We start from the raw sequence: 72089 nt of genomic DNA on the forward strand, positions 1-72089 counted from the left end.
TCCCATACAAGGGGAGGCCACACTTGCTGCCGAGTTAATAAAAAATTTGCTGGTATAATCACCTTACTTACAATGACAATAACCACTATTACACTAGTAGCACATCAAATCATATCTAAACACCAGTACACAAAAAGTTTATTATATCAGAGTAAATGTAACCTGCATGTCTAATTCAACTCCATTACCAGTAGTTCATTCTATCAATTTGTGATGCTTATATGACATATATTGTCTAAAATGACGCAAGCATAAAAGTTCAATGCAGTACTGCAAGCCTCCTGGTCTGGTTGAACTCATTCTGTCAATTTGTGATTCTTATATAACATATAGTCTTTAAGGAAGCAACAAAGAAAACTTTAGTACAGTCTCGTAAGCCTCCCGCTTTAGTTGACATTCCATTCATTTACATTCCAAGGAAAATTGTAAAGTTATAACTAAAATTGTAAGTTGGTTTGGATGGCCTAAGACCCGACATATCAAATCAGCAAAGGAAATTACTAAAATTCAGGTTAAAGTCCCAAATCCGTTGGCATTGCTCCACTATGAAAATTATTGATCTTAGTGAAACCGCATATTTATGATACAAAGAAGTGTAGATACAATATGATCTTTGGATGATAAGCCTTCACCTAAAGGCTAAAGTGTCGACACATCCTTAGCCTGAGATATCTCTAAATAGAATGGACACAATAAGCTTTAGAACATGACATTCACTAAAATCGTACTTTGAAACCAATTTCAAAGTATTCTCAGTTATTAATTTGCATATCTACAAGCATACAGTGCAACAGGGTAAGTATAAACAGGGCAGGCCACAACAGAAAAGCTGTGAAGCCGATGCAGCTTCTCCTTGTTACAGAGCCTCTCTTCACTTTGTCCGCTGTATGATAAATACATCTAGAAAAGCTAGCAAATTGATCAACTGTAAATCCAGCATATCATTACATTTCCTCGAAGAGCTATTTAATCCTAATCCACATCCGAAACCATTAACAACTCACAACCAGTGCAACATAAATGTCTGCCAAATCATGGGAATACATGTAAACAAAGAAAACTACTATGCTAACCGTAGTCAGCCTATGTGATGAAACAATATCACCAAAAGTTCAAACTAAGCATGTTACCAATAAAACTGTTGGCTAAACCTATAAACAATCTTAATCATCCACTTCTACCTGCCTTCTTAGTATTAGGCCTTTACTAACAGGTGTGTGATCAAGTCATTTCTCATATTTTATCAACTACTAGGTTTGATAGAAAAGAAGTGCAAATTTCCTGCCTCCACTATCTAACAGATTTGCTAATTTCTGAATCATTCAAAACTTCAACAGGGCCAATATATTGAAATAACACCATGAGAGCCTCAAAACTTGTGCCTCCATTTATAAGATATCTTAACTAAGCCATTTCTTTTGGTAATCCAAATAACAAAAAAACCATTCCATTTCTTTCCTTTAAAACAGAGATTTTCATCCAACAACTTCTAGTTACAGCAGAGGCAGATTAATTGACTTTACCATTCACGCGAGTCTTGGTATGCAGAGGCAGATTCATTGAAATAAGATATTTCTTTCAGCAAAATATAGCAGTGTGATGAATATGTTGGCAACGATTAAATGACCCCTAGTCCACTACAACGAGGAGAACATGATTCAATAACTATTCGAAGGCTCTGCATGTACAAATCTAGTACACTATTTTCTTCTGCCCAAGCTGCGTTTATGGTTGTGATTATCACAGTCTTGTTAGGCATTGAAGTCTTTTCTAGATCACTCCCTAAATCAAAGGCAGTTACAGATGAATTCAACTCTGAACTCTGTAAGAGATTGGCTCTTAATTGAACTGTAATAGCCATGGAAATTTATTTATAAAAAGTATGCCATCAACTACACAATTGATATCTACAGAAATAGAAGGCTAGAAAACAAGAATTTTAATTTATAAGATCCAATTTACATGGTTGGTCAACATGTAGAAACCCCTTGTGTCATCACTCTGTCCAAGTGGGGAATAGTAATATGACAGTGGAATCACTATTGTGAAATCACTATTGTGAATATGCAGAGACATAATACTATGGCATGCTTATAGATCATTGTTGGCTGAATGACTTGCAATTGGCTTTCAAGCTGTTGGTTCACCATAAGTTGGATGTACAAAATATTAGTTGGATCTGAAGAACAAATAAAGCTAGGATAAAAGGTCCAAATTTATGAAATTATTAGTTTATTCCTTCCCCACCTTTCCATTGTTATTATTATTATTATAATACTAATAATAATATTATTATTATTACCAGATAGCTCCCTGGATGCCGTCAAACAATTAATATTTATTTTATTAGAACAAATCAAGGTACGGATAGAAAGCTAAATTTTTTGAAATTATTAGTTTCTTCCTTCCCCTCTTTTTCGCTCTTAGCATTATGACACTTCCTTTCACATCCTACAGTGGATTGAACTTGCAAGAAAATTTGAGGTGAACCTTACAGAGAGGTGCTAGACTCTGCTTTCCCTGGCAATGGCAATTTTGACTACAAAGATGCCCTCTCAAAGAGCATTATGTTCTTCGAGGGGCAGCGGTCGGGTGTTCTTCCACCAAATCAGAGATTGACATGGAGGAAAGATTCAGCCCTCACAGACGGATTCGACCAGAATGTATGGATATTTTTTAAAAACATACGAATAACTGTTTTAGCCTTTCATCTCAACCCTTCAACTATTTTAGTTTTTCTTCAATGGGTACTAAATAAATCGAAAACAAGAATTATAATTTATAAGATCCAATTTACACGGTTGGTCAACATGTAGAAACCCCTTGTGTCATCGCTCTGTCCAAGTGGGGAATAATAATATGACAGTGGAATCACTATTGTGAATATGCAGAGACATACTACTATGGCATGCTTATAGATCGTTGTTGGCTGAATGACTTGCAATTGGCTTTCAAGCTGTTGGTTCACCATAAGTTGGATGTACAAAATATTAGTTGGATTTGAAGAACAAATAAAGCTAGGATAAAAGGTCCAAATTTCTAAAATTATTAGTTTCTTCCTTCCCCACCTTTCCATTGTTATTATTATTATTATAATACTAATAATAATAATATTATTATTACTAGATAGCTCCCTGGATGCCGTCAAACAATTAATATTTATTTTATTAGAACAAATCAAGGTACATATAGAAAGCTAAATTTTTTGAAATTATTAGTTTCTTCCTTCTCCTCCTTTTTGCTCTTAGCATTATGACACTTCCTTTCAAATCCTACAGTGGATTGAACTTGCAAGAAAATTTGAGGTGAACCTTATACCTCTGCCTCTTCTGTTCATTTTTGTACAGAAGGAGGTACATACATCTTCAGTTCATATTTATAGCCATTATCAACACCTAATACATGCTTTTGTATACAGGGAATTAAATTTTCATCATGTTTGAACTCAACTATTTGCCTTCCAAGGCTGGCTAAAATGGTTGTTGGGCTGAGGGCTTCCACTTCAAATAGTTTTATTGACAATGGCCCTTACAGAGAGTTTATTTTCAAGCATTTTCAAGTGGCTTCTTTGGATGAAGAAAGTGCAACAGTAGTTCTAGTAAGTTGATGAGACTATAAAAGAAATTCCCATCTGAAGCCCTGAGTAGGCTATGAGCGAGACTTTTTGCCTCTACATAAGAGTTAATTAGATAATGTGTTCTACAAACGCCCCTCATATACTCAACTGCATGACTGCCCTATTCAAGAAGCCAGCTATTCCAATAATCATGTGAATGAAAATCACCTATACAATTTACAAATTACAACAACAACCAACCAACAAAAAAAAAACATGTACTCAACAGACTAAGGCAACAAACTGTTCAAGTAATAATCCTAAAAAGGGCCAATATACTGGGACTGTCCATTCAACTAGGTATTACCACCTATATTTTATCTTGATTTAAGTATATTTCCAGTAACGATTCACCAAACCGTACTCAGCCTATGTGATGAAACAATATCACCAAAAGTTCAAACTAAGCATGTTACCAATAAAACTATTGGCTAAACCTATAAACAATCGTAATCATACACTTCTACCTGCCTTCTTAGTACTAGGCTTTTACCAACAGGTGTGTGATTAAGTTGTTTCTCATCTTTTATCAGCTACAGGTTTGACAGAAAAGAAGTGCAAATTTCATGCCTCCACTATCGAACAGATCTGCTAATTTTTGAATCATTCAAAACTTGAACAGGGCCAATGTATTGAAATAACACCATGAGAGTCTCAGAACTTGTGCCTCCATTTATAAGCTATCTTAACTAAACCATTTCTTATTCTTGGGACCCTTTTCCTGGAATGAACCTTCTGCTTATGGTGGGCCGATTAGGCATGTATTCGGTGTAAGGGTATTGCCCAAAATTAACTGCAGCATGAAGAGCCGAGGCCACCCATATGATTGTTGTTATTGCCTTTTCAACTTCTTCCACGCTCTCCATGTTGTACCACCATGTCTCGTCCTTCTTGTCTCCGTGACCAACATTTCTGATTTCATTCCACCATGCTTGCAGCTCTGTATCAGATTTCACTGCATCATCATTCTGGTAGTACAAGGACAGGTACTCCTTAACCCATGAAACTATTGCGAACCATATCTCCAATCCATCCACAGCGTAAGGGTAGTCTTCAATCATCAGCTTCAGCCCGTAGGGCATTGATGAGTCCACCACTGCCATACCCCTGTCAAGTTGTAGCCACATTCAGGTAAAAATGTTTATCAAAATTCAAATGGTTGACACAAAGATGAGGCTCAGATTTTAATCAGTATTGATTACTGTTTAGAAAACAAAGAGCACTAATCAACACAACATCATACCAGAGTTTGAATTCCATACATAAAACATTACAGTAAAAAACAGAACTGACTGAAAGAAAAAATCTGTATACAGAGAGATACAGTATAATTGTAAGGAGATCGTCCATATTTATAATAAATTGGGAGAAGCCAAACATTGAAAACTGGTCGTTGTACAGTTCACCAACCAAGTAATGATAGGTCAAATGTGCATAGTAATTAGATCACTGACCTAAATAAATTTTAGTCTTTAACTCCATGGTGTATGTACAACAACAATTATGATTACCTTTTCATGAGATCTGCAGGTAACCCTTGTTCGTCAAGCCTCCATTGCCTGTACACTACCGAAGAAATCTCCAAGGCATACTTTCCAGTAAACACTGTTCTTTCAAGAATGCCTCCGCCATTTATAAGAATCTGGCGAGCCAGAGCATTGATGTTGATTGTGTCCAGGAAATGAGGGCTCAATAGCTTGTGAACGGGATGCATCACACTCAGCTGTCTATTAGTAGCAATAATAAATGGTTCCGTAACTGCATGAGTCTTGAGCCTAAAAGAATCCGACCATTACAATCTCAGTTTGGACTATATATAGAATGATATTGTAAATATCAAACAAATTCTGCAGGTATTCTATTAGTTGTGGCTATTTGGGTTTTACCAGTGACTGATAAGCTGATGGTAACCAGAATCATTAGCGGTCACGTACGCTTTAGCCAGCTGCCATAGAGCTCCTTCTGCGCCTTCCTCTGCTGGAGTAAACACCTTCCCAACACTTGCCCGATCTTCTGAAGAGGGTAGGCTCAACTCGATTGCAACTGGCCTTAATGTGCCATCCTTCTTCAGGAAGAGAATTGAACGAGAAGCATATGTCTTGGTGATAGACAGAGCATTTATTCGATCCAGATGGGGCATCAAGGCATCATGGTGGTCCAGAATGAAGAGTCTGTTATCCCAGAGAGCCTGAAAATATCATATCCATCTACGAATACATGAATCTATAAAAGAAATTCCCATCTGAAGCCCTGAGTAGGCTATGAGTGAGACTTTTTGCCTCTACATAAGAGTTCATTAGATAATGTGTTCTACAAACTCCTCTCACATACTCAACTACATGACTGCCCTATTCAAGAAGCCAGCTATTCCAATAAGCATGTGAATGAAAATCTCCTATACAATTTACAAATTACAACAACAACCAACCATCAAAAAAAAAAAAATGTACTCAGCAGACTAAGGCAACAAACTGGTCAAGTAATAATCCTCAAAAGGGCCAATATACTGGGACTGTCCATTCAACTAGGTATTACCACCTATATTTTATCCTGATTTAAGTATATTTCCAGTAACAATTCACCAAACCGTACTCAGCCTATGTGATGAAACAATATCACCAAAAGTTCAAAGTAAGCATGTTACCAATAGAACTGTTGGCTAAACCTATAAACAATCTTAATCATCCACTTCTACCTTATTAGGCTTTTACCAACAGGGGTGTGATTAAGTTGTTTCTCATCTTTTATTAGCGACCAGGTTTGACAGAAAAGAAGTGCAAATTTCCTGCATCCACTATCTAACAGATCTGCTAATTTCTGAAACATTCAAAACTTGAACAGGGCCAATGTATTGAAATAACACCATGAGGGTCTCAGAACTTGTGCCTCCATTTATAAGCTATCTTAACTAAGCCATTTCTTATTCTTGGGACCCTTTTTCTGGAATGAACCTTCTGCTTATGGTGGGTCGATTAGGCATGTATCCGGCGTAAGGGTATTGCCCAAAATTAACTGCAGCATGAAGAGTTGAGGCCACCCATATGATTGTTGTTATTGCCTTTTCAACTTCTTCCTCTCTCTCCATGCTGTACCACCATGTCTCGTCCTTCTTGTCTCTGTGACCAACATTTCTGATTTCGTTCCACCATGCTTGCAGCTCTGTATCAGATTTCACTGCATCATCATTCTGTAGTACAAGGACAGGCACTCCTTAACCCATGAAACTATTGTGAACCATATCTCCAATCCATCCACAACGTAAGGGTAGCCTTCGATCATCAGCTTCAGCCCGTAGGGCATTGATGAGTCCACCACTGCCATACCCCTGTCAGGTTGTAGCCACATTCAGGTAAAAATGTTAATCAAAATTCAAATGGTTGACACGAAGATGAGGCTCATATTTTAATCAATATTGATTACTGTTTAGAAAACAAAGAGCACTAATCGGCATAGCATCATACCAGAGTTTGAATTCCATACATAAAACATTACAGTAAAAAACAGAACTGACTGAAAGAAAAAATCTGTATACAGAGAGATACAGTATAATTGTAAGGAGATCGTCCATATTTATAATAAATTGGGAGAAGCCAAACATTGAAAACTGGTTGTTGGACAGTTCACCAACCAAGTAATGATAGGTCAAATGTGCACAGTAATTAGATCACTGACCTAAATAAATTTTAGTCTTTAACTCCATGGTGTATGTACAACAACAATTATGATTACCTTTTCATGAGATCTGCAGGTAACCCTTGTTCGTCAAGCCTCCATTGCCTGTACACTACTGAAGAAATCTCCAAGGCATACTTTCCAGTAAACACTGTTCTTTCAAGAATGCCTCCGCCATTTATAAGAATCTGGCGAGCCAGAGCATTGATGTTGATTGTGTCCTGGAAATGAGGGCTCAATAGCTTGTGAACGGGATGCATCACACTCAGATGTCTGTTAGTAGCAATAATAAATGGTTCCGTAACTGCATGAGTCTTGAGCCTGAAAGAATCTGACCATTACAGTCTCAGTGTGGACTATATATAGAATGATATTGTAAATATCAAACAAATTTTGCAGGTATTCTATTAGTTGTGGCTATTGGGGTTTTACCCGTGACTTATAAGCTGATGGTAACCAGAATCATTAACGGTCACGTACGCTTTAGCCAGCTGCCATAGCGCTCCTTCTGCGCCTTCCTCTGCTGGAGTAAACACCTTCCCAACACTTGCCCGATCTTCTGAAGGGGGTAGGCTCAACTCGATTGCAACTGGCCTTAATGTGCCATCCTTCAGGAAGAGAATTGAACGAGAAGCATATGTCTTGGTGATAGACAAAGCATTTATTTGATCCAGATGCGGCATCAAGGCGTCATGGTGGTCCAGAATGAAGAGTCTGTTATCCTAGAGAGCCTGAAAATATCATATCCATCTATGAATACATGAATCTATAAAAGAAATTCCCATCTGAAGCCCTGAGTAGGCTATGAGTGAGACTTTTTGCCTCTACATAAGAGTTCATTAGATAATGTGTTCTACAAACTCCTCTCACATACTCAACTACATGACTGCCCTATTCAAGAAGCCAGCTATTCCAATAAGCATGTGAATGAAAATCTCCTATACAATTTACAAATTACAACAACAACCAACCATCAAAAAAAAAAAAATTGTACTCAGCAGACTAAGGCAACAAACTGGTCAAGTAATAATCCTCAAAAGGGCCAATATACTGGGACTGTCCATTCAACTAGGTATTACCACCTATATTTTATCTTGATTTAAGTATATTTCTAGTAACAATTCACCAAACCGTACTCAGCCTATGTGATGAAACAATATCACCAAAAGTTCAAAGTAAGCATGTTACCAATAGAACTGTTGGCTAAACCTATAAACAATCTTAATCATCCACTTCTACATGCCTTCTTAGTATTAGGCTTTTACCAACAGGTGTGTGATTAAGTTGTTTCTCATCTTTTATCAGCTACTAGGTTTGACAGAAAAGAAGTGCAAATTTCTTGCTTCCACTATCTAACAGATCTGCTAATTTTTGAATCATTCAAAACTTGAACAGGGCCAATGTATTGAAATAACACCATGAGAGTCTTAGAACTTGTGCCTCCATTTATAAGCTATCTTAACTAAGCCATTTCTTATTCTTGGGACCCTTTTTCTGGAATGAACCTTCTGCTTATGGTGGGCCGATTAGGCATGTATCTGGCGTAAGGGTATTGCCCAAAATTAACTGCAGCATGAAGAGCTGAGGCCACCCATATGATTGTTGTTATTGCCTTTTCAACTTCTCCCACGCTCTCCATGCTGTACCACCATGTCTCGTCCTTCTTGTCTCCGTGACCAACATTTCTGATTTCGTTCCACCATGCTTGCAGCTCTGTATCAGATTTCACTGCATCATCATTTTGGTAGTACAAGGACATGTACTCCTTAACCCATGAAACTATTGCGAACCATATCTCCAATCCATCCACAGTGTAAGGGTAGTCTTTGATCATCAACTTCAACCCGTAGGGCATTGATGAGTCCACCACTGCCATACCCCTGTCAAGTTGTAGCCACATTCAGGTAAAAATGTTAATCAAAATTCAAATGGTTGACACAAAGATGAGGCTCAAATTTTAATCAGTATTGATTACTGTTTAGAAAACAAAGAGCACTAATTAGCACAACATCATACCAGAGTTTGAATTCCATACATAAAACATTACAGTAAAAAACAGAACTGACTGAAAGAAAAAATCTGTATACAGAGAGATACAGTATAATTGTAAGGAGATCATCCATATTTATAATAAATTGGGAGAAGCCCAACATTGAAAACTGGTCGTTGGACAGTTCACCAACCAAGTAATGATAGGTCAAATGTGCACAGTAATTAGATCACTGACCTAAATAAATTTTAGTCTTTAACTCCATGGTGTATGTACAACAACAATTATGATTACCTTTTCATGAGATCTGCAGGTAACCCTTGTTCATCAAGCCTCCATTGTCTGTACACTACCGAAGAAATCTCCAAGGCATACTTTCCAGTAAACACTGTTCTTTCAAGAATGCCTCCGCCATTTATAAGAATCTGGCGAGCTAGATCATTGATGTTGATTGTGTCCCGGAAATGAGGGCTCAATAGCTTGTGAACGGGATGCATCACACTCAGCTGTCTGTTAGTAGCAATAATAAATGGTTTCGTAACTGCATGAGTCTTGAGCCTGAAAGAATCCGACCATTACAGTCTCAGTGTGGACTATATATAGAATGATATTGTAAATATCAAACAAATTCTGCAGGTATTCTATTAGTTGTGGCTATTTGGGTTTTACCAGTGACTGATAAGCTGATGGTAACCAGAATCATTAACGGTCACGTATGCTTTAGCCAGCTGCCATAGAGCTCCTTCTGTGCCTTCCTCTGCTGGAGTAAACACCTTCCCAACACTTGCCCAATCTTTTGAAGGGGGTAGGCTCAACTCGATTGCAACTGGCCTTAATGTGCCATCCTTCTTCAGGAAGAGAATTGAACAAGAAGCATATGTCTTGGTGATAGACAGAGCATTTATTCGATCTAGATGCGGTATCAAGGCGTCATGGTGGTCCAGAATGAAGAGTCTGTTATCCCAGAGAGCCTAAAAATATCATATCCATCTATGAATACATGAATCTCACTACTGCTGCAGATCAAAAGACAAGCCAAATTACAAGGAACAAGCATTGAGTTGGATCAATATACCTGCTCCACTGTTAGACCGTCGAGATTATTTTCGATGTGTGAAGCAGTAATAGAACTGATCTAAGGACCAGACATCAAAGGGTCCAGTTTACTTCTCAGAGGAAAACTCTGTGAATTCAACGATTCACAACATTAAATTATGTAGCCTAAGCTTAATTAAAAATAGAGAGGAGACAGATGGGGACTAGAGGTCTGCTGATTACTTGGAGTCTCTGTATAACAAGAGGATTGACTACAGCTAGCATCTGGCGCGCAAATTCTTCATCTTTCCTCCATGCAAATTCGTCATCTGCACCCATTAATCCCATTTCCAGTAAGTTCAATTATTCAGAATCTGGTAGAAATCAAGCACAGAATAAGAAGATGCATGGACGTGTTTGGAAGAGAAATACTCACAGGCTATAACTTGAGGAAGGGGATACTTGAACAATTTTTCGCCGTCTGTTGTAAGAAACTCTTTGACAAGCTCAAAGGGAATGAAATTTTTGGCAACTTTCAGAATTGAGTTGTTGGGCAACTTTTTCCCATCGGAAAAGAGCTTCTTAATGTCTTTAAAGGAGTCGAACTCATTCATAGTTGAATCAAACAACGATTTGAGCTCTGGTACCAGGAATTGAACAATTGCCTTGAGGGAATGCGCTAAGAAATCAGACATTTTCAGATGCCCAAAACGCTCATCTCGTGGGACACATCTCGTACTGTTTACAGCATCGACACCCAAAATCTAGGTTCCGATGTCGCTGGAGAAACTGCAGCAGCAATGGCTGTCGCGTCCATCGTTTTTTGAACATCCGACTTCTCTTATTCTCAAAGTCTTTTCAAACTGCAACTCAGGGAAATTAAACCGCCATTGCCATGAGCGAGAACCGCTAGACGAAAATTCATGAACCGTTTCAGTTTCATGAACCGTTTTTTGGATCAACGATCAAACTTTGTTCAATCGTCTAACACCACAAATCTACGGTGAACAATAGGACACGGCGACGGCTGGGGCAATTCATTTCAAAGGGAAACACCTTACGGCGTAAAAATAAAAATAAATTGCAATTATTAAAAAATATGAATTAAAATAAGTATATATGTGTGTTGAGAATAAAAGTTAAAATTAGTTTTATATATAATAGTTAAGGATGTTGAGTTTCTCAATATTATAAATTAGATGAAGGGATTTTTTTTTTGTAAGTCAATATTTTATTCATGGTTTCAAAAAGAGGTACATTAGAAGAAAAACGTAGGTAGCCTCACCCTAACCAGGTTTGTTGATTACCCCTGAAAGTAGATGACAGTGAAACAGAAAATCATAAAGAGACACAATCTACAACTTAAGAGGCCATAGGCACTAGTAAACAGATAAAACATATAAAACACCTGTATCCATGCTTGTCGTCAGAAGTGATGGAGGCTAGGTTGTCTGGGGTTGTTCCAGGAGGCGGCGAAGGATGAAAAGAGCATTAGACATGCTCCTCGAAATGGGCCATCCAGGCGTCCAACTTCTCAACCTTCCCCAATAACAAATTCTAGCCTCGCCAAACCACCACTACATGCTCCCGGACATGGCACTGGAAGTAATATTTTTTTCAAAGTTGTTGTATGCTCCTCATGTCGAACCTGCTCTGAAGTCTCCAGACGCTCCAGAATTGACTGTATCAAGTCTCAACATTGCTCAACACAACAAAATTGTCGTTGACCACGACCACCATGACACGATACCCAGAAACACCATGACGAGTTGAGCCTTCTCGCTACTAGACAGGCGAAGTGTGGCCATCCCGACCCAACGCCGAGCCCCCGCGCCTATCACCTCAAGAAGTAGGCACTGACTACCCCGAATGCCCACCTCCTTTGCCCCTCGATGCCGCGTGACTCAACCCACCACCGCTCTAACCACCCTGAACAAGGTCACTGCTACCACTCACCATCACGATCCTAAACCTAGATTTTTTTGCACTAGAACTACCCGAATTGGGCTGCACCTAGGTGGAGGAACTCCCCGAGTGAGGAACAGGGCACATGGTTGGCTTCCTTACACCATTGGAATGAACAAAGGACCAACTGCCCGATATTGCTTGAATTTCCTACACAGATGGAGACACCACCATCCCCTCCTGAACCTCCACCCCCCACAGTGCCGAGAACATGCAGTACATAAAACAACCACCCACCATGAGGAAGAAATATGCACCTCCCCTAAAGAGGTCACTCGCGAGCCCCACTAACCAGAGCCCGTTATTGTCTCTCCAATGGCTCCACCTAGCAACACAGAAGCCTGCAAATGGACTGAAGAGGGCCACTACTACCTTTCCATTCCCGGGAAAAATTAATTTCCACCCGAATCTGATTGAAACCATGCAAGATGAAACATAAACAAAAAAATACCACCCCAAACAAACAACCATACCTTGCTTTCCTTTCACGCTAATAATGATGAAGCCCAATTCGGAAATTAACAATGATGCACACCCGAAATCACGGGAGGAAACACTGATGGTGATCTCGTCCCCTCGCCCATACATGGGAACCTCTACAACTCCCGCCTCTTTCCACAATGCCCACACCACAGACACCAATACTCACTCATACATAAAATGCCCAACGAACACCCCCTGCCACCCTCCATAACTTTCATACGCTCGTCACCACCCTCAAGACCTAAGGAGACATGAAACCTCCCATGCCGGAATTTACTCTCTCTCGTACTCAAGGTGTTATGGGAAGGAAGGGAGGCCATCCCACCTACATGAGGCCATGTGCCTAACATGAACGCCCATGTGTTCCCTCGGGAATGCCATCCTCTCCGCTTCTCACCCCCATCGGGGATAGAAGAAGGGAACTATTGCTATTGAAACTTTATACTATTTTTTTTTTGTTTCAAAAAACTTTTCAAAAAACAACTCTTTTTACTTATATTTCTTTTGATCATATTTACAAAATCAACAATGAGGAAGCACATAAGTTGTCAAAAGCTAGATTGGATTGGGACCAAGGCATATGAATCACCTCTTTTATATGTTTATATATGCTTAATGATATATTTGTCTATAGAACTAAACTTTGTATTGCTCACTTAAAGCGAATTTTTGGGACTATTAGTACTACTATTTTTTGTTAGGAAATTTGTGAGAAAACATTTTTTGAGATGTTGGGTTTGACAGTTTTGTAGAGGGAGTATTTTTGGGACTTATAGCTAGATTGTCTTTAAGGAGGCTTCAAGCCATTGAAATGCTTACAACCTGTAATTTGTAACCCTATTTATTTTTATAAATAGAAGTTAGATTTTTTTTTTTTTAATTGAGATATATATATATATATATATATATATATATATATATATATATATATATTGAGAAAAAATAAATAAGAACATGTACTTTCTCCTAAAAAGTTCCAGATTCAAATCTACAGGAAGTAGAGTATATACATCTCCACAAATATTAGGAGTCAAATCGTTGTGTGGAGGAAAGTCACTTGTCCCACAAACAAGGCGGTCTCATATACCAATTAGATTTAAGTGTAACTTGACTAGGCATAATGGTTAAGAACATATAATTCCTTATGATGTCACTGTTTCGAATCCATAGGAGGATGGAGTACATATACCTCTTTTAGTGCTCATAGATAAGTCTATATAACACCATATATATGTTAAAATTTTATTTTAAAATTATATAGGTATAATATTAAAAATGAACTATAATGACAAAAGTTAAACTTCATAGGTAAGATGATTTTAGTTCTTTAATAGAGTTTTGTGTTTTATTGTTCTTGTCGTTTGAATTGAGAGACACTTTATTCATGCACTATCGAGGTTGTTTGATGTGATTGTTCATTTTAAAATGGTTCTAATATAGGGATCGAAATTGAACACATCACAACCCTTCAAGTGGGGTTTAGCACGTCTTAGAAGTGTGAAGGGAAAATTAATCATCAAAAAATTTAAATTTTTATTTATACTTGTTAAAAAAAATATATGACACAATGCTCGGTGAAGGGTTGTTGGATAAATTGTCAGATATCCCCTGGTTTCCTTATTCTCGTTTCTAAAATAGTTTTAGCGACGTACAAACTCTAGCTTACTTTTTAATGTAAATACCAAATCTTCACCATAGTCTTTTGCAACGAGTTATGGAATGTTATGACGATTGGCCAAGGGATTTAATTGAATGATCCAATGGCATTGCCACATGCTTTGTTGTAAAGGTGAGGGATAAAAGATGGCCCAAGCAATCGTTGTTTGATAATTGATATTTAATGGGAGGAAGAGGGGGGACGAAAATATATTAATGTGTGAGGTGGTGAGGTCATGGACCGATGAGCATAATTTGTATAGTTTGCATTTACATTTGGCGGTGTTGGCATACATAGTTACTGTTGAGATGGTCCTTTTCCTCCAGCCTGTGTGACAACCAAATCTCTAGTTACTCAGATAGGTTGACCTGGAAAACTATTTCTTTGTGTATATATGTGGGGAAAAATAATCATATATCTCTACGAGAGTCAATTCCGTGAAGCATTGAGACCCGGTGTGTTCAGCAAGATTTAATCCAATGACATTGTGAGATTATTATTTTTTGGTACAAATGGATATGTGCCCATTTGTGAAGGTTTTGGTGAGAGGTTTGGCACTGAGAATCCTCGTGGCCTCCAAACCCACCAGAGCAGGCATTCATTCTTCAAGATTTCCTTGTTTTTGCGAGATTATATTCGATAAATTCCCAGTCTAGAGATCAGAAGTTCCTCTTTTGTCGACGCTTCTACCCCTGATGTCTAGAACTTGGTGGTGAGCTATCATCTGGAGCATTCAGAGTTGGTGAATCTTTCTAATATTTCTTGCCTTTGGGTTTCGAAACTGTAGGTGGAGATTATAGTTTACACGAGCCGCTAGGGTTTTAACTATGACATGAACTTGGGAAAGGTGCTGGGTAAGTTCTCGGTTCCTTTGGACCTAGAGGGATCCCATTAGAGGTTTTTCGTGTTCCATGATAGGTAGGTGTGTATTGGGAAAAAACTCGGCTGAAGATTCGAAAGCAGGTCCTCAGATTCACTTGAATGATTGGGTGGAGCCCAACCCAAGGTTTGCTTTCCAGTTTGATGATGAGTTCGAGTGCAATCGACAGGTCCTGTAGATTCAAGGCAATATTCGTCAACCAATTTTCAGCTCCAAGTTTAGCTGCGACAAGAATTCCAAATCACGATTGGTGCTTATTCTCTTAGCTCTTGTTATCACTCTAATATTTCTTTTAAAGTATGAAGAAAGAAAAACCAAAGGTGGTTCAAACCACTTTTAGAGATCAAGACCTAGCCTTCATGATGCTCAGAGAGGGCTCTCTCTTTATAATTTAACTTTGTTTTAGTTAAGATGATTTTAGGTTAGTTATTGCTTGCATTTGGGTTTTGTTTTGAAAATTTGGTGGTGGGATCACTTTACTTAGATGGAAATAGGTTTGGCTTCTACCATTGGGCTATGGAGTCGAATGTCTGACAAACAAGACTGGATTTAGTTCTAAAAACAGTGTCTAGAGGGCAAGATAGATGAGTTACTATAGATCTTAGAGGCTAAATGGTGAATGGCTTCAAATCGGATCCAGGGAGAAATTAAGGGTTCCCTAGGTTGGACTTTGGAAGGAATGAAAGAAGTCAACCGGGATGGGAGAGCAATTAAGGGTTCTCAAATCTGGGTATCAGAAGAAAACATGTAAATAAATAACTGTGCAAAACATAGTGTAATTAAACAAATTCTGAATGATATTTCCAGTTAATTCATTTAGATTTTAGAACACATTTAAGATTATGAAAACACATAAGAAAGGTAACACAATCACATAAATAAAGTACTTCACTGCAAATGGCTCATCTCATGAATCCTGTAGCGAAATGCTTTTATTACTAGCTCCAGTCTGTTGACTTGAAAATGATACAATCACCCTTAGGTTCAGGATCAAAATAACTCTACAAATGTAAAATAATCCACCCCAAATACTTCAAATGAAGAAGTATTTATACAAATTCTAAATTGAAATATCTTGAAAAAATATCAAGATTGGTTTTACAAATATCTCAAACTATTTTACATTAATAGAACTTAAATAAAGGACACTCAAAACTAATGAATCTATTTGACACTATATTTATGGATTGATGGTGACAAAGAAGAGAAATTCGAATTTGATAGCAACTCTTAATTGATGATGAGGCTTCTAAGTCACTAACTACCTCCTTCCTTTGTGTGTATGCCCCATAAATTCTACAAAATTAGGGTCCAATGATACCTTTGTATATCTCAATTCGATATAGATCTGTAAGAAGTGAAAGATGCTATTGTATATAAGTACGTTATTGAGATAAACCTATTTCATTTTCCCAAAATTTAGCTCCAGGTGTTCACAATATTCTTTGCAAAAAGATGTCAAAAATATGACTTTGCACAGTCCGAAAAATAGGCTGTGAAGATATGCATTTATCTCCATTTTTGTAATACCTGTGTAAAAAATGAGATAGGTTTTTGTATATTGGCCTTTTAGGAACACAAACCTCCTCCAGTTTCTCAAAATGCATCTTGTATTGGCCACAATAGTTTTTACAAAATTATGACTTAAACAGGAAATTTCTGGAAAATGTACCATTCTTGCTTTGATTTCATCTTTTAACCTTAATTTTCTTTTAATTGTTTTTACCTTTACTTTGGATAAACTTCATTGTTGCTGGTGAAAGTGTCTTCATCTCTGTTTAACCCTTACTGCCTCCATGTTTACTTTTATTGTTTACCTTGATTGCTCTGTTTTTTCATCTATCTTCACTTTGACATGAATTTATTTTATCTGTATGCTTTGTAATTGTCTTCCATGCTGTTTGTCTTCCCGCTGGCTGCTTTTATTCTCTTTGATTTTTCAATTTTATACACTTTTACTAATACTCTTTCATCTGGCTGATTTATCTTTTTCCTTTTACTATGCTTTTTTTACTTTCACTGTAACCTTTTGACTTTTACTGTACATTTTCAAATGAGAGGGTTGTTCTGGTTTTTCTCAAAATACCTGGAAATTGGTGAATTGGCTTGCAAATTGGTTTGAATGGCGATTGCAGAGGGTACGGTGGCTACAGACGTGAACTGGATGCTCAAATTGGGTGTCTGGAGCTTCTTTGGGTGGTGGACGATAGTGAATTTTGGTTGTAGAGGCTCAAGGTGTTGCAAACGTACTGCTAAGGTTTTATAGAAAAAAACGAGCGAAAAAGGATGAAATGGGGCTTCTCGGCCTTTGAAAGGGCAACGGTTATATTTTGGCGGGGAAAATATTTTATGAATAGTGGATGGTTTTCGCGTTGGGCGGGGAGGCGGTTTTGGAGGCCATCGCACCGCTTTTGGAAAGCGGGCGGTATTTCCCCGAGGGAACGCGATCTATGCCGGAGGCTGACACGTAGCAAAATCAGGCCCGAGAAAAACCGCGAATCTCGCGTGCTCTTGGGCTGATAAAGGTCAGAAAGGGAGTGAACGCAATATGGACGCACGTCGTTAGATCTGTGGGTGAGAGATCTAACGATTGTCGCGCGGTGAAGCTACACGGAGGGAAATCAGGGTGAAGATTTGTGGGGTTTTCTTTAACGGCACCAAGGGTTGGTGGGTTAATAGGTTTATGTTGGGGAAATATGAAGCGGGGAGTTAATTTAAACAATGCAGGGGATGAAACTATAGTTTATAATTAAATCGGGGTTTGGATATTATATATGAAGGAGTTATTTAATACAGGAAAAAGGTATATCGGGGAGCTAATACATTAGGTTAGTACGTTAATATGAAATGAATGCGCAGAATGTAAAATATAGTAAGCATAATGTAAAATATGATGTTTGGCTTGAATTTCTTCACTGTGGTGGCCCAATATCAACATTTAACACTTATACTTAGGATAAAAGCATTTTTTGTGGGTTTTTGAATATCTTGAATGAGAGGGGAATTAGATAAGGGGGTTTTACCTTTCCTAGGTAAAATGTGTTTTAAACTTAGGAAAATGGGATTTTGTAAGGTAAAATGAGTGATGTAAAGGTAAAAGGGTGTTTTCATTAATGAGAAGGGTTTCAATAAGGTGGAATCCAATACTTGATGTCCATGAGTCATTAAGCCGAGGGTCTGGTCCCACCAAAAGTCAGAGAAATGCTCTGAGCCTTTATGACTGAAGGATTTTAGTACTGGAGCACATTGTGGGGAGGGAAATTAGTAATATGCCAAATGATGTTTATCCATGATTGTAAAAATTGATTATACCTACCCATATGCTATTTTAACATTTTATTCCTTATTTACATGGGTGCATTTGAGCTTGCAAACCCTTATTCATTTTTCTTTAAAACAGGAAACTAACTAATTCAAACCTTATTTCATCCAAGAGCTTAGGTTAAACTGTTGAGCTATTGATCTGCCAAGATTAAACTGTTTGGCTAGATCTTTATTCTCTATCTATCAACATTAAATTTAAAGCATGAAAAGTCAAGATTAAGCTGTTTGACTTAGCTACACATAATCATTACTTGCAGAAAAAGTAAAATGGTAGTGGCATTTGAAATTGCACACTTTCATGATCTATTTTTATCTCTTTTTGTGGGGTTCATATTTTTCACTTTTTTTTTTTTTTGTCCTTTGATTGTTCTTTTAGGACATACCCTCTTTACATAATTTTAATATGGAAAACATTTGCAGAAAGCAAAGGTATGTACAATATTACAAGACTTAACCTCAACCAATTCAAAATTATGAATCCTATCACTATAGGACTCTAACAGTGGCTCCACATGGGGATGGAATTTTATGGTGAAATGTCAAGAACTCTAAAGACCAGTAGCCTTTGAATTGTGACTGTAGTTACCTTGTAAACTATCCTTCTATGATTCTACTTTATTGATATTTATGACAGTGAATCCTCCAAAGCTTAGGGCCTTCTCTCCGGGCTTCAACTTCAAAGGATTACCATCCAATCCAATCTACACTCTCCAATGTTATGTACAATGATGCAAAGTAAAGTGAAATACTGTGAGTTAGTGGAAAAATAATGCTTCAGCATCCTACCATTAACAGGTCCTCTTGGTGGATCTGATCCATCTATGTTTGTTAAGAAAAAGGCATTGTTTCCTCTGTAGCCATAAATGACATAAGGCTCCTGCCACAAAAAAAAAACAAATTTTCCATGCTTGCCTTTGTCTTCTCTCCTTGAATCCCACTTAAGGACTTTATCTCATATGTAAAAATCATCTGATTTAGTCTTTTTATCAAAGACTTTCTTGATTTTTTGCGGGATTACCTGTGATTTCACATATACTTCCTCTTTGATCTACTGTAGGTGTATGGTCTGATTTATTCTTCTCTAAATATCATTTGGTTCCACCTATAATTCCTGGATGATCTTCATCACTGACACTCCCAAGGATGATGGAAAACTGCATCCATCCTGTAAACCAACTGATAGGGTGATGTTCCAATGGACTTCTTAGTAGTCAATCTATCTGCCCATAAGGCATTGACTAACTTCTTGTTCCATGTCTTTTTGTTATCTTCCAGCAACTTTTTAATAATATTGACCAGGATTTTGTTGGATGACTCTGCTAGTCCATTACCTTGAGGGTAATAGGCTATGGAATGGCCAAGGGTGATGTGGTACTTGTTACAGAAATCTATCATTGTCTTGGATTTAAAGGTAGCTGCATTATCAGTAATGAGCTTCTGGGGACATCCAAATCTTGATAGGATATTACTCTCTAGGAAGGAGATTATGACAGTGTCTGTGGCTTGCCTAGAAGGTATGGCCTTTATCCATTTGGTAAAATAGTCTGTGGCTATCAGAATCCACTTGTGTTGAGCTAAGGAGGCTGGGTGTATTTCTCCAATGAAGTCTAACCCCATTGTTGAAATGGCATTTCAGTGGAAATTGGTTTAAGATGCAAGTGTAAAAGTTTTCTCTTTCCCTCAAATATCTGACATTTATGGCAGGAGGTCACATGTTTCTTAACATCTGCAAACAAAGTGGGCCAGTAGAAACCAACCCTCAAGATTTTGTCAGTAGTAGTCTTCCAATACAAGTGTCCTCCACAATCCCCTGCATGAAACTCTTGCATGATTTTATCAGCTTCATTTTTCAATAAACAATTCAAAAGAATACCACTACTGTCTTTCCAAAACAATGCATTATCTATAATACAATACTTTAATGACTTCATTTTTAAAAATCTAGCTTTAGTTCTTGTCAAACCAGGAGGAGCTTGTAAATTTTGTAATACAAATATAATATTTGCATACCATGGTGAATAAGTAAAAGGTTCATTGACCGGTGGAGTCACCATCTCTTCCTAATCATCAAGGGAACTAATGAAGTTTATATCAAGGGTCTGACAGTTCGATTTAGCCATGAGTTTGGCTAAACCTTGGCCTTTGATAGGCTTAGTTGGCTTTATCTCTATGTCATATTCCAATATTGTGGCAATCCACTTGCCTCTTTTCCCTTCAAGCCCATTGTGTCAAAATGTCCTTAACTACAGAATTTGGAACATAAGCAACAATGTGAGAATAGAGGATGCATACACTAAAGTATTTGATAGTCTTTACTAAAGATAAATCTTTTTTTTCCATGATATTGTATTTGAGTGTGGCATCTCTTAAGGATTTACTAAAAAATGCAATTGGTTGTTCTTTTGCAGCAAGACTGCTGCAATGGTGTGTTCTGAAGCAAAAGAAAAAATTATAAAATCCTTGTTAAAATCGGGACTTATTAGGACTGGAGTCTTGGTTAAGGCTTCCTTGATGGCTTCAAAGGATTGTTTTGCCTCCACTATCCATTTAAGTGCTGAGTCCTTTCTTAGCATGTTATTTAACTCTCTAATCAGTTCTGCTAGATTTGAAATGAATCTCCTAAGAAAGTTTATCTTGCCTAGAAATGACTGTAACTTTCTAATGTTTCTAGGATGGGTAATGGTCAAAATGGCCTCTATTCTAGCAGGATCTATTCTAATCCCATCTTTAGATATGATATGTCCCAATAGTTTTCCCTCTTCCAGACCAAAGAGTGTCTTTTTGGGATTTAAAGAAATCCCAAATTTTCTACATTTGATAAATACTCTTCTCAGGTGGTCTAAGTGTTCATTGTCAGATTTAGAGAAAGTTGTGATGTCATCCTGGTATACTACTAATAAATCATGGATCTCCTTGGCAAAATCTATGTACATAGCTCTTTGAAATGTGGCACCTGCATTCATTAATCCAAAAGGCATCTTCAAATACATGAAGGTACCCCATGGAGTAGTAAATGCAGTTTTGGCTTGGTCCTAAGGTTTGACTAAGATCTGGTTATACCTAGAGAATCCATCTAACAAGGAGTCGTGGATGACAATATAAATAAGGCCACGTTGGTGAGCGTGTTGCAGGATCGCGCACTGACATGGTACATTAAGCATTCTAATGACCATCTGAACATGGGGATTGCAGATATCCAGGCCACGCTGAACAGGGAATTTAGCAGGCCAAAGTCAGAGACATAATCGATTATCGGGTTTAAGGAGATCGCAATGCTTCCAGGCAAGACCCCGTGGGATCTGGATCAGACACTGAAGAGTATGATTCGCGAAGCCAACATGACCTTAATAGATGGGCAGCACCGCGCATGATTTGTAGCATCGCTAACACCCCATTTAAGGATGGAGCTGTCACAACAAAAGCTATCCACCCAGGTCGAAGTTTTGGAGATTGCAATGAGATTGCACGAGACCCTTATACAAGATCCTGGTCTAGGAGTCCAACAAATCCACGTACAACTGAAAAATTTGTGTCTAGAAATGCAGAGTTTGAAACAGGACATGACACCTCAGCTAGAGGTGCGCGAGGAGGTATGGTGCATAAAATGCAAAGGCCAGGGGCATGACAAGGACCACTATCTAGTTTTCACGAATTACTTGGAGAGAGGAGGGCCGATGCCGTTAAGGCCGGAGGCACAAGCAGGACCGAGCGCAGCGCTTGCATTGTGGTGCGCGATCTATCATATATGAGGAAAACACGCTACGGATAATTGTTATCTATTGCAGAAGTATATGCAGACGTCCCAACAATTGTTTTGTAATTTCTGTAGGTCAGTAGGCCATGATGAGTGCACCTGCAGAAGTTACGAGCTAATGATGGATCGGACCCTTGCCTATAGAGTGCAGATCGGACCCTTGCCTATAGAGTGTAGACCGAAATGCGAGCCCTCAATCCAAATGCAGGGATGGCGCGCGCTGGATTTCAGGGGCGCGGACGAGGTCGAGGTGGAATGGGACTAGGAAGGGGTCGTGGACAACTAATTTGTTACAATTACGGAGGGCCAGGGCACTATGCCCGTGATTGTACAAATCTGACAAGAACATCATGTTTATACTGTACTCAGTTTGATCATGAGGTAGAAGACTGCCCTACACTGATAGCGAGGCTGCGTGAGAAAGGGGTACTCCAGCCTCCCCCGACTCAGAATTTGCAAATGATGAGGTTTGAGCCACGCGAAGAGGACCCGAATGTAAACATAGTGCTCAGAAGCGATATCACAACCGGAGATGACAAAGGTAAGCAGCCAGAAGAAAGTGCATGGGTTCGCAAGGTTCCTACAAAGGAACCTGAATTTTATTTGGAGCGCGCGAAGGAGACATTCATGGAAGCTAAGCAGAGCTTCACGGAGCCCTCCACTTCAGGTTGTAAGGATCAACTAGAACCAGGGATGGATCCTTCAATGCTCACTACCTTTCTGGAGACATGCATGAAACTGCTATGTGATAGCAAGGCTATAAAAGGAAACTTATCACTAGGTGCGCGGGGTCAGGAGAACTGTGCGTAGTCCAGAAACTTGGAAAGCATGCATTGCAAATAGGAAGGGAAATGGGATTGACTGCACAAATCAGAGAGTACGAAATGGATCAGGTAATTCTGGATCTCAGATCGGACGCGAATGTACTGCCGAAACAAACATGGGAACGCATGGGCAGACCCACACTACAATGGTCTCCTATTCAATTACGAATGGCAAACCAGCAGAAGATCTTACCCATGGGAAGATTGCAAGGGGTAACAGTGGATATTGAAGGGGCGAGCGCACTAGCGGATTTCGAAGTGATAATGATTGTCGAAGATAACAATCCTTATCCCACGCTACTGGGCATAGATTGGGCCACTGATATGAACGGAGTCATAAATCTGAAGAAGCGCAAAATGATTTTTGAGAAAAGGTCACTACGCGTAGTAGTACCGCTAGATCCTGTCGAAGGAGCGTGATACACTGAATCGGTGCGCGACGATGATAGTGATGACGATCTCGATTGTATTTATAAGATAACCGCGTGAGAATAGGATTGGGTGAATCCAATAGTAGATGGTAGGATTTCATGGGAGCGCGAAAGCTTCTACACTTAGGATTAAGACGAAGAAATAGAACGATGGTAGAACCAGTTACACGAGGTAACCACACTCAATTGCAACATGATGGTTAGGTCACTGCGCTACGTGACAACGGAGATAAGGGATTTGCCTAGGTACAACGGGTTGACAATGGTGGATGAATTTCTGAACAAATTTGAGAGTGAAGTACCGGAACAACAGCGTTTTGACGCTCTGAAATGGGCACCGCGAGCTACGCTCGCAAAATGGTGGGGTACGCACCAGCAGAGTTTCGAGGATTGGCGCAAATGCAGAAGGGAGATGTTAATACAATTTAGAAAACCCCAGCTACAAATCAGAGCCGGTTACGAGGGACAAAACAGTTTGCGCGCCCACATTTCCTGATGGATACAGACGTATGGCACGCAGCCCGCACAAACACACACCACTCCTAAAAGAGAAAATAGGAATAAACCGCAGTGGCAGGAAAAACGAAGCGCGCCAAAGATTATCCACGGAGAAGCATTTTACTGGGTGTGTGAAGTGCTGAACAGGGTCCACCAGGTGAGACGCACTGACTGGGACCTGCGCATACTAGCGGTTTGATGGGCCTATAGGACCATGTGCAAAACCCTGACCGCAAGAACAATTCCGAGGCTGCGGAATGAAGCAGGGATCGTAATCTCTGAGGAGCATGCAATGATGAATCCGCATGTAATAGCACCTGTAGATTTGACAGTGCATGAAGCTTGGGACGAAGAAATCACACAGCTACGCGAAGCAGAACACATATGACTTCAGGAAGGAATTCAGCAGGGAAACTTTAGAATTCGTGAACAAGAAAAGGACCGGGTATGGCTAAGGAAGAAAGGCATTTTAATGGACGTGGAAGTCAAGAGGTTGGAAAACGACATAAAGGGAGCATTCCTCGTCAATAAACCAAGGATAACAAGGAAAGGTACGGATGATAATACTAATGAATTAGAGGACTATCGCCAAGAATTGGTTCGTCTATTGCTATGGCTAGGACCGCATATCACCAAATGCAGTAACCAGGGAAGCGCATTACAAATGATAGAGCGTGCGACGCTGATCGCCACAATGATAGATAAGCATTTTCCATGGACTATGCTGGAGGACAGGATGGAGCTCCGCACAGGTGGTGCGACCACCTGACTAGCCATAGAAAGAATAGTCTTAGTGCTCTAGGCAGCTGAAAGGGAGCGCAAGACTATAATTTATTCTTCCTAGGAGCTGTGCGCCCTGAAAAGTGCGTGTAGGAACAAAATGTCACACGGTTCACGCCTGCGCATGGAGGGCTGTGCTACTGCGCGGGTTAGCTGGGAAGTGGTCATTGGTGTTACTGTTCATTACAGGATGTCCGATTTGAGGCCAAATGGAGCGGGCGACAGGCATTTAAGACGCGATTTATGGGCAAGATTTGGGAAAATCTACCGCCAAGAGAGCATTGTGTTGTACCTATGAGATAGTAGTAGGTCAGCTACCAATGCTAGAGCATCTAAAATAATTGTTTTGGGGTTTTGGGGTTTTTGGTTTTAGTTTTGGAAGACCAATGAATGAAGACAGATGTAGAATTGAAATACTTAATCCTTTTGATAATATTAATATCTCAGCAAAGGGCTACTATAAAGCTTTACACAGTGATATAGATCAAATAGTGGTGAGAAGAAGACAGAAAATAATATGATTATCATAGTTTCCAGACTGTAAAACAGAACAATCATAAGTATGAAAACCTTCTAAACTACGTTACAAAGATTCAAGGCAGTATACTTAAGCTTACAAAAGATGCTGATGATTTATTGATTAGAGGGGATTAACTAAATAGACAGTTCATTAATCCATTCTCTTAATAGATGATGACTTCAAGAGTTTATAGGAATAAATTGAAACACAATTATTCCTACCTAAATATCTCTATAAGTCATAAGCATATGAAGAAAAACATAATGATTGATAACTGGAAAAAATTACAGGATAACACAAACTGTGTAAAACCAAATTCAGAATCCTTTGCTTTGTATTAAGGTTCCAGAAAGACTGAGTACATCAAGTGTCTGGAAAAGCTTCCTTCAAAGGTGCAACCAGGTTCAAAGTAGAATGAATAGTCACAACTTTACAAGCAATGAATAATGAACCTTGAACCCATAACAACTCGAGAAGAGAGTTATTTATACAATAATGAAACTAAGAAAGTATCCTAAAACTGCTTAAGATTTATTCTAGGAAGGAAAGATCTTCATGCAAGAAGATAGGGGCAGCTATTGAACTGCTTCTTGCTGTCCCTTTTATTCAGGTTGTGCTGGCTTTGTTGTTTGATATTTTTCCCTTTAAGGTGCTTGATTGTTTGTATCCTTTACGTTGGTTGATTCCTTCATTTAATGTTTCATCTGATACTCTTTAAACTATGTGAATATCCTTTAACCTTGCTGAGTAGCCTTCACTGTGTTCTTTTTACGTTTACTATGCATTTCAGGTTTTTACTGTGTTTTTCAACAGTAAATCATTTTAGATTTTATGTTACAGGGTGAAGTGATTTGATATGATCTTCATATTTTTCTTCTAACTGTATGCAGGATTTTTCTTTGTAAGCCTGGAACAGGAGTTTTTACTTGCAAAACACAAAAATTGTTGGGAAAACATAGGTGACAGAGAAGGTCGTCAATGGCTTTATTGAGCTCGAAAGGATATTGGAAGGAGTCCAAAGCGTATTAGAAGGTAAAACAATGGCTTTATTGGTTGTAGATGTTTATGGAGGTTTCATCGTGTAAACGGGCGAAACAAAGCAAAATGGTGATTTTTGCATTTAAACGGAAAAACAGTTTACTTTTCGAATTATGGCGCAAAGTGAACAGTGGCCTTTTCGTCGTTATGTGGGAGGTGGTTTTGGTTTTCATCGCACCGCTTATGAGGAGTGGGCGGTTTTAGGAGGGGTCACCCAATATGGTCTAGAGCCTGACACGTAGCAAGGGGAGGTCGGTGGAATACTGATTTTTCGGGCGGGTAATGCTCGGACAGAGAGCCAACCTGAAATTGCTGAGGGTCGTTGGATTTGAATGCATTTGATCGAACGGTGGTGGAGAGAAAAAGCAATAAGAAGGTAAGAGGAAAGAGAAATGGAAGGGCCCAATGATTAATCATGGCGGTATGGGATTTATTATTGGTTAAAAATTGGGATTAGTGGGGTTTTATGGTTAAAATAGAGGTTTATGTTAGTTCTTCGTTAAAATCATAAAAACATTTTAACAAAGAAATCCTTTGCAAAACAAGATATGGCAGACTTGAAATGGTATGAATTCAGGCGGATAAATGACGTCGGGTCCGGGTCCATCGCATATCGCAATTGCAGTTTAGCGAAGGAAGGCCCATCGCAAAGGAATGTGATAGGGGCTGAACGCGATGTGGAAAATAAATCATGGATAATATTGCGATCAGGTCTGGGTTCCCATCGCATATCGGAGATCGCAATAGCGGAGGGTATATGATCCAGCTGGGACTTGCGATGAAGGGTGGATGCGAAATGGCAATGAATTATGAATATATTTGCATCGGGTCCGGGTCCATCGCGCATCACATATTGCAATGTGGAGGAGAGTGCATGCATGTTGAAAAGCTTGCGATTTGCCGATATGTGTTGTTTTATTGAATACATAGTTTTATAATAAAACTAATGGTTTCAGGTTATTTAATAAAGAGAGTTAATAATATATGGAAAAAGGGAAATTTTAGGGTTTTAATACTATAAGTTAGCATTAATATGAAACATGAGCAGAAAGGGGAAATACACTAAGTATAATGCTTTTTCATGAGTTATTTGATTTTCACATATATACATCAATATTTAGGCTAAACATCGTTTTGTGTGTTTTTTGGGTAAAAGGGGATTTAACATAGGGTTTTCACTTTTCCTAGGCAAAAAGGATTTTAACCTTAGGAAAAGGGTTTTTTTTTATGGAAAATGAATGAATATGAATTGTATGAAGCTGGGAAGGGGACATTAGTAAGTATAGGAATGAATGAGGATGGGGGAAGTTAATTAATTGATCTTGTAGACCTTCATTTGCTTTGTGTAATTGCCTCATGGAAATAGAAACATATGGTAAAACATGATAAATGCACATTTTGTCTAATGAATTATCATACTTCTGCAACCTTTCTTCTACTTACCCTTTGCTTATCCTATCATTTTTTCTTCACTTAATGGGTGCATTTAAGCTAGCAAACCCTTTTCCTTTCTGTTTATTTTTTAAAAGCAAACTATCTAATTCTAACCTTATAACATCCAAGGGCTCAGATTAAACTGATGAGCACCTTATTATTCTCTACCTAACTACTGATCTGTCAAGATTAAATAGTTTGGCCAGATCTTTATTCTCTAATTATAACATCAAATTTAAAGCATGAAGCAGTCAAGATTAAACTATTTGACTATCATGGGTTGTGGCATTTATGACAAGCTGCACACAACCATTATCTTGTTAAAAAATAGTAGTGGCATCTAGACTTGCTCACTTTCAAAGTTTATTTGTTTTATTTTCTTTCTAACCTAAAATTTTATTTGATATGGACATCATCATCAAGATATTTTCAAAAACATTTTTTCAAAATTGTTATGTCCATATCCTAACTTAACATTTTTTCAAAATATATATACATTTTGACTATTTTATTCTATCTTATCAAAACCCAAAAATGCTACAACACATTGATGCCCCGGAATTTGGGGGAACTGTCGAATTTGAATTCAAAAGGTGCTATAAAACTCAAAGGGCTAGCTAGCGGACAACACTTGGTCATTTGAGCATTGAGCGGTTGAGCAAAGCACAAAGTGTTGAGAGCCGAGCGATAATAGAGCCCCTGAGTTTGCGAGAGACAAAATATTGTATAGAAATGATGACGGCCACTAAGGATGGATTGGGAATTGAGGAAGGAACCGTCGGCGAGGCTGTGTAGACCCCCATGGTACAAGATGTTCCTGAAGGCGCTGGGGTCGTGATAGAAATCCCCAAATCACCTCGGACACCAAGACCAAAGAAAGATAAGCAGGCAATGGGATCAATACGTATGTCCTTGAGGAATCCGCGACACAATAAGTTATGAATGGAAGAAAAAGGAAAGGAAGTTACCATTGAAACATATGAAGAGGAAGGAGACTTGCAGACCCTGATTGTTGCTGCAGAGGAAGAAGAAGACGTGGAGGAAGACATCCAACCATTGTGCTCTGCAGCAAAATTGCTCGCATATGTCCCTCCATGGAAAGGGAAAACCAAAATACCGAAGGATCTGGATGCAACGAAGAGTACACTCCAAACCCCGCTCCTCCCCGATGGAATTATCTTTGAGGGCTCGCACCTAGGTTGCGTGCCCACCATGAAATTTGAATACTGGGACCTTGTGGATAGCGAGAAGTTCCCACATTTAGAAATGACGAATCTGATGAAGCAGAATACGGAGGGGCTGGTGATAACATTAGAGCTGCGAAAATGGCTGCGCAGTGTGGAAAAGGCCAGGTTGCTGCATTTGTTATGGATACCACATTTCCACCGCGTGCCCATCACCATTTTCATCATCAAGCAGCTACTCTGCCTGGTGCATGATGGGTACCTATGGCTGGAGGAGCCTATTCCCATCACGACGAACCTCATCCACCGAATTTATCGCTTCCCTGTAAGAGAAAGGACCCCACGACGATAGCCGGGAAAAGAAGCGATTGGGCTCTCGCAGAGGCCATGAAAGCAAAGTATAAGATGGAGAAGAAAAAAAGGGGTTCGCTACCACCAGTATCAAGGAAAAAGGGGTGCGCGTAGGCACCCAACTCCTGGCCGGTAAAGTGATGAGAAAATGCCGCGCCGATGAGGTACCAACGCCGGTGGTTGCGTTGGCTGAACAGTGTGCGGAGGGGGTCTAGTTCAACTGGGCCAAGTTCCTCTGTGAGGAGTTTTTGATAAACTGTCGTGAGGCCTAAGAGCAGGGTAAGACCTTCCACTACGCGTGGTTGCTCTTATCCAACTTGCTGGTAGTAGGAGAACTGCCGGAGGAGAGTCAGTTCCCGAGCATTGACCGAGACTTACTAGAGGCTGCGAAGTACGCTTCACTCTGGACCACTAAGGACGCGAAACGGATTCGCGATATAAAGATTTTCTTGGTGCTCATGGAGGTGAACATCGCATGTGGATCAATAGGAGGTCGCGCCTGTCACCTACGGTGCACAATAGTCTGCATATTTTTGCAGACTTCAAGACGGACATGCACAACATATACATCAGGGTGCGAAAGGATCCGGTGCAGCAGTGGACAAAGCTACCATTCATAGCCACTGATAACGCGATCTTTACTATGTTAGAGACATGGCCTCCCGAGTGGCGCGCCCCATATTTGGTGGAATTGGAGAAGGTGGTAGCACAGAAAAGGAAGGATGATGCCAAGCTATGCGTCACTCAACTGAATGATAGAAGGCGGAATGAAAAATTGGCAGCCGAGGTAAGGGCAACCCATGAAGCAGCACAGGATGCCACAGAGCAGAAAAAGGCCGTAGAAGCAGCAACAGCAGCATAGACGTCAGAGGCCGCAACAGTACAGGTAGAGGAGGGCCAAGCAATGTTTTCAGGGCAGGAGACAGAGGACACAGAAATAACAGAAGAGAGCATGGACCCAGGGACCGCGTCCACATAGCTCAAACGACTGCACTTCACAGAAAGATCAGGTCTAAGAAAGAAGGTCAAGGCCTTGAAGTTGGCCATCGACCTGATCACCTTAACTGAAGGAGATCTCCATGACATCAGTGAAACGGTCCGTGATGTCACCAGTGAAGAGCTCCAAGAGTTTATGACGGAGCACCAGAGTGTGTTGGGGTCTGTCAGGATGCAACTATAGGAGTTAAAGGTGTGACTCCCTCAGGAAGGTATCCTATCTACCCACGTCGCAGCGGGCACTTCAATAGCAGAATAGATGCTACGCGCGAGGATGGCCAACATAATAGTGTTACCAGAGGGAGCGTTAGTATCAGTAGATGCGATGGACCAAATGACAGTTAGCATGATGAAAGGTCTTGGCCTTAATCTAGTTGCCCTTCCCCGGGAAATGCTCTATCAACTACAGGATGGAATAACAGCAGAGCTGTGTGCAAGGGAGAGTCCCGCGATCCAGGTTCTCAGCGAGCAGAAGATTAATATGGAACAACTTAGCTTGCAGCACAACGAGTTGGTGCAGACAGTAGATGACGCTTGCCGATGCGTCCCAGAGCTAGCTATCGCAGCAGATCTACCGATAGAAGTGTGGATTCACAATTTAGCAAGTGGAGTCCGCGATGCTAGAGAAGAGACAACAAAGGTGCAGTTGGAGCTGAATCTCTAGATTGCCGAGCTGTGATTGGAGGCGTAGCCTTCCACTCCTCCAGAGGTCAAAGAGCAGCGCGCCAATGTTATTGCAGTAGGGATGGAAGAGATTGGAGGTGTAGTGCGCGACTGTACCAACATGTTGGAGCAGGCACCTGATGTCCTCACGATGTTGAAGGAGGACCCCAACATCCAACGGCTGGAGACAGAGGCACGCGAAATCCAACAATAGTATGACAACATCAGAGGGACTGCGCAGATAGTAGTCCTTACTCAGTGGCTTGCAAGGATGTAGCAAGCCAAGGCATTAAAGGAGCAGGTGGACGCGATGCGCCATAAGGAAGTCGTTCTCAAAGCGCGCGTCCAGCCATGGATTGATGAAGCCTTCACAATCACAGTAGATATTGAAGGAAAGATCGCGTAGATTCAGGGGATGCATGCACAGATGTAGCGCAACACGCCAGAAATAGAGGGCTCAGAAGACAGAATGCAGCAGGTTCAGCAAGTAGCAGCTCAGTGCACTGCAGACATCAAGACCATTTGGGACCAGCTGGAGGGACTCCGCGCCAAGATCGCCGCGCCGACAGAGTGACTTGAGGGCGAGTCATGATGTTTGTGTTGGGGTCCTTTTGGGCATGGAATCCCCCCATAGCATGTTTTGGGGCTTAAAGACTAATTTTTAAGTTGTTATTATTGTAAAAACACCACAAATTGCGGGCGCGAAACGCAAATTGTATGTTAGAGTCATAGGGATGTCCGCGCTAAGTTTTGAATGTGTCGACCTACCCATGGTCCGCGAACCATGGGATTGTATAAATAGAGAGAGGCTCGAAGTTGTAAGGAAAAAAGTGAACAAACGGATGGAGTCTAGAAGATAGCGAGCATACAGTAAGAGTCTAAATGTCTTGGGTCGTAGTAGTATGAAGAGGCTCTGCAGCTGAGTGCACAGAGGCCTAGTAGTGTCCGCAGTTGAGTGCGCGGACCCCTCCAGCTGAGTGTGCAGGGCAGAGTCGAGTTTGTAACCAAGGAAGAAGAATAATAAAGAGATGTTTTATCTGAATTCCATGCATCTGTTCTCATGTTATTTCCTGTTTGATATCATTTGCAATTATACTGTTTATTTACTGCGCGTACGTATATGAATGGTGAATATTGTTAAGTATAACTGAAAGCATACAGATAAGCTAAGTTGATCAACTAATACTGGGTTACTAATAAGGATTTGGGTAATAACACTGTTCGGGCCTCGAGTAGGGCTGCGCAAGGGCAGCATCACAGGCTGTGAGGTACTGATAAGTGCGCGTAGAAATGTGCGCGCAGGGTCAAACCGCAGACCACTTGAAATCATCAGACATCTCTAGGGTATGGAAACCTGGTTCCAGCACCCTCCCATACCACTTTGGGTGAGAGATCTAACGGCTGTTGCGCGGTGAAGCTGCACGGAGGGAAATTAGGGTGAAGATTTGCAGGGTTTTCTTTTATGGAACCAAGGGTTGGTGGGTTAATAGGTTTATGTTGGGGAAATATGAAGTAGGGAGTTAATTTAAACAATGCGGGGGATGAAACTATAGTTTATAATTAAATCAGGGTTTGGATATTATATATGAAGGAGTTATTTAATACGGGAAAAAGGTATATCGGGGAGCTAATACATTAGGTTAGTACATTAATATGAAATGAATGCGCGGAATGTAAAATATAGTAAGCATAATGTAAAATATGATGTTTGGCTTGAATTTCTTCACTGTGGTGGCCCAATATCAACATTTAACACTTATACTTAGGATAAAAGCATTTTTTGTGGGTTTTTGAGTATTTTGAATGAGAGGGGAATTAGTTAAGGGGGTTTTACCTTTCCTAGGTAAAATGTGTTTTAAACTTAGGAAAAGGGGATTTTGTAGGGTAAAATGAGTGATGTAAAGGGAAAAGGGTGTTTTCATGAATGAGAAGGGTTTCAATAAGGTGGAATCCAATACTTGATGTCCATGAGTCATTAAGCTGAGGGTCTGGTCCCACCAAAAGTCAGAGAAATGCTCTGAGCCTTTATGACTGAAGGATTTTAGTACTGGAGCACATTGTGGGGAGGGAAATTAGTAATATGCCAAATGATGTTTATCCATGATTGTAAAAATTGCTTGTACCTACCCATCTGCTATTTTAACATTTTATTCCTTATTTACATGGGTGCATTTGAGCTTGCAAAACCTTATTCATTTTTCTTTAAAACAGGAAACTAACTAATTCAAACCTTATTTCATCCAAGAGCTCAGGTTAAATTGTTGAGCTCCCTATCATTCTTTATGTTAACTATTGATCTGCCAAGATTAAACTATTTGGCTAGATCTTTATTCTCTATCTATCAACATTAAATTTAAAGCATGAAAAGTCAAGATTAAGTTGTTTGACTTATCATGGATTATGGTATTTTAAACAAGCTACACATAATCATTATTTGCAAAAAAAGTAAAATAGTAGTGGCATTTGAAATTGCACACTTTCATGATCTATTTTTATCTCTTTTTGTGGGGTTCATATTTTTCACTTTTTTGATCTTTGTTTTTTTGTCCTTTGATTGTTCTTTTAGGACATACCCTCATTACATAATTTTAATACGGGAAACATTTGCAGAAAGCAAAGGTATGTACAATATTACAAGACTTAACCTCAACCAATTCAAAATTATGAATCCTATCACTATAGGACTCTAGCAGTGGCTCCACACGGGGATGGAATTTTATGGTGAAATGTCAAGAACTCTAAAGATGAGTAGTCTTTGAATTGTGACTGTAGTTACCTTGTAAACTGTCCTTCTATGATTCTACTTTATTGATACTTATGACAATGAATCCTCCAAAGCTTAGGGCCTTCTCTCCGGGCTTCAACTTCAAAGGATTACCATCCAATCCAATCTACAGTCTGTAATGTTATGTACATTGATGCAAAGTAAAGTGAACTATTGTGAATCAGTGGAAAAATAATGCTTCAACATCCTACCATTAACAAGTCCTCCTCGTAGATCTGAACCATCTATGTCTGTCAAGAAAAAGACATTGTTGCCTCTGTAGCCATAACTGACTTAAGGCCCCTGCCACAAAAAATCAAATATTCCATGCTTGCCTTTGTCTTCTCTCCTTGAATCCCACTTAAGGACTTTATCTCCTATGTAAAAATCATCCGCTTTAGTCTTTTTATCAAAGACTTTCTGTCTAGGGTAAATTTGCCTGCAGGTGAAGAAGGAATGGTGGATGACCAGTTACCAGAAAAGCACTTATTTGCTATTTCAGTTCTCTCTTCGTGGTTTGCTGATATATCATACTATTTGGTATCAGCGAAGTTCCCACCAAAATTGTCTTCCAAAGTAAATAGCAAGATAGTCAAGAAAAGCGCCCCCTTCACTTGGATTGGGGGCAATATTTTCAAACATGGCCCAGATCAAATCTTGAGAAGGTGTGTCAGGGAGGAGGAAGTATTTGACATCCTTCTAACCTGTCATGATGGGCCTTATGGAGGTCACTTTGCAACAAAGAGGATAGCATTCAAAGTGTTACAAGCAGGCTATTATTGACCCACTCTTCATCAGGATGTGAAAAAATACACTAGTCAGTGTGATCAGTGCCAGAGGATGGGAAGGCCTACTCCAAGAGATGAAATGCCTCTGCAGCCTCAAGTGACTTTCAAGCCATTTGACAAGTGGGGCATGGAATTCATTGGACCTATTGACCCTCCTTCAAAGCAAAAACAATACATTATTGTGTGCACTGATTATTTGACTAAGTGGGCTGAAACCAAGGAAATTAAGGCAACAACAGAAGAGAAGGTGGTTGAGTTCCTAAGGGAGAATGTATTCTACAAATTTGGGTACCCTAGAGAGCTGGTCACAGACCAAGGCAGCTAGTTTACCTCCAACATGATTGAAGACTTGCTCAGCCATCACAAGATCAAGCATAGAACCTCCACTCCCTATCATCCACAAGCTAATGGGAAAGTGGAGGTGATCAATAGATCACTGGAGGACATCTTGACCAAAGTGGTGAGCAGCAGCAGGAAGGATTGGGCAGAAAGACTAGTTGAGGCCACCTGGGCCTATAATACCACATGGAAGACCACCACTGGATTCACACCCTATGAGCTGGTCTATGGGAAAAAGGCCTTGCTGTCCATTGAATTTGAATATAACACATTAAGGATGGCAGCCCAACTAGATCTAGATCTCAGCAGTGCACAAAAAGAGAGATTGTTCCAATTGAATGGTTTGGATGAATTCAGAATGCAGGCCCTCCTACATACAAAGGTAGTTCAACTTCAGAGGAAGATATGACATGATAAAAATACCAAGGAGAAGCAATTTCAAGAAGGCGATTGGGCATTGTTATATGATTCTAGGTATAAATAATTCAAGGGCAAGTTAAGGACAAGATGGCTCAGACCTTATGTTGTGGAAATATGCCATGATAATGGTTCAGTGCAAATCAAAACCATAGATGAAGAGGCCATTCCTTTGCTTGTTAATGGACATCGATTGCAAATTTACAAGAGACCTTTATCAAAACAAGAGTTAATAAAACAGTGATGAAAGTGGAGTAAGTTCCAACTCCTCCCTCATCAAATCACTGAGAAAAAGAAAAAAGAATAAGGACTCAGGAGAAAACCTCCATGAGGCACCTGAGTCCCATCATTGGGTTGAAATCCTCTTGAGGCGGCTCAGTGATGACAAAAGAAGAAGAAGAAAACACAAAAAGAAAAAGAGAATAAGAAGATCCCTGGGTGAAAACCTTTCTTGAGGCGCCCAGGGCAAACAGCTAGGGTGAAAACATCTCAGAGGCAGCCTAGTTGTTTTTCAATATATATATATATTTTAATCATGAAATTTCCATTTGCAGGTGGGCAAGAAGGACGGTCAAGGAGCAAAAGAGGATCCCAAGGAGACCCCTGCTACTCACATATTTATTTTTTCACTCATTACTATGCATCCCTCCATCATTTTTGTCATTTTTCCACTCCATTGCTTCAGTTTATAAAAAGACTGTGTTTTCTACAAGATCCCCTGTATTCCTACAGGATCCCTAGAAAACCTACAAGATGATCTTGTAGGAATTACAGTGACCGAGAAATCCTAGAGGAAGCAAACTGGAGGCAAATGATGGACATGTTAGGTCCCTAAAATTCACCCTCTTCATGCTCTATCACCACACCTTGTCCACCATCATCATCCCTGCACTCACCATTCAAAAAATCAGTTTCAAGAGTTTTTCCAGTCTTAAAAAAAAAAAAAAAAACACAGAGGAATAAAGAGCATCACCTAAGTATTCTTTGCTCTCCACACTCCCACTCCTTCTTTCCATCCATGTCACCATCCTCACAGTCGCAGCAAGAAAATGATTAAATATTTCTGAGTGAGAAGCAGCTATAGGACACCCTGTAGGAAATCCTGTAGCAGCCTATCCCACAGAATACCAATCACACCAGCAACAAGTCTTCACCCTCATGATCCAAGAGCTCCAAAGCAAAAACATCATATCTTCAACCACATGTACCTGCAAAAACAAAGAAGCCATTAGCAGACAACAAGAGGAGGAAGAAGAATGGCATGCAACAAATATACACAGCAACACCTATGGTCTTCAACAATCGCAACATAGCATTGGAACCACAGGTAAGTATCTCGCTCGCTCTCTCATATGCATCATGTAGTCAAAAAAATGTAAGGGTTACGAGATAGTTGGTTTATAAGTGAAAAGGTGGCCAATTAACTTGGCCACCTTCATTCAGTCACACATGCACAACTGGGTGTCCTCTCACATGTGGCTGCAGTCAACTCAAAGACAGAGAAGGAGTAGGACAAAAAGCAGTTAAACTATGGATCCATAAGGTGGGAGCTGATTACGAGGAGTGGGAAATGATGAGGTGGTAGTGGGGACCAACGATCCAAAAATGGAAACGTACCTTTGCTGCCAACACACCACCTCACCCCGAATCACCATAAGAGGAAATAAAACATCGTTCCCATGCATTCATGCATTTCACCTCCTCAAAACTCCCTCACTCAAGTCAATCTCATACCCAGGAAACCCACCGGAAGAAAAACCCCATTGTTTCAATGCACAAGAATTCCTACAGGACTGCATATGAGTTCCTACAGGAGCATGCACAAGAATTCCTACAGGATACACAGAGATTGTCTACAGGATTGTCAGAGAAGAGTTCAGAAGCGATATCACGGGAGTTGGCCACTGCAAACAATCTAAAGAGGTATTCTCTCTAAGTAAATCCCTCTTTGAAAATAAATGAACCAAGAATCCTCTAAATTTGAGTGAATTTAGCAACTTTGTGAAGGGTATTATATACACATTCGTCTCTGTTTTGGTTTTGAATTTGAAAAACTATTTCAACTCTCTCATTTTCTCCTCAAGCTTCACCAACAAGATGAAAAGAGGGTTTAATAGGAGAGAGACCACCAACACTGTGAGAATCCAACAACACCCCCAAGTGCTTGAAATCTTCACAAGACATAATTTGATGGGGTTTTTTGAAAAATTCAGAGGGTATGATGATGAGGTGGCTCAAGAATTTGCTCTCTCCCTCACTCTACTCACCAGAATCCATGCCACTATTGTAATAAGTGGCCTCACTATAGATATCACCCCTGAGCTCATCAACAAAGTCACCACACTCCCCCTAGGAATACTATGGAGAAAAGAAGACAAAGGAGATAGCCAGGTTGCCAAGAGAAAATTCATTTTGGAAGGTGAGGAGCCCCCTGAGGACAAAAATGCAGTAAGGAGGGAAATTACTCCATATCCATGGAATGAGGTAGGGTACCAACTGATCAAATACATCTCATGTGAGGGTAGGTATAGTGTTGTTTGTGGCTACCATTTCAGGATCCTTGAAGAATTAAGATTTGGAGCAGAAACACCCCCTCACTAAAGGCTCAACATACCATACTTCTTGCTTCAATGACTCATAGACTCAAGCATCAAATTGAAGGAGGGAAATTCCCAACAGTTAGCTCACCATGGGTTGATTAGGATCCTCATAGAAGATGTTGTTTGGGACCTCAGAACTCCTATAACATGGACAATTTTCAGAGACATGTCAGCAGAGGATGACATCAAAGCTCTCACTTATGATGTTTTCCTACTGCCAGTGAAGAAGAAGTAGAACAGGAAGAGGAAGATACAGAAGGAGATGAGGATGAAATGGATGAAGAAGGAGATGACACAGAGGAACATGATGAAGATGAAGAAGAAGAGGGAGAAGAGAAGGAGGATGATGAAGAAACAAAGGAGGAAATTAAGGAGGAAACTGATAGAGATGATGAAGATCTACAAGAAGAAGAAGACAGGAAGGACATAGATGAAGAAGGTAATGGAAAAGAGGGGACATAAAACAAGGAGGAGTCACCTAGGGTGTCTCTAGAAGCCAACTAGAGAGAGGCAGTAGCTTCCCTCACTTCTCTTAGCACCCCAATCAAGCAAAAAGGAAAAATTCAGAGGCAGACCCCATTATATTTCAAGACAAGAAAGAGCACAAGAATAAGACAGGGGAAGCCACAAACATCAACCAAAATTCCTATTGTGATTGAAGACTCCTCTACACAAAAAGACAAAATGACTTCTCCTAAGTCCCCTATCACCTACGTGAGGATGCCTACTACTAGATAAACTTCCTCCAAGAGAAAAGCAATCCTACAGGAAACACAACAAAATCTACAGGAAGGAAAAACAATCCTACATGATACTCTGCTGAATCTATAGGAGGCACAGAGATTGGAAAGGAAGGTAGGGGAGCAGCAAGAAACTAAATAGGAGGACCCAGAGACAAAAGAACCAAGCCCCCAACCTAACTTGGACTCCTATTACCGATTTTTTTAAGGAGGCAGGGTCATACCTCAAAAATTTTCCATCCCACTGTTCTTCGAGCTTGAGAAGGAGAGGGCCAGAACTCACCGATGGATGCAGATCGCCAAATCAAAGGGGGTGGAAGACATTGGGCACATGGAAGAGAAACTCAAAGAAATGGGCAGAGAGCTAAGTGGCTTGAGGGACAGAGAAGCTATAATGAGAAATCAACTAAAGACAGAAAATGCATGGATGAGGGGATAGCTGCAGGAAAGAGAGAACCAATTGGCATGTATGGCTAGTCTCTCCTTGGGAGCAATCCAGTGTAGGATGCCAACTAAATCCTATGCTCTCTACCTCAAAGAAAAATGGCTGCAGTTTCAGATTAAGACCCTAGCACAGAGAGAAACCATGTCATTTCAGGAATACAAGCAGTTTATTGATCTTTGTGAACAAAGTACACTAGAAGATAGGGCCAAAATGTCTGAGTTTTATTTTCACAACATGGCCCTCACAGACATGAATGTATGGGACCCTAATGCCAAGATAGGAGATCTACAATTAATGGATTTGGCATCATGGATGAACCATGAGGAGTCAAGAGCTGCAAATATGAAAAGGATATTGGTAAGAGAGCAAACTGAACCTCTTCTGATCATAGTTGAACAATCAAATCCCATGGTCCTCATCAATACCCATAATTTGATTGCAAATGATCCTGAGCTGGCACCTAGATATCTTGCTGCCCAAGAGCAAGAAATTTCACATTTTCAGGACATGTTTAGGTTGCTAGGATATGATAGTATACATGCTTGCCTGAGGAGACGGAACACCCTGCCATACAACGTAAAGATAAGAGAATATCACTCTCCTCAAAGGTTGAGAGAGGCACTCAACAGGACACCTATGTATAAGCAATCTATGCAAAGGTTGAAAGTCAATTGGATAGGCCTAAAACTCAGTCCATCATTACTCTTAGGGATGCTAGAAGGGAGAAAAGAAGAAGAAGAAAAGAGGCGGCGGGAAGAAGTACAAAAAAAGGAGGCTTCTATGAACAAGAAGAGGAGACCACAGTAGAGGCATGGGATGTCAGAGAGGCTACCAGACCCATGAAGGATATGGATATTGGCTAAGTTGCTCAGAGGATGAGCAACACTTTCAGTAGGGGGGTGATGATGAGCCTCATCATTGGGTAATTATATGGGCCTTAATTCACCTCCTAGCTTAGTCAAACCAAATTATCTCATAGCTTGTTGCATGCTTTTGATTATATTTTGTTTATGAGGTGAGTTAGAGTTGGATATTATGCTTCGTGGTCTAATGTGCATTTAATGCAGGATTAAAGGAGAAAATCAAGGAATTTTGGCAAAGACCAAGGTCAAAACTCGAATGGGACAAGGGAGAGGGATTATAGGAGGTAAATCCTTCTCATTTACTACCCCTCCATTCTAATATTCTTCCATCAGCTCGGAGTGCAAACAACCAAATCATGAGGACTAGAAGGCAGCCGAGCAAGTGAGAGACAAAGCACCAGTTTATCTCGAGTTTGGGAGCCGAGCCTCCGTTATTTTAAGGAAGTCGTTAGGGACTCCAGATGCATAAGTAGAGAAGCCTAGGACCTCAGTAGGATTCATATTTTTTATTGTAAAACTCTACTCTATTTTCGAGCTACAAGACTTGTGACAGTTCTTTTGATGTAATTTGTTGTTTTGGTAATAAGAATGAGTTTTGTTTTGAGCCAACACTGAGTTAACTCAGAGGGCTGAAGCTCTTGGGTTAGGGCCCAACCCTAGCAGCCAAGGCTCCTCTTGATTGTACATGTATGTTTAGTGTAGATTCATAGCTTAATTGTTAATTTTCTTATTAGATGCATTTCCATTACAAGTAGTGTAGATTAGATTGGTTGTGTGATAGTTTGCTTCCATTTGTGCCTTATTTCAAGTAGCAGGTTAGCAAGGAGAAAAAGGATCACCACAAGGTTGTTAGCAGGTGTCTCGGCCTCACTTCCTCCCTTTGGGACCATGACTTGAGGAAGGGACCCTTAAGCAGCCCCAAAAACACAGATTTCTAGTTCTTTTGTGATCTTTGGAGTTTGCTGTCTTTAATTTAGAATTTGGTTAATGTTGCAAGGTAGATTTCATTGTCACCTTTTCCATCTCCATTTCTGCAGTAGATTTCACTCATGCTTTCATTCCCTTCAGGAACTTTCTTCATGCATAATATAGGTAGTTGATTCATTAGTTCTGCTTTTCTAGTTTATGAAAATGTATCTTGTTGCATAACTTTTTGGAAGACACACATGTTTTATGTAGAGCAGGTGCTTCAGGAGGAGACCAAGACTTCATAGCCAACAACCACCTTCCACTTCATCCACCTTAGCCATCCCTTGTTTTCACCATCACCCTCACTAGTTTTTCATCATTTTCATTGAAATTCTCCCAAACACATTGAGTGAATCTAGCCATCTATCATCTTGGATATTGACTCCTGAGTGATCCTAGAACTTCTAACACTCCATTCCACCCATCACACACCTTTCCTAAGCCTCCCAACACCTCACATTTAGCTCTTGGCTGTATCCTGTAGGTTTCCTGTAATTCCTACAGGATCATCTTGTAAGTTTCTAGTACAACTTGTAGGTTTTCCTGAAACGCCCTATTTTGAGGCCAAATTGAGGGAAAACCTCTAGGAAGTCACCAAAAGCCTCCTAGGACCCCTCCACACCATCCAACCACTTCAAAAACCTTCTAGACATCCTTAAACACCTTCAATCCACCTGCCATATCCACAAGAACAATTAGTTTGCATACTTGATTTTGCATAAAAAGACCAAAAAAGTGAAAACAAATTTAGTTAGTTTCTTTACCTGAACATTAGTATTGTTTTATGCTTCTTAATTCTACAACTTAGATAATAGCGTTTGTTTATTGTTGATTTAGCATTTTTGCTTAGCATAGCTTCTTAAATGGTTAATTAGGGTATGGTGTGGTTTAGCATTACATGTTGGCCTTCTCCATTACTGCAGTAGAGTAACTCTCTTAGAGTAGATTTACGTTTCTTTCGTCAAAGAATCAAGCTTCTTTTGACTCCATAGAAGTCTGGCTTGGAACCGTAGTGGTTTCTCACCAGCTGAACAGTGACAACAGGCATAACCATCACTTTTACTTGTGCATACAACACTGTCACCTCCAAGTTTGTACGAACCCCGGGTTGATAAGTAAAGCTGGTAGCCCAAGAGTTGCAGCATCCTTGCTGCAATACTGGCGCTCATCAGTTTTTGGTGCCGTTGCTAGGGAGGTGTCTAAGTATAATGTGATTACTGCTTTCTTTTCTTCTATTTCTTGTCTTCAATATTCTGCCATTAGTTTTTTTTCTGCAAAAGTAATCTAGTTGTTTCCTTTCTTTCATTTTGCATTGTCTGCTTTCCTTTCCATTTTGCAAGTAAGATTTCAATTCAGTGAGTAGATTTTTCATTCTGTCAGTAATTTTCATTCAATCAACAATTTCAATTCTGCAAGTACTTTCCAAGTTTAAAAAAATACAAAACCAAACCAAAAATATTTCCTTTCATGCCTTGTAGGAATAGGGACAACTTAGGGAAATTTTTGCCAAATCCCGCACTGCATCCAACAACCAACCTTCTCTCTTCTTCGGTGGTTGTGAACTGGAGGAAGCCTTAGGTGAGCAACCTAACATATTTGAAGAACCTATAGGGGAAGAAGAGGAAGAGGAACCCATTCCTACTGGACCAATGGCTGAAAACCGAAATGATAGAGGGAATAGAGAGAGAGTTGAGGGTGCCTTCCCCATCAGGGAAACCAATGGGGACACTAAGACGAAAAATATAAGCGCCTCTTCCCTACCTCATTTCCATGGCCTGACCATAGAGGACCTCGACACTTTCCTGTTTGAGTTTTCTATTATATGCCAAACCTATGACTATACAGATGATGAGCAAAAGTTAAAACTATTTCCATCTACCCTCAAGGATGTAGCATTGTGCTGGTTCATGGGTTTACTTGGAGATAGCATCACAACTTGTGCTCAGATGCAACATGCCTTTAACAACAAATATCAGGACTATTATTGGTCAAAGGATACTAAAGACGAAATTTTCAGGATGACCATAGGCAATGATGAATCCTTAAAGGATTACGAAGAAAGGTTCCAGCTTAGTTACAAAAGGGCTAGGTGCACACTTGACCCTGAGTCACTAAAGTTGGTCCTGCTTAGGGGAGTAAGAGAAGATCTGCTGGATACCTTACATTTATTAGCAGGAGGAGATATCTATCAATTACCCTATGAGGATATCAAGACTGTCTTTAGAAACCATTCTAGGGCAGCCAGGAAAAAGGGTAGGGGTAGTCAATCTATGGCCAGTACACCATCTTCCAACTCATCCATCAAGGGTGAAATTGGAAACATGCTGGAAGATTTCAAAAGTGAGATGCTGCAAACCCTTGCCTTACAAATGGACACCATGAACATTAAGAGGAAGCAGGAGGAAGCAGAGAGAGCCTTGGCCATCTTTTGTCCTAGATGCACCAGGAGGCATCCTAAGAATGAATGTCCATTGAACTCTATTGAAATTTGCTCGATCTGTGAAGAAAATCACTCCACAGACAAGTGCCCTTCTTTACATGGACTCAAAGCTATATATCAAGGAGCTGAAGGGGTCACTGAGCAGCTTTGCTACATTAAGCAAAGGAGACCTCATGGGCCTAGACCATACCAGCAGGGCATGCAGGGGTCGTCCCATGCATATTACAACCCCAACCAACCACAACCATACCTTCTTGGGGATCCCCTGCTCATCCTTCCTGGTCTACACCCCCTCCTTGGTCCTATGCATCTCAGTATCACTCTCAGCCAGCCAGCCAGTCATTTCAACCTTATGCTCCACCACAACCTCAGTGGAATACACCACTCCAGGGGTGGAGGCCCCAATACAACAATGCTCTAGCTCAATTGCCTCCACCACCTGCCCAAAAATAGCTCCTACACTCTGCTCCACCTAAGCAACCCCAGATGCCTGCTTAGCCAAATCCGAACCCGAACAACAGGTAGGCTCAACAAGTATATAGTGGAGAGACATCATATCCAGCTTATGCTGTGGAAATCCAGGAGATTAACCTGAGATCTGGGAGAGTTATCCCAGATAACCAACCTCCACCTCCACCTAGGGAGGTTGAGGAAGAAAGAGAGGAAAGAAACCTTAAAGTAAATCCACCCTTTCCTGAGAGATTAGCCCAACCACTCCAGCCTACCCCAGAAGAGACTGAACTTCTGGGAGAATTGAAAAATCTATGTGTAAAGATCCCACTTCTCCAGGCAATAAAAGATGTTCCCATTTATAATAAGTTGATTAAGGAGAAATGCTTCAAGCATCCAGGGAGGCAAAAAAGGGATGCCCCTACCATTAATGTCATTGGGCAGTTGTCCGACTTAATGCTGGGGCAAGTAATATGTCCAAAATATTTGGACCCGGGAAGCCCTGTAGTAGATGCGCACATCAATGGCACGATTGTCCCACACACTCTAATCGATCTTGGGGCTGCCATTAATGTGATGACCAAGGACACCATGCTCAAGCTCAACCTACAAGGTTCATTGAGGAAGACCACAACAGTTCTACAACTTGCAGACCGTTCCACAGTAACCCCTGAGGGAATTGTGGAGGATGTAATGGTTTCCATTGATTCTTGGGAGTACCCTGCAGATTTCCTAGTTCGCTAGCCTAAGGCTAAACTTACTGGTTACCCTCTTATCCTTGGGAGGCCATGGTTGGCCACTGCCGATGCTTACATTAGCTATAGAGTTGGGAATATGACCATCAAGAATGGGCATATGTCCAAGCAGTTATTCCTATACCCTCCTGCTCAACCTTCTCTAGAGCATGACTTACCTTTATGGTTGGAGGAGGAAGAATAAGATGAAGTTTATTCTGCCCAACTTTATGCTTTAGAAGCAACCATGGGAGGAGGACAACAAGATGAGGATGACTTGATTGAACACCTACTCCAAAGTCCAACTCCCGGTTCATTACCCTTAGAAGAAGCAGTAAAGGAAACCCAAAACAATCATCCAATTGACTTATGCTTGGCCGATTCCAACCCACTCCATGTCAAAACCATAGAATTCGGCCCAGAGAGAACCTTGAAAATCTTTCCATCTCTTTCTGCTCTCGAAGGGGAGAAGCTATGCAACATGTTAAATAAAAATATAGAAGCCTTTGCTTGGAGTTACAAGGAAATGAAGGGAGTACACCCCTCGGTTTGTACTCACCACATATACATTAAAGAAGGTTGCAAGCCAGTCTGGAAACCACAAAGGAGGATGAATCCAACTCTTAAAGATATAGTCAAAGAAGAACTGCAAAAACTGCTAGATGTAGGATTCATTTACCCTATCTCCGACAGTGAGTGGGTCTCTCCTTTGGTGTTAGTTCCCAAGAAAAATGGTAAGTGGGTAATTTGTGTCGATTACAGGGAGTTGAAAAAAGCCACAAAGAAGGATCATTTTACCCTACCCTTCATTGACCAAGTGTTAGATGGCTTGGCAGGGAAAAGGTTTTTCTCTTTCCTAGATGGATTCAGTGGGTACAACCAAATCTAGATCTGCCCAGAAGACCAGGATAAGACCACATTCACTTGTCCTTGGGGTACTTTTGCCTATAGGGTCCTTCCTTTTGGCCTATGCAATGCTCCTGCCACTCTCAAGAGAGCATTCTTGAGTATTTTCGCCGAATTAGTCCATGGTGCGGTGGAGATTTATATGGATGATTTTACACCTTATGGTTGTGATTTTCAAGAAGCCCTGTCTAACCTAGGCAAATTACTACACAAGTGCATTGAAATGAACTTGTCTCTCAGTCCTGAAAAGTGTGAATTCTTAATGACTGTAGGGACCGTGCTATGTCATTCAATATCTCAACAAGGATTGCAGGTGGAACCAAACAAAATAACTATCATCGAAAGGGTCCCACCTCCTCAAAAGTAGAGAGACATCAGAAGTTTCCTAGGGTTAGCTAGATACTATCGAAGGTTCATAAAGGACTTCAACAAGTTAGCCTCTCCTTTATTTGGTTTGTTGGCCAAATATTCTGAGTTTATATGGTCCAAAATTTGTCAAGAGGCCTTAGACATCCTAAAGGATAAGTTAACCACTGCACCAATTCTCCGAGGCCCAAATTGGCCCCTTCCCTTTCATATTCATGCTGTTGCCTCACACAAAGCCATAGGAGCAACCCTAGGTTAGATAGATGAAAAACTGCCTTATGCTATCTATTTTATCAGTAAGAACTTATCAAAGGCTGAACTAAATTATACAGTGACCGAAAAGGAACTCATGGTTGTTGTGCATTCATTAAACAAATTCAGACATTATATTACAGGCTATCAAACATTTGTGCATACTAACCATGCTGCAATCAAATATTTAATGAACAAACTAGATGTGAATGCTCGAATTATAAGATGGCTACTTTTATCACAACAGTTTGATCTGACCATTGTTGATAAGCCTGATAAGGAAAATGTTGTTGTAGACTTTTTGTCTAGGGTAAATTTTCCTGCGGGTGAAGAAGGAATGGTGGATGACCAGTTACTGGACGAGCACTTATTTGCTATTTTAGTTCTCTCTCCATGGTTTGCTGATATAGAAAACTATTTGGTATCAACACAGTTCCCACCAAACTTGTCTTCCAAAGAAAAGAGCAAGATAGTTAGGAAAAATGCCCCCTTCACTTGGATTGGGGGCAATCTTTTCAAACTTGGCCCAGAGGAAATCTTGAGAAGGTGTGTCAGGGAGGAGGAAGTCTTTGACATCCTTATGACCTGTCATGATGGGCCTTGTGGAGGTCACTTTGCAACAAATAAGACAACATTCAAAGTGTTACAAGCAGGCTATTATTGACCGACTCTTCATTAGGATGTGAAAAAATACACTAGTCAGTGTGATCGGTGCCAGAGGATGGGAAGGCCAAATCCAAGAGATGAGATGCCTCTGCAGCCTCAAGTGACTTTCAAGCCATTTGATAAGTGGGGCATGGAATTCATTGGACCTATTGACCCTCCTTTAAAGCAAAAACAATACATTATTGTGTGCACTGATTATTTGACTAAGTGGGCTGAAACCAAGTCAATTAAGGCAGCAACAGAAGAGAAGGTGGCTGAGTTCCTAAGGGAGAATGTATTCTACAAATTTGGGTACCCTAGAGAGCTTGTCACAGACCAAGGCAACCAGTTTACCTCCAACATGATTGAAGACTTTCTTAGCCATCACAAGATCAAGGATAGAACCTCCACTCCCTATCATCCACAAGCTAATGGGCAAGTGGAGGTGACCAACAGAGCACTGGAGGGCATCTTGACCAAAGTGGTGAGCAACAGCAGGAAGGATTTGGCAGAAAGATTAGTTGAGTTCACCTGAGCCTATAATACCACATGGAAGACCACCACTGGATTCACACCCTATGAGCTGGTCCATGGGAAAAAGGCCTTGCTTTTTGGGTTGTGTTATATTCTTTCCATGACTAGCCCATGTAGTTAACCAGGGGGTTAGAAGGGGGGCGGAGCCCCACCTTCGTTGCGCCGATTGTGTAGCGGGGGGAGCCACAAGGGGTTTGAGGGGTGCAGGTAACCCCTTGGTTTTTGACCCTATATTAGGTTGGGCGGACCTACCTATGGTTTTGTGCATGTTTTTCGCGCATGGTTTTGGACGCGATGGTTTTCGATCCATGGTTTTGGATGCGATGGTTTTCGGTCCATGGTATTGGATGCTTCGGCATGTATAAATATGTATTGTAACATTGAAAGGAACATAATGAAAAATCAAGCTGGTAGTCCCGGTTTTGGGATACAGGGGAAATCTCTGTGTATATGTGTTTTATCTGTTATGCTCTCGCATCGTTTATTTTCTATGTTTTAGAATTCGTATGCAGGTAATTTATGTATGGGGTTAAAACCTACATTGCTGTCCATTGAATTTGAATATAACACATTAAGGATGACAACCCAACTAGATCTCGATCTCAACAGTGCACAGAAAGAGAGATTGTTCCAATTAAATGGTTTGGATGAATTCAGAATGCAGGCCCTCCTACATACAGAGGTAGTTCAACTTTAGAGGAAGATCTGGCATGATAAAAATATCAAGGAGAAGCAATTTTAGGAAGGCGATTGGGCATTGTTATATGATTCTAGGTATAAAGACTTCAAGGGAAAGTTAAGGACAAGATGGCTCAGACCTTATGTTGTGGAAAGATGCCATGATAATGGTTCAGTGCAAATTAGAACCATAGATGAAGAAGCCATTCCTTTGCTTGTTAATGGACACCGATTGAAAATTTACAAGAGACCTTTATCAAAACAAGAGTTCATTGATGATATCAATAAAATAGTGATGATAGTGGAGCAAGTTCCAGCTCCTCCTGTTGAAAATAATACTGAGGGGGGGGGGGGGTGAATCAGTATTATCAAAACAATAAAACTTTTTCATTTCCATTCATAAGCATATATCCATCAAACTTATGATTCTATTAATTGATCCTTAAATGAGTGCATCAGAACATTATTAACCATATGAACAGTAAAATAGAATAGATCATCACACACAAGAAGCACACATGAACACCATGATGTAAGGTGGAAACCCAATGTGGGTGAAAACCACCTGCTGCAAGTCGTCTCTATCTTCTTTTAATAAGAATTTCCTTTTACAATATATTTTGTACTGGTGCAGTCTTATACTAGTACACAGGTTTCTACCTGCAGAAGGCTTCAACCTTCTCTCTTTCTCTAGATACTCCTGGAAGGGAGCTACAACCCCCTTAGCTGTTGTACTAGCCGATCCATTTACTAGTTTGTAGGTGCAGGCCTACTGAAAAACTCCAACCTTTACTCGTTTTCTTAGCTCTTGTACTAGCTGATATACTAGTACGTAGGTGTCGACCTACAGAAGGCTACGACCTTCTCTCTCTTCCTCCAAGTACCACATTTCATACATTTTCAGACTGGATACTCCTGAAGCACAACACATAATCTGAAGGCCACGTTTCATCCAATTTTCACACTGGACCCATCAATATCATTGAAGCACAAAATCAATCAATCTTCTGAATCACCCAATCACCAGATCATTACATATACAAGGATAATATGTGTGTTAGCAACCGGATCTAGTCCATCAGATCACATAAAGATAAGTCATTATGAACCTGATCCATTATAGATCTCATCCATCAATACTGAAGCTAAACACAATCAATCAATCAATCACTTCTCAGAATGCTGTTATCAGAACATAGTACCAGTAACCAGACATTAATTCAGAACCCTGAACACAGCAGTAATAGACAAAATCAGCTAAAACATATCTTCTGAGAAGTCCGCAACTTCACCAATAGGAAGCATGCGGGTATCCGCACTTTCTCCGTGTCGAGCCTGCGTATCACCGCACCTACGCCTCCACTCGACTGCGCACCTTCGCATCTGCTACTGTGGCTTGCTTGCGCACCCCCGCACCTGCACAATCTTATGATCTGTGAGTATCCGCACCTGCTGCTGCGGCTTGCCTGCGTACCTCCGCACCTGCTGCTGCGGCTCGCCTGCGCACCTCCGCACCTACTGCTGCGGCTCGCCTGCGCACCTCCGCACATGCACCGTGTCTGGACTGCGTACCTCTGGGTATAGATAATTTATCAGTCTTCAAGCATACCCCAGACTATCAGATCTACAGATCTGATCATGCGCCAAGGAGATCTCGACCCATCAGTCGATTTGTCTATAATACTTAGGTTTCTCCTTGATTCAGATCTAGCTATCACTCACCAATCGATAAGAATTTCAGATCTATCTCTTCTTAAGATATTCAACACATGAGTGAGTCATCCAAATGATCCCCTTCCCCTTTTTATAGTCTAGGCCTTTCTCAAACCATGGACCAAAACCATAGAGACCTAATACTAGGGATCCAAAACTGGAGTTCAAACCTTTAGATGCAAAAACACGGACCAAACCATAGGTTCAAAGGCGTCGGACTAAATACCATGGACCGCCCGTAAGATTTCCCACGTGCGCGCGATTTTCTCTGCATGAAAGTGTGTGAACTGGGGTCTGCACCTTTTGAACTGTGAACCTGCGAACATGTCCGCACCTTCTGAACGATGCGCCTGCGGAACCTGCCGATGACCGCATCTTTTGATCGGCGCACCTGCGAACTTCTTATTTTCTTCATTCTTTGTAGGCTGATCATCAATATTTGCTACTGACCTGTTACACTATGATCTGTCATCTGTATGAGTTGCCATTAAGGACAACACTTGAGCCATAATTCCAACAATCTCCCCCTTTGGACTTGATGGCAAAGCTAACTTGTCATACTAAGGACTTGTCATTTGATTCCTTTGAGCTGTCCTGCATCCCATGTATTATGTCACATCTGATATCTCTTCTGTAGATTCATCTAATTGTATATAAGTGAGATGTTCTTCTATGAGTGGGTTGCCATCAAGTACAACACATGCATCATAATGCCAACAATCTCCCCCTTTGGACTTGATGGCAACAAAACCAACTCACTCTCCCCCTTTGACATCAAGGGCAAAGGGCGGACCAAGATATTCTCTTTCCTTGATAAACATTCTGCTGTCCATACTCCCCCTGAGTATCTGCTGAAATCTCTGAATGAGCTCCCCCTTTGTATATGCCAAGGTGTACCAATCTGACCATACTCCCTCTGAGTACTGCTGAAGACTCTGCTCTGCTGAAGAGTGTTGTTCATGCTCCCCCTGACTGTAAGCAAGGTCTGCAAAAATATGTTCTACAAGAAGAACATGACTCTATACATCATAAATGACCTTCCTATCACCAAAGACTCATACATACATCCATCTCCCACCAAAATGGGGATATACCAAACTTGACTCATCCAACCAATCAAGCGGGGATACATCAAGGTTTACACATGATAGCACAAGAGTATAACATCATCCATCCCAGGCATAGTGGGGAAACCAACATAGGCCGTTACATGACCTTGATAATGACTGAAATATTTCATCATCCTTCCTATGCATGGGGTTACAAATTACATCATATGACCAGAAAAGATTTCATCAAGTGACTACAATAGATAGAGACACACTATTACATTATGAGACTTGATATGACCTTTACATCGAATGATGACATTTATAACAGAGACCAACCATCTAAATAAGACCATGAAAGTCATCAGTAACTATCATACATAGTGTATGATTTTCTCTATAAGCAACATCCAGACCAGCAACCTGAATATGTCCATTAGTGTAGATGGCATCAACCTGTGACAGGATATGTCATCATCAACATCAAGATCTGCATGATCCAAGTATCATCACTTGGGAACATCTGCATCAATCAACATATGAAAGTATCAACCCATCATTATATCATCATGACTCCAATCAATGCAACTTTGAGTAATCATCCATGTATCAAGCACTATGTATCTTGAGCTTAAGATCATGATTTCTTGATATCATCAACAACAACAATCCTCTTCCACATGAGCGCTAAGAACTATAGGAATCCTGCATCATAACTGTATTATATGATCTTTATGCATATGACGATAGCAGCATATGAGTGGCTCATCATCAAGCAATGAAGATGTGTATTCAAGCTTTGTACTTCTGCTTATCCTTATGAGGATCACCATGTATCATCAGAGAATCAACCATAAATCTGATCAACTATGTAACCCCAAGAATCATATGACAACAATATATAAGCATCATCACCAAGGACCATAATGCCAACAATGCATTATTAAAAGCATAAAATCCCCCTGAACTTGTGCCATCTGTTTACTGTCAGATCTTGAACATTCATATATCAACAAGAATTATTAAGACATCATCATCATCAAGTTAGGCGCAAAAACATTTCTAAACATCTTACAAGTTTCAAGACATTTCCACACATCATCAACAAATTTTAACCATTATCAAACAGAGCAAATAATAAACTGAATCATATCAGACTCTGCTAACATATACGCGACTGTGCAGTGACTAACTCGCGTATATACGCATCTTCCCTTTATCAAACTTGCGTATGAGATTTAGGACACTGAAGTTTTACACTTTCAGCTCCCTCTGAGTCTATATATTGTGCTGTACCACATCTTTCTGTCTGTACTTCCTTCTTCTTCCATATCTTCAAGTGTGATGATGTTTTCTCCTTTTGGTGTGATAGTCGTACCTTGCTCCTGCATTCCTTTGCTATATGTCCAAGCTTGTTACATGCATAACATCTTACATGTTTCATATTCCTCCTGTAGCAATCAACAGCTTTGTGACCAAACATATTGCAAGAAAAGCAATAACCATTAAAGTACCTGGAATGTGATGATCTTTCTGCATGATGGTCTTGAACCACTCTTCTTCTGCATCTGGCTGCAACATGTCCAAGATTATGACATACATAACATTCAACCTTATTCATTGGAGGAGTAAAATATTTTCCTTGAAGAATTTCTTTCCTTGGCTGTTGATGGGGTTGACCTCTCATTTCCTTGTTGAGCATTTCAGATTTTGCATAAGAGGTCCTTGTCTTGCTTTGTGAACTAGATTCTCCTTCAACAAATTCATGAAAGCCAAGACCCGTTTTGATAGCAGGAGACCTTTGACTACTAAGAATATCATCCAAGATCTTAGTACTATCTTGAAATCGTAAGAGCTTATCCTTTTCTTCTAAGTTGTCTTTTAGGATATTTACCTCAGTCTGATGTTGCTCTTCCTTTTCATGATAGTGCTTCTTCATGTCTTCTTCAGCTTTCCTTCCTTCTTCCAACTGATGTCTTAGTTGACGAACTTCGTTTTCTTGTTTTTCAAGAGATTGGAGTAGTTCTTTATTCTGCTTCTTTGATTCTTCAAGATCTTCCTTTAGCGAGAGGATCGTAGCTTCAAGACTTTCATAGTAACTCGATCTATCTCTGAGTTTCTTGATTGTTCTGCTCTTTTCATTAACTTCATCTCTTAGTGATGTTAATTCATCCTGCAACTTTTGATATTTGTCCTTGAATAACTTCCTTACCTTGTTTCCTTCCTCTAGTTGAGCTTTTAGTTTGGTAGCTTCTTCTTTGAAGGCATTGTTCAATAGATCTTGTTGATCTCTAATTTTGTCTGTAAGCCTTTTAAATTCTGCCTCTATTTGATATCTTTCTTACTCCCCATAAGAGCAAATTCAGTTGTTTCGCTATCACTTTCATCATTTCCAAATGGATAGATACCTGTATCACTAGATGATAACAAATTCATACCTGATAGATCATTTTCTTGTTCATCATGAAGTGATTCTGAATCTGAAGTGCTTCTTCCACATATTCCCCAATCGATACTCCCACTATCATAGTTCTTCTGAGATGTCTTCTTCTTCTTAGGTGCTTTCTTCTTAAGCTTCTTTCCCATTGTTCTACGGATCTCCTTCAAGCGATCAAGCTTCTACCAAAGGACCCGCTCTGATACCAATTTTTGGAAATAATATTGAGAGGGGGGGTGAATCAGTATTATCAAAACAATAAAACTTTTTCATTTCCATTCATAAGCATATATCCATCAAACTTATGATTCTATTAGTTGATCCTTAATGAGTGCATCAGAACATTATTAACCATATGAACAGTAAAATAGAACAGATCATCACACACAAGAAGCACACATGAACACCATGATGTAAGGTGGAAACCAATGTGGGTGAAAACCACCTGCTGCAAGTCGTCTCTATCTTCTTTTAATAAGAATTTCCTTTTACAATATTTTGTACTGGTGCAGTCTTATACCAGTACACAGGCTTCTACCTGCAGAAGGCTTCAACCTTCTCTCGTTCTCCAGATACTCCTGGAAGGGAGCCACAACCCCCTTAGCTCTTGTACTAGCCGATCCATTTACTAGTACGTAGGTGCAGGCCTACTGAAAAACTCCAACCTTTACTCGTTTTCTTAGCTCTTGTACTAGCTGATATACTAGTACGTAGGTGCCGACCTACAGAAGGCTACGACCTTCTCTCTCTTCCTCCAAGTACCACATTTCATACATTTTTAGACTGGCTACTCCTGAAGCACAACACATAATCTGAAGGCCACGTTTCATCCAATTTTCACACTAGACCCATCAATATCATTGAAGCACAAAATCAATCAATCTTCTGAATCACCCAATCACCAGATCATTACATATACAAGGATAATATGTGTGTTAGCAACCGGATCTAGTCCATCAGATCACATAAAGATAAGTCATTATGAACCTGATCCATTATAGATCTCATCCATCAATACTGAAGCTAAACACAATCAATCAATCAATCACTTCTTAGAATGCTATTATCAGAACATAGTTCCAGTAACCAGACATTAATTCAGAACCCTGAACACAGCAGTAATAGACAAAATCAGCTAAAACATATCTTCTGAGAAGTCCGCAACTTCACCAATAGGAAGCATGCGGGTATTTGCACTTTCTCCGTGTCGAGCCTGCGTATCACCACACCTACGCCTCCGGCTCGACTGCGCACCTTCGCATCTGCTGTTGTGGTTTGCTTGCGCACCCCCGCACCTACACAATCTTCCGATTTGCGAGTATCCGCACCTGCTGTTGTGGCTTGCCTGCGTACCTCCACACCTGCTACTGCGGCTCGCCTGTGCACCTCTGCACCTACTGCTGCAGCTCGCCTGCGCACCTCCGCACATGCACCATGTCTGGACTGCATACCTCCAGGTATAGATAATTTATCAGTCTTCAAGCATACCCCAGACTATCAGATCTACAGATTTGATCATGCACCAAGGAGATCTCAACCCATCAGTCGATTTGTCTATAATACTCAGGTTTCTCCTTGATTCAGATCTAGCTATCACTCACCAACCGATCAGAATTTCAGATCTATCTCTTCTTAAGATATTCAACACATGAGTGAGTCATCCAAATGATCTCGTTCCCCTTTTTATAGTCTAGGCCTTTCTCAAACCATGGACCAAAACCATAGAGATCCAATACTAGGGATCCAAAACCAGAGTTCAAACCTTTAGATGCAAAACCACAGACCAAACCATAGGTTCAAAGGCGTCAAACTAAATACCATGGACCGCCCGTAAGATTTCCCACGTGCGCGCGATTTTCTCTGCATGAAAGTGTGTGAACTGGGGTCCACACCTTTTGAACTGTGAACTTGCGAACATCTCCGCACCTTTTGAACGATGCGCCTGCGGAACCTACCGATGACCGCATCTTTTGATCGGCGCACCTGCGAACTTCTTATTTTCTTCATTCTTTGTAGGCTGATCATCAATCTTTGCTACTGACCTATTGCACTATGATCTGTCATCTGTATGAGTTGCCATCAAGGACAACACTTGAGCCATAATGCCAACACCTTCCTCATCAAATCACTGAGAAAAAGAAAAAAGAATAAGGACTTAGGTGAAAACCTCCATGAGGCACCTGAGTCCCATCATTGGGTTGAAAACCTCTTGAGGCGGCTCACTAATGACAAAAAAAAAAAAAAACAAAAAGAAAAAGAGAATAAGAAGATCCCTGGGTGAAAACCTTTCTTGAGGTGCCCAGGGCAAACAACTAGGGTGAAAACCTCTCAGAGGTAGCCTAGTTGTTTAAAAAAAAAAAATTAATCATGAAATTTACATTTGCAGGTGGGCAAGAAGGACGGTCAAGGAGAAAAAGAGGATTCCAAGGAGACCTTTGCCACTCACATATTTATTTTTTCACTCATTACCATGCATCCCTCCATAATTTTTGTCATTTTTCCACTCCATTGCTTCAGTTTATAAAAAGACTGTGTTTTCTACAAGATCCCCTGTATTCCTACAGGATCCCCTGAAAACCTACAGGATGATCCAATAGGAATTACAGTGAGCTAGAAATCCTACAGGAAGCAATCTGAAGGCAAATGATGGACTTATTAGGTCACTAAAATTCATCCTCTTCATGATCTACCACCACACCTTGTCCACCATCATCATCCCTGCACTCACCATTCAAAAAATTAGTTTCAAGAGTTTTTTTCCAGTCTTAAAAAAAAATAAGAAAAAAATAAGGAAACAGAGAGGAATAAAGAGCATCACCTGAGTATTCTTTTCTCTCCACACTCCCACTCCTTCTTTCCATCCATGTCACCATCCTCACAGCCCCAGTAAGAAAAATGATTAAAGAGTTCTGAGGGAGAAGCAGCTACATGACACCTTGTAGGAAATCCTGTAGCAACCTATCCCACAAAATACCAATCACACCAGCAACAAGTCTTCACCATGATGATCCAGGAGCTCCAAAGTAGTAGCATCATATCTTCAACCACAGGTACCTGCAAAAACAAAGAAGCCATTAGCAGACAACAAGAGGAGGAAGAAGAATGGCATGCAACAAATATACACAGCAACACCTCTGGTCTTCAACAACTGCAACATAGCATTGGAACCACAGGTAAGTATCTCGCTCGCTCTCTCATATGCATCATGTAATGAAAAAAATGTAAGGGTTACGAGATAATTTGTTTATAATTGAAAAGGTGGCCAGTTAACTTGGCCGCCTTCATTCAGTCACACATGCACGACCGGGCGTCCTCTCACACGTGGCTGCAGTCAACTCAAAGGCAGAGAAGGAGTAGGACAAAAAGTGGTTAAACTACAGATCCATAAGGTGGGAGATGATTATGAGGAGTGGGAAATGATGAGGTGGTAGTGGGGACCAATGGTCCAAAAATGGAAACGTACCTTTGCTGCCAGCACACCACCTCACCCCGAATCACCATAAGAGGAAATAAAACATCATTCCCATGCATTCATGCATTTCACCTCCTCGAAACTCCCTCACTCAAGTCACTCTCATACCCAGGCAACCCACCAGAAGAAAAACTCCATCGTTTCACTGCACAAGAATTCCTACAGGACTGCACAGGAATTCCTATAGGAGCATGCACAGGAATTCCTACAGGATACACAGAGACTGTCTACAGGATTGGCAGAGAAGATTTCAGAAGGGATATCACGGAAGTTGGCCACTGCAAACAATCTAAAGAGGTAGGATCTCTAATTACATCCCTCTTTGCAAGTAAATGAACCAAGAATTCTCTAAATTTGAGTGAATTTAGCAATTGTGTGAATGGAATTACATACAAAGTCATCTCTATTTTGTTTTTTCATTTGAAAAATTGTTTCAACGCTCTCATTTTCTCCTCAAGCTTCACCAGCAAGATGACATGAGGGTTTAATAGGAGAGAGCCCATCAACATTGTGAGAATCCAACAACACCCCCAAGTTCTTGAGATCTTCACAAGACATAATTGGATGGGCTTTTTCGAAAAATTCAGAGGGTATGATGATGAGGTGGCTCAAGAATTTGCTCTCTCCCTCACTCCACTCACCAGAATCCATGCCATTGTTGTAATAAGGGGCCTAGCTATAGATCTCACCCTTGAGCTCATCAACAGAGTCACCACACTCCCTCTAAGAATACCATGGAGAAAATAAGACAAAGGAGATAGCCAGGTTTCCAAGAGAAAATTCATTTTAGAAGGTGAGGAGCCCACTGAGGACAAAAATGGAGTAAGGAGGGAAAGTCTTCCATATCCATGGAATGAGGTAGGGTACCAACTGATCAAATAAATCTCATGTGAGGGTAGGTATAGTGTTGTCTATGGCTATCATTTCAGCATCCTTGAAGAATTAAGATTTGGAGCAGAAACACCCCCTCACTAAAGGCTCAACATACCATACTTCTTGCTTCAATCACTTATAGTCTCAAGCATCAAAGTGAAGGAGGGAAATTCCCAACAGTTAGCTCACCATGGGTTGATTAGGATCCTCATAGATGATGCCCTCGAGAACCTCAGAACTCCTATAACATGGATTGTTTTTAGAGACATGCCAACAGAGGATGACATCAAAGCTCTCACTTATGATGTTAGTCATACTGTCAGTGAAGAAGAAGTAGAACAAGAAGAGGAAGATACAAAAGGAGATAAGGATGAAATGGATGAAGAAGGAGATAACACAGAGGAACACGACGAAGATGAAGAATAAGAGGGAGAAGAGAAAGAGGATGGTGAAGAAAGAGAGGAGGAAATTAAGGAGGAAACTGATAGAGATGATGAAGATCTACAAGAAGAAGAAGACAGGAAGGACATAGAGGAAGAAGGCAATGGAAAAGAGGGGATAGAAAACAAGGAGGAGTCACCTAGGGTGTCTCCAGAATCCAATGAGAGAGAGGCAACAACTGCCCTCACTTCTCTTAGCACCCCAATCAAGAAAAAAGTAAAAAGGCAGAGGCAGACCCCATTATATTTCAGGACAAGAAAGAGCACAAGAATAAGACAGGGGAAGCCACAAACATCAACCAAAATTCCTATTGTGATTGAAGACTCCCCTACATAAAAAGACAAAATGCCTTTCCCTAAGTCCCCTATCACCTATGTGAGGATGCCTACTACTAGATAAACTTCCTCCAAGGGAAAAGCAATCCTACAGGACACACAACAAAATCTACAGGAAGGAAAAACAGTCCTACATGATACTCTGCTGAATCTACAGGAGGCACAAAAATTGGAAAGGAAGGTAGGGGAGCAGCAAGAAACTAAAGAGGAGGACCTAGAGACAAAAGAACCAAACCCCCAACCTAACCTAGACTCCTATTACCGGTTTATTAAAGGAGGCAGGGTCATACCTAATTTTTTTTCCATCCCACTATTCATCGAGCTTGAGAAGGAGAGGGCTAGAACTCATCGATGGATGCATATCGCCAAATCAAAGGGGGTGGAATACATTGGGCACATGGAAGATAAACTCAAATAAATGGGTAGAGTGCTAAGTGGATTTAGGGACAAAGAAGCTATAATGAGAAATCAACTAGAGACACAAAATGCATGGCTGACGAGATAGCTGTAGGAAAGAGAGAACCAATTGGCATGTATGGCCAGTCTCTCCTTGGAAGCAATCCAATGTAGGATTCCAGCTAAATCCTATGCTCTCTACCTCAAAGAACAATGGCTGCAGTTTCAGATTAAGACCCTAGCACAGAGAGGAACCATGCCATTTAGGGACTACATGCAATTTATTGATCTTTGTGATCAAAGTACAGTAGAAGATAGGGCCAAAATGGCTGAGTTTTATTTTCACAACATGGCCCTCATAGACATGAATGTATGGGACCCTAATGCCAAGCTAGGAGATCTACAATTAATGGCTTTGGCATCATGGATGAACCATGAGGAGTCAAGAGTTGTAGATATGAAAAGGATATTGGCAAGAGATCAAAATGAACCTCTTCTGATCAGAGCTGAACAATCAAATCCCATGGCCCTCATCAATACCCATAATATGATTGCAAATGATCTTGAGCTGGCACCTAGATATCTTGCTGCCCAAGAGCAAGCAATTTCACATTTTCAGGACATGTTCAGGTTGCAAGGAGATGATGGTATACATGCTTGCCTGAGGAGATGGAACACCCTGCCATACATCTTAAAGATAAGAGAATATCACTGTCCTCAAAGGTTGAGAGAGGCACTCAACAGGACACCTATGTATAAGCAATCTATGCAAAGGTTGAAAGTCAATTGGATAGGCCTAAAACTCAGTCCCTCACTATTGTTAAGGATGCTAGAAGGGAGAAAAGAAGAAGAAGAAAAGAGGCGGTGGGAAGAAGTAGAAAAGAAAGCAGGATTCTATGAACAAGAAGGGGAGACCACAGTAGAGGCATGGGATGTCAGAGGGGCCAGAGCCATGAAGGATATGGATATTGACTAAGTTGCTCAGAGGATGAGCAACACTTTCAGTAGGGGGGTGATGATGAGCCTCATCATTGGGTAATTATATGGGCCTTAATTCACCTCCTAGCTTAGTCAAACCAAATTTTCTCATAACTTATTGCATGCTTTTGATTATATTTTGTTTATGAGGTGAGTTAGATTTGGATATTATGCTTTGTGGTCTAATGTGCATTTAATGCAGGATTAAAGTAGAAAATCAAGGAATTTTGGCAAAGACCAAGGTCAAAACTTGAATGGGACAAGGGAGAGGGATTATAGGAGGTAAATCCTCCTCATTTACTACCCCTCCATCAAATATTCCTCCATCAGCTCGAAGTGAAAAAAACCAAATCATGAGGACTAGAAGGTAGCCAAGAAAGTGAGAGACAAAGCACCAATTTATCTCGAGTTTGGGAGTTGAGCCTCCCTAATTTTAAGGAAGTCTTTGGGGACTTCAAATGTATGAGTAGAGAGGCCTAGGACCTTTGTAGGATTCAGATTTTTTATTGTAAAACTCTACTCTATTTTCGAGCTGCAAGACTTGTGACAGTTCTTTTGATGTAATTTGTTGTTTTGGTAATAAGAATGGGTTTTGTTTTGAGCCAACACTGAGTTAACTCAGAGGACTGAAGCTCTTGGGTTAGGGCCCAAACATAGCAGCCAAGGATCCTCTTGATTGTACATGTATGTTTAGTGTAGATTCATAGCTTAATTGTTAATTTTCTTATTAAATGCATTTCCATTACAAGTAGTGTAGATTAGATTGGTTGTGTGATAGTTTGCTTCCATTTGCGCCTTATTTCAAGTAGTAGGTTAGCAAGGAGAAAAAGGATCACCATAAGGTTGTTAGCAAGTGTCTCAACCTCACTTCCTCCCTTTGGGACCATGACTTGAGGAAGGGACCCTTAAACAACCCCAAAAACACAGATTTCTAGTTCTTTTATGATCTTCGGAGTTTGCTGTCTTTAATTTAGTATTTGGTTAATGTTGCAAGGTAGATTTCATTGTTATATTTTCCATATCCATTTCTGCAGTAGATCTCACTCATGCTTTCATTCCCTTCAACAATTTTCTTCATGCATAATATAGGTAGTTGATTCATTAGTTTTGATTTTCTAGTTTATGAAAATGTATCTTATTGCATAACTTTTTGGAAGACACACATGTTTTATGCAGAGCAGGTGCTTTAGGAGGAGACCAAGACTTCATAGCCAACAACCACCTTCCACTTCATCCACCTTAGCCATCCCTTGTTTTCACCATCACCCTCACTAGTTTTTCACCATTTTTCATTGAAATTCTCCCAAACACATTGAGTGAATCTAGCCATTTATCATCTTGGATATTAACTCCTGAGTGATCCTAGACCTTCTAACACTCCATTCCACCAATCACATACCTTTCCTAAGCCTCCCAACACCTCCAACACCTCACATTTAGCTCTCGGCTGTATCTTTTAGGTTTCTTGTAATTCCTACAGGATCATCCTGTAGGTTTCTAGCACATCCTGTAGGTTTTCCTGAAATGGCCTGTTTTGAGGCTGAATTGAGGGAAAACCTCTAGGAAGTCACCAAAAGCCTCCTAGGACTCCTCCACACCATCCAACCACTTCACAAACCTTCTAGCCATCCTCAAACACCTTCAATCCACCTGCTACATCCACAAGAACAATTAGTTTGCATACTTGATTTTGCATAAAAAGACCAAAAAAGTGAAAACAGATTTAGTTTAGTTTCTTTACCTGCACATTAGTATTGTTTGATGCTTCTTACTTCTGCAACTTAGATAGTAGCATTTGTTTATTTTTGATTTAGAATTTCTACTTAGCATAGCTTCTTAAATGGTTAATTAGAGTATGGTGTGGTTTAGCATTACATGTTGGCATTCTCCATTACTGCGGTAGAGTAACTCTCTTAGAGTAGATTTACCTTTCTTCTATCAAAGAATCAAGCTTCTTCTTACTCCATAGAAGTTTGGCTTGGAACCCTAGTGGTCTCTCGCCAGCTGAACAGTGACAACAGGTAGAACCATCACTTTTTGCTTGTGCATACATCACTGTCACCTCCAATTTTGTTTGAACCCCGGGTTGATAAGTAAAGCTAGTAGCCCAGGAGTTGTAACATCCTTCCTGCAATACTAGCGCTCATCACTTAGCACCTAGGATTGAGCCACAAAACTTATTTTTTGATTTGGTTATGTAAAGTGCCCTCAGAGATGGATTTTGGGAACAAGATCATCATAGTCGAGCTCTCACTTTCTCCTCTCACTAGTTCTTTTTTCTAGAGCAGACGGGCCTCTAATGCTCAATTTTTTTGGTCCTCATTCCCTTTCATCCTATGGCCTCTATATCAGGGTTAATTTGCCCTAAATAAGTATTTTCCCCCTCAACAGGGTTGGTGGGGGGGGGGGGGGGGGGGGGGGGGGTGGCAGGGGTAGAAGAATTGATACAACCCCAGAAAGTCTCTGGATGTGGATCCACTTATGAATTCCTAGATCTTAACTTTATCCACCTACTAGACACGATATTGAATCATATCTGATTGACCAAAAGCATGTTCATGCACAAAAGAGGTGACGTTTTTCCAGATATTCATAAAAACCCTTGCTGGTAGATCCATTTTGATTTGGGTCAATGATGAGGACTCAGCAAAGAAAGTTAAACAAAGTATACAGCATTGGGAGGGTCTCCCAAAAGTTTAGCAAAGACTCAACTCAAAAGGGAAACTCATTTAGGACAGGAGTACCTTCAAAGAATAAAAAATAAGAAGAGGCTCCTCTCTCTCGTTGGTATCATGTTTACAAGGAGGATTAGGACCAGGCCCTTCAGTCTCCTACAAAGAAGCAATCAGAGGGACTACAAAACATGCTAAGGCCACAACTCCTATTGGGACGTTTCCCGAGCCTTACATAGTGTAAAAGATGAAGAAATACCCAAAGATTGAGATATGAAACTCATAGATAAATAACATGTTCTCATATTTTCATAATGAGGTAATTATTTGTTGATTTAACAGTTTTTGGCATAAACTTTAGGACCTATATCGATGGATCTACACAAACTAAACTGTAAAATGTGACATCCACTTATGCTCGAAGGGTTTCTTCATCGTACACCATTCCTCAAAAGAAGATTACCAAAAAATTTTAGAGGATGGACTGTGGTTTTGGGGCTGAGCCAAATTATTCACCACTCCGTGGTTCCAAGAATTTGACCCATCAACTTTGGAAGTAACGAAAATGCCCATCTAGGTTCGGATGCTTAATATCCCACTCCCCTTGTGGCACCATCAAGTTTTTGAATACATTAGAAACATACTGGGAGTTTTCATCAAAACATACAACGAGAGAATAATACAGTTGATTCTCACATATGCATGAATTTGTGTGGGATCTACCTCAAGAAGGATTTTCCTCATCATATACAGCTGATCAATGGATACTTCTAGTGGAAACAAAGTCTAGATTATGAAAACATGACCATTAGTTGTCGTGTATGCAACCAAATTGGACATCTTTAAGATAATTGTCCTCTGGACAAAAAACCAACAAATAAGAGGTAAAGGTAGTGGCACAGAAAAAAGAAATGGCAAACCCACGAGCCCCATCTTTCATATGATTAAGAAGAGGTGGATCAAAGGGACCCCCCAATTAAAGAGAATGAGGTTATGAATGAAACAAAAACACCGGGAGAACCCCTCCACAGTTAATAGATCTCAACTAGAACATAGAGATGGCAGTTACACCAATCCCTATAGAACACAAAACAACAACAACGAATAAAGAGTTCATACCAAGAACTAAAATATCTCATGTATTTGAGAGCTCTGAATATATAAAGGAGCTCACCCTTGCTAGAAATCCAAGGGATTCAACTTTAACTATCATCCAACATGTCATAGGGGTTTAGAAGCAAGTAAAAAAGAACAAGGGGAAGAAAGGAAAAGTGTATGGTGTTTACGAGTATTCTAGCCATTAAGAAAACTTAGTTTGTGTTTTTTCACTTTTTGATTAGTCATGAAGGCGTTAATCCAATATTTTGTGGAATCTTAGTTATCCTTTATCTTTGAATACATGGTAGACATGTATCTACAAAAAAATATTTTTATTTCAAATGATAGTAAAATTACATTTGTTTTTGTGGAAAAAAAATAGTATAGATCTATCTTAACTAGTTGGACCTATCAAGAACCCAGAGGGATCAAATCTCTCAATATGCAAACCTATTTTGAGTGAAAAACTTGAGGAAAGGTTTGCACCTAGAGAAATGTGATTCCTTTAGATGCTTGGTCAATCCAAAACTGAGATGGAACTATATTGGTTCTTAATAATGTTATTTATATAAATGTCACATATATATTGAAATCTTGATGTGTGTGTGTACGTCTATATATATATATATATATATATATATATATATATATATATATATAGAGAGAGAGAGAGAGAGAGAGAGAGAGAGAGAGAGAGAGAGAGAACTTCAGGAAAAGTGTGAATGGTTTGAAAAGTTGAGGCATGAATCTCAATTTGGACCAATCGTTTTCTTTCTAGTGGTGAGCGACTAGTTCTTGTTAAATCTATGCTGGAAAGCATACCAATTTAATGGAATTGCATTGCAGTGTTGCCAAAATATATTCTTAATCTAATTATAAAAGTGAGCTTCAATTTCCTGTGGTTAGGTGGAAGCAACATCAAAAGAATCACCCTATTTAAATGGTTGTGTTTGGCTACCCCGAAGGCGCTGGGAGGCTAGGGCCTAAAAGAAATTCATATTTTTGTGAAAGCTTTAGTTGGGAAAAAAATTGTGGAGATTATCATAGGAAAATTCACTATGGTACAAAGTGGTTCAAGCTAAATAATTTCTAGGGAAATCCTTTGTTTACTAGATCAAACTTCCCAACAAACCTTCCATTGGGTTAAATGTATGGAAAGCAATGGTTAGGGACTTGCCACTGATTGAAAAGTGGGCTACGTGGCCAATCAAGGATGGTCATCAAGTTTGCATAGGACTTTATCCATGGTTTGGTGTTGTTAACGCCCAGGTTGTTCCCTATGACTCCCAAGGGAATACGGCCGGGGTAACCACTAACCAATCTTTGGATCACTGTTTCTAGCCAAACTGTGATCAGAGAGGGCTCTCTCTTTATGATTTGTAACTGTTTATGATAGGGTTTTAGGCTAGCTATTATGCACAGGTTTTGTTTATGTTTTGGTTGAAGAGTTTCTTTTAGGTCTTAGTGATGTAGTATTCAGAGAGTCAAGTATCATTGGGCAATGGAGTCTGTGGCTGTAGGTGTCTAGAAACCTTGAGGTGAACTGGTGAAGTTTGCAGGGCCATTTGGATACTTCATAGAACAAATTTTGATTTATAACACAAACAGGTGAAAAACCAGTGAAAGCAATTAAGAATTTTCACTAAAGTATTCGAGTATTTCCACCAAACTAGGTATGAGAAACAGATAGATGCCTCAGGAGCAAAACTTGAATCCCTGGGGATGTCTATCACTGTAAAAGATATAGTTTTAAAGTGCAGCAATTAAGAATTACACTTCATTCACTGTATCTGAAGAAAAACATGGATAATAGCTCAGATTGAGTTCAGGGTAATCAGTGATTAAATCCTGAACTATTCTTCTACTTTGCTATTAAGTTTAAAACATTTAGACAATAAAAGAGAACAAAAGACTCGAAAACATGTAACACAGAGATTTAAGAAAACTTATTGTTTTATGAAACACTCTGGAATCCTGCAACATTCACCATTCATCACAACGCATCAAATACACCAAGCTTCGGAAATTCCATTCTCCCTTTGCATTACTTCTCTGAGAATTTTTACAGCAAGTGAGACTTCCAAAAGGAAAATAACAACAACCCCCTGAGCTTCTGCCAGGGGTGAATATATACTTGCGATTTTTACAAAAATATCTGAGTCCTGAGTTATCTCAGACTTAATATTCTCACCAACTTTGAGATATTATTATCAGAAATTTATTACAACATTGAATACAAAATAAAGGCGCCTTAATGTTCTGTCAGAAGATATTTTGGCCTTTGGGATCTGCTGAGTCGGTTGAGATACTTTGATTAAATGCTGGAGAACCCGACTTTATGGCTTGTACGCTGTATTTTGGGTTGTCACCTGTGATTGTGACTGCTGCTGTGGTGAGTAAATAGTTCTGCTGAGTTGGCTCAGCATCTGCCTCTTCCTTGTAGATTTTATTCATCAAAATTGTGCCTGCGCATGACTGCTCATGTACTGGAGAAAACTAACGCTACAGGTTCTGGCCTGATAAAATTATCTGTGTCAAATTCCTCCACTCTTCCTGTGTGGGCAATTGGTGTCTTATGATTGCCCCCATAGTCTCATCTGCTTCAGTATACTTAAAGAAATTTGGTGGTGTATCAAACAGATGATCAATTTCATTCATGATAAAAAACAAGTTATCCACCCTATCATACAGATTCTGCCCTGATGCTGGCCCTGTGTTTGTTGAGGTACTGGGCTGTTTTGCAATCTGTGCTACTGCATGGGCATCAATCCTTTTGTTGTAATTTTCTAGGGTGAGCAGTCTTCCTACACTGCTTAAAATGCTGGGGAGGCCTCTGTTCTGCAATGCCACAAATCTGTCCAGGAACTTGTTGATCTCGGTCTGCATATCCTGTGTCCTCCTCTCCAGCATACCAACTAGACTTCTTAGTGTTAGGACTCTTTTAACTACTGAGATTGTTTCAGTCCTGTTAGTAATTCCCATGGTAGCTAGTTGAGAGCTAGTTTTGTTATTTAAAACATTGATCATTCTGCTGGCAGCATCTGGCATGTGGCCAAGGCTTGCTCTGGCTCTGTGTATTTCCTTGTTTGCCTTGGTGATGAGTACTATTTGCTCATCCATAGTCTCAATATACTGCCATTGATTGGTGATGGACCGACCAATGTTACCCCAGAGGACTGCTTTCAATTCTGCTGTTACTTTTTCTAGTGCAAGCTCTTTTTCTAGTTAAGCTATTCTCTTTTTTAGAGCTTTTATCTCTCTCTCCTTTGCTGCTTCATTCTGCTTGCTTTTGTCAAATTTTTCATTCACCTTGGCCAAAGATTTCTTGACTTCATCAAGCTCTTTCATTTGAGATTCAAGAACTTGGATCTCAGCTTGCAGCTTCTGCATATCCAGACTGGGAGTCTGTCCTGGTGTTGGTGTAGTTGTTGCTGTAGATGGTGCTGTAGATGGTGCTGTAGTTCCCGTTTGCTGAGGAGGAGGAGTAGTTGTTGGAGGGACTTCCTCAAGATTAATTATCACAGGAGGAGGCTGGAAGGGTTGGCCCTCTTCTCTTTGCTTCATTGCTGTTTGTAGTGCTGCCTTTGCAGCTTCTGATTGTCCTAGCTGGTCTTGAGTTCGAACCAGCTCCTTGTACAGGGATATCAGTAGGTCTGTAGCATCCTTTTCCTGCCTTTGCTGGGCAACCTCGTCTGTTTGCGGATGGATGGTAGCTGGGAGCTTGATTTTCTTTCTTAAGGCCGCCATGTCTGCATCCCTTAGCTTCAAGAGTTCTTGGATACCCTTAACATCTTTAGGATCATGTCCTATTTCTATAATTACCTCTTCCAAGGACTTGATCCTGTTGTCCTTGGCTTGTGATGATGCTCTCTCCAATTCCAGCTGAGATGCTGTGTTATCAAGGCTGCTCTTCAATTTGTAGTTCTCCAACGTTTCATCTGCCAAGGAGGCATACACCATTTCACCAGTTTGTTTATGTAATTCAATCTTATCCATAGGGTGTATGTCTTTGGCCAGCACCTCCATGTTGGTTCTTAGGTAATCCGAGGTAGTTTGAGGATGCAGCGTTGTGGGCATGAAGTGACTCATGATCATCTTGCCTTCACTTACATCAAAGGCAGACATGAGTCTTTGCTGATTGGTGGGAGCCAGGTTCAGCAAATGATTGTACAGCTGTACTTTAATAGGATCACTCCTCCTCTTAATGTCAATAAATTGCTGTTTGATGCTGGACTGTCCTTCTCTGTGCTGGCTGGAGGAGCTGACCTCTCCTCCTATAGTTCTATCATGTTCATGCTGAAATGAACTGGCTGAAACTTCTCCGCTGGGTGGGCCCATGCCCATTGCTTGCCTCACTGCTATGTCATCCTCTTGAGAGTCATTTAGTCTTTGTCTTTTCTCTCCCAGATTGATGGATGAAGTCAGGGGAGTCTCTCTATCCCTTTTCCTGGTTAAGTCCTCCTTTTGTGGGGTTTGGAGGACTGAGGTATCAACAGTAGTTTCTGCCCTAGGAGGCACCACTGTCTGAGCCTGTTGCTCAGTGGAGCTTGGAGCATTCATCACTTTTTCTTGCTGCAAGGGCTGCTGTTCACTAAACTGTTCTTCTTCTTGTTGCTGCCCAAGTTCCTGCTGCTCCATCTCTTCTTGCTGCTGTAGCAATGTGTCCACTTGTTCTTCTGTCAATGGAGGTGGCTGTTCCACCTGCTTCCCTTTATCCTTGCTTGCTGTCTGTGATGCTTTCTCGGCAGTTTGCTATTGTACTGTTGATGATGTAGCAGTTGCTCCAAGTTGCTTTTTGTAGGAGAGGGGCACCTGTCCACAAGTTTCCAAGTCAGCTTCCTTTTGCATATTTCTAGCCTCTCTCTCAAGTAACTCTTCATTAGTAATTTCCTCCTCTAGGGTACCCTCTTCCCAATTTGATGCATTGGCATACTGTTCAATCTCGGGTTGTCTCTTGTGTGCATAACTACCCAATTTGTATCTAATCCTCCTGAGGGAGATAGCATGATTGGGGTCATAGGGTATCCATTCAAAGCTGGTTTGCAGTCTGAGGCCTTCCAGGATAATGTTTGCCTCTTTCCATCCCTCTTCTTTTCTGTTATATAGGAAAGGACCCAGCTGGTTCCTTACCTTCAACTGTGACTTCTTGTTGTTGCTCTGAAAATGAAGATAGTCTGAGTTCCCAAACTGTCTGAAATATTCCAAGGCAAAAAGCCTCATGGGGACATACCTTGGCAACCTAAATGGGTTCAACTCACAGCCATATATCCTGATGACTGTGTGGTTTTGGTAGAAGTACCAATTACCAATGCTGTAGGACTTATTCAAATGGAGAATTCTCCTCATGTCATCAGTTAGCCTAGGAGGAGGAGTACCATGCAATACTGTCATGACTGGATAGATGAATAAGTCAATGAACTCAGTGTATGTGTAAGGTGATACAGAGGTATGATGAAAAACAGAAGTCCAGAACACAACTGACCTTGGAATTCCCTGGGCATTGAGTGGCTTCAAAGGAAAAGAGAAGGTGGCTGGCTGATAGAACAAGAATAGGTGGTATATATATGAAGTATACCTGAATAATCTTTCCCTCCTCAAGTTCATAAACTGCTCATGGATTTTATCTGCAATGTAGGTTGCATAGTCATAATGTACAGCTGGGGGTTTACCAGGAGAGAATATAGACAGCATTGCCATTAGGCTATCATCCACATCCTCCATTCCCCTGAATCCTAGGACATAACTGATTAAATCCACTAACATCCTGCCCAATTCATTCAAATAGTGATACCCAATAGGAGGGGTTCTGACTGATTCAGAGCCTGGTCTTACAAACAACTGATTGATTTTAATGATTTGGTCATTTGACAGCTTGGTCCCTTTGTTTATCAAATTCTGCATAAAGAGGGGGGTCAATTGCTTGGCAGATTGGAAGTGCAGCATTCCATTTATACTCTCTGGGGTAATCTGGAACAAGATTGAGCCTGTGGGGCTGATGACAGCTCTTTGGTTTGGGTCATAACACTCCTGGCAGCTGTAGATCAGTTCTGGCATAGGATTTACTTGGGGAAGGTTGTAGATGGGCAAATTTGAGTCCCAAATTCCCAAGATGTCTGCCCCACTCAGGTGCTGGGCTTTTAACTCATTCATCATCTGGATATTGTATTTGGTTCCCATAGGGAACCAGTCCAGCATTTGGTAATCCATGTCTCCCAGGGCTTTCCATGCTAATTCCTGGTGAGGAGCATTGAGGGGCTTGATATTTAGAGCAATAGGAGTCTCCATAGTTCTTCAAAGTGCAACAATTGTAGGTGAATAGTCAAAATGGAAGCAACACAGAATAGAGGTGATTCTCTGTGAAAACAGTTTGTATTTTGGATACCAGAGGGGAATTTACTCAACAGCAATTGAAATACTGTTTGTTTTTAGGAGCAGAGCTTCTCTAAGGTCTAACTGTCCCCTTCCAGCGGGTGAATTGTATTTATCAAGAAATCTGCTGGGAAATGCAGAGGGACAGTGGTTTTGAGCGAAATTACAAGTATTAAGGCTCGGCCGGTGCTTTTTGGACTTCACAGTTACAATGGTGGACGTGCAGAGGGAAATGGGCGGTGTAAATGTAGTTTCAAGGTGTCTTAAGCCTTCTGAGCAACTTAAATTTCAGCAACAGTCGTATGGAGGGCAGAACAATGGTAAATACCTGTTAATTGACGAACAGAGGTTGCGCAGGTGTGCACGGTTGATGCTGAGGAGGTCGCCCGGGTTGACTCAGCAGGTTGGCGGAAATTTCGAACGTAAACGGTCATGCAGAAAGAACAATAGCGACAGGAGAGAAAAGTGGGAAAAACACGGTTTTTTGGGTAAATATAGACTTTTTTACCATTTTGGCGCTTTTTAGTGATGACGTCAGCATGACGTCATTGGTGGGTCAAGGTGAGGTGACGTCAGCTGACGTCATCGGGTGACGTGGCGGTTCGTTGGCGGAAAACAGTTGGCGGTTAGGACCGTAGCGGTTACGGTTAAGGTTAACCGCTACGGTTTCTCGGGGCGGTTTAGGTACGGCGCCGAAGTTGTCAGGCCCGGCTCCGAGATATCTTAGCGCTTGACGCGTGGAGAGGTACTGACGTGACGCAACGTCACCTTCTCGGGCGGTAAAGGACGGCAGTGGGGGCCGCTCCGATATTGCTGTGGGTCGTCGGATCTCAGAGACTTGATCCGACGGTGGGCGGAGTGCGAAGATGCTCGGGTTATATGCAGGCGGAAAACTTTGGGTAGAGGGTTTTTTATTGGTTTTTTCAATGTTTTTTCATAAAATCAAACTGCGCGCTAACCCTTTGGAAATGCGCCAGAGGCGGGTTTTTTGACTTTGGTAATTTTTGCAAAGGATTTTTATAGGCAAAAGAGGTTTTATAAGGTTTTTTCAATGCAAATGGTGGTTTGAGGAGCAGTTTGACTTGCAGCAAGGGGGAATGGGATGGGACAGGTTCACCAAAGTGACCAGAGGTCATTTTGGTCCCTTTTGAAGAACATATGGCTATAATGCCAAGGGGAGGGAGTATTTATAAGATTTGGGGCTTTATACACCATAGTGTTAATATTATTAGGGGAAAGGGTAAAATAGGGGAGCTATATAGTAAAATTAGAGGTTAATATGAATGAAGGGAGCAAATGAAGGGGATTTTACTGAGTTTATCTGAAATTGACTTGGTTTTGAGAGTAGATCAAAATGAAAAGATCTTAGACAAGAAATGTGGATTCTGAATGAACTAGAACCATCATAAAACCATAATCTCTCTTCATAAATCTCAGCTAAAGAAAGGGAGTGTTAGTAATGGAATAGAGGGGAAGGGGGAGGTTAGTTATGCTCCTTGCTGTAATTTGATGGAATTAACCACTTTGTCCATTGACAGATTTTTGCCTTGGCAAAACACCTCTTGATATATGAGTAATGGTGAAAATATCCTTTCTGCAACCACAACTGCCTACCCAGCTATTTTCCTAGCATTTTTTGTTTCTCCATAGAGGGTGCATTTGGACTTGCAAACCCTTACTTGCCTTTTCTTTTCTTTGGCTTTTTCTTTTTTCTTTTCTATCTACTTCTAATCTTATTTCTTCCAAGGTCCCAGATTAAGCTGTTGGGAACCTTTACTCCTCTACCTAAACTACTTGTCTGCCAAGATTAAGCAGTTTGGACAGACTTCTTTCTCTATTCTATAACTCAAAATTGAAACATGGCATGATCCAGATTAGACTGTTGAATCATCCACAAAATTGAAATAAGGTCCTCAATACTTGAAACACTTTACCCACCTCTTGCTTTCTAGGAAATATGGGATCTTTGTGAACTCAAAGCAGAGCATATTTGGACTTTCTTTGGCCAATCATGAAATATGAAACCTATTAGTATAGGTATCCAACAGTGGCTCCACATGGGGATGGTTTTTCTTCTGAAAGACCAAGAACAGCAGGTCAGATTGCCTTGTTCCTTGACTGCCCATCCCAATCTTTGAAATTTGCTGCAAAAATGTGTCAAAATAGTGTGCCTCTTTCTTGGAAGACCTCTGATTCTATTTGCCTCTTGCTGGTTGGTGAATCACTTGGAA

The 72089-nt window shown here is 40.5% G+C and overlaps 1 protein-coding gene and 2 pseudogenes across 1 annotated transcript; all 3 read right to left on the bottom strand.

The window, feature by feature from the left end:
• Positions 1-4317: 4317 nt before the first annotated feature.
• Positions 4318-5764, bottom strand: LOC149153918 (putative linoleate 9S-lipoxygenase 5). The gene is made up of 3 exons (XM_089443980.1): positions 5503-5764; positions 5128-5391; positions 4318-4723 (listed from the first exon to the last, which is right to left on the bottom strand). Exons 1-3 carry the CDS (start codon positions 5754-5756, stop codon positions 4318-4320), a joined length of 924 nt encoding a protein of 307 aa, XP_089300106.1. The 5' UTR covers positions 5757-5764.
• A 772-nt stretch (positions 5765-6536) lies between these two features.
• Positions 6537-7971, bottom strand: LOC149153919 (putative linoleate 9S-lipoxygenase 5; annotated as a pseudogene).
• A 791-nt stretch (positions 7972-8762) lies between these two features.
• Positions 8763-29213, bottom strand: LOC149153920 (putative linoleate 9S-lipoxygenase 5; annotated as a pseudogene).
• Positions 29214-72089: the final 42876 nt, after the last annotated feature.

This window comes from Pinus tabuliformis, chromosome 9, assembly GCF_031772625.1.
Source record: "Pinus tabuliformis cultivar Carrire ecotype Pingquan chromosome 9, CPIR1, whole genome shotgun sequence".
NCBI lineage: Eukaryota > Viridiplantae > Streptophyta > Pinopsida > Pinales > Pinaceae > Pinus > Pinus tabuliformis.

Coding starts and splice junctions, on each gene's coding strand:
- LOC149153918 (XM_089443980.1), bottom strand. CDS start 5,756: ATGCCCCATCTGGATCGAATAAATGCTCTGTCTATCACCAAGACATAT. Junction 5,392..5,502: donor CATCAGCTTATCAGTCACTG/GTAAAACCCAAA, acceptor GGATTCTTTTAG/GCTCAAGACTCATGCAGTTA. Junction 4,724..5,127: donor CCTGCAGATCTCATGAAAAG/GTAATCATAATT, acceptor ACAACTTGACAG/GGGTATGGCAGTGGTGGACT.